At 45.6% G+C, this 72,089-nt stretch overlaps 1 protein-coding gene across 1 annotated transcript; it reads left to right on the top strand.

The window, feature by feature from the left end:
* Positions 1 to 11,100: 11,100 nt before the first annotated feature.
* LOC126280616 (trichohyalin-like) lies at positions 11,101 to 36,879 on the top strand. The gene is made up of 3 exons (XM_049979818.1): positions 11,101 to 13,039; positions 14,933 to 15,054; positions 36,820 to 36,879. The coding sequence occupies exons 1-3, from the start codon at positions 11,101 to 11,103 to the stop codon at positions 36,877 to 36,879; spliced, it is 2,121 nt and encodes a 706-aa protein (XP_049835775.1).
* Positions 36,880 to 72,089: the final 35,210 nt, after the last annotated feature.

Below are 72,089 nucleotides of genomic sequence, written 5' to 3' on the forward strand. Positions count from 1 at the left end.
ATTTATTTTTATTCATTTATATTGTAATCTAAGATTTATACATTCAGCAACTACTTTTGGTAAGAAGTAAAGAACTCCCAAATAAGATAGTGTGTATAAAGTTCACTAATAACTGTCACTCCTATTTTGCAATTAAAACTTTTCATTTCTATGTCATGTAACTATTTTATATGTTAACTGGCTGCTCCACTTTGTATCACTTCATGTTGTGTAATTTAATGTTCCAGTTTTATGGGAGTACGGACATCTTTCTGTAATTCTTGAACACGCTACTAGTTCCACCACCCAGCGATTCGCATCGACTTCGGGGTGCACCTCACGACTCCGTACCCACTGTGCCAGCACTGCTTGTTAGTGGAGCATGTGCCTGTGAACACTGGCAAGTCTACACCATTTGCTACTGGCACTTATTCCGTTCATTTGGCTCACTGATTCTGAGTGACAGGCTTGGCGTGTATTTCGTTTCATCGTCCTTGCATGGTTAGTTTTAATAGTTTTAGGATTGTTTTGATTCTTTCAGTTGACTGCATTTTCGCTTCAACAGTTCTGTTATTTCAATATAGACAGAGGATTGCCACGATGGCTTCTAATTCTGAAACAGCTCTGCTGCATTTTAAGATCTGTGTGAATTCTATCACAATTGGCATATTTGAATCATAACTTTAGAGATTACTGCAGATTAAATCTTCCATGTTACAACCACATTGTCACACTGTGCAGTTAACCTGATGATGTGCTAACAGGGCGAAACGTTGTTAAATACTCCATTGTGTTGCCTAGGACAGTCATAGGAGGTAATGTTCTATTTCAAGACAGTATAGGGGCAAGGCCAGTTGTGCACCGAAGTACACTTATTTAACATGGCGGCAATGACATCAACAGATAACGTCATCGAAGATTGGCGGCCGTGATGTCAGCGTAAGAAGCAAGGATCGTTATCCAAGAGAGCGGAACATTGCCGCAACCCCTGCCGCCTTGTTTGGAAACAGATCATTGATCATAGATGGGAGGCGATTCAGAACTATTACAGAAACAGAATTCTAAGCACTGTCATACAGAAGAGAAAAATATATCAATTTTCGGCATCCTACACCTACAGTTCTGGCGATGTTCTAATGCCACTGTGGCGGATGAGTGACGGCGTCCCAACAAGGGATGGATAGTATGCTTTAACTTGTCTTTGAACACTTGCTTTCTCATAACGTTCCGTACATACCTCGCCTACATTTTGTTGGAATCAGTTTGTGTAGAGACGTAGGATCGTCTACAAATGTTGTATTGTGAATGGATCAAGCATTATGATTGACTATCGAATTTACCCACAGAATTACTGATGCCACCAGTGTGGAAGCACCATCGGTGTTCTGCAGACAAGACTTTCAGCAGCGAAAAAACTATTTTACACTGATCGCCATATTGCACTGTCAAATATATCTTACAAATTATCCTACATATCGTCAAACACAGAAAGACTGCTACTCGATTACACTGCTTTCCCACCGAGTACATGAGCTTGGATATTAGAGCGTTAAACCGACCTCCAACCCAGCAATATATCTACGTGTACCGTGTCGATGCAGTAAACATACAATTCGTACCGTACGCCATACAAAAATCACCCCTTTTACATTATTAGCACAAATACCGTCAAGACCCACATCACCATAGATATACTCGGGGCACTAGGTATCTCCCTGCGAGGTCGGCGCTCATCCATGCCAGAAGGGTGGCCGCAGCAGCCTCACCGGATCGAAGTCACTCTCAGAACTGTTCAACAAATTCGGGCTCGCTTCCCCTCGGGACAGACGCGTTACTGTTTCTGGTTCAGACCTGCTTGCTTGCTTGCTTTTCTACACTTATCTCCAGACTCTGGAATTACAAGACCATATGTATTTTCACATGGTTTGCCATAATATTGCACCATTTTTGCGGTACTTCTCGTTATCAAACACACAGCAGTAGCCTCCCTATCGCTCGCGCAACAGAATTCCGAAGAATTAGACTGGAAATTATTTCTCTACAATCCCAAAACTTGAGCATTTCTCCTGCCTGTGAAGACATTTACGTGAGTACTATAAACAAATAGAGAAAACTGGTACTTCCCCTCACGAATACCCATGTCGGTGCTTTAACGCATTCAAAATCATCCCTGTAATTTACAAAGTGGAGTATCTTCGTCGATTCTGTAGACATGAGAAACACGTTGTCTTTCACCTGCTAGAGGAACACACCACAATCCATGTTCCCCAAACTAAATGAAGTAGCGGAATGTGTAGAAGCAATGAATCGAACAATTTACATGGGCGGGAATAACGGAAAAGCACAAATACCCGTCCATATTCACTCTTCAAGTTTCCGCGTGATCACCAAAGCTATCGACCACATCGATCGTCGAGATGATAACACAGGTAAGTCAGCCACATTCACGTTTCCTATTAACAGTACAAGTCGTGCCAGTCATTCGCGCACAGGTCAACTATGCGGCACGCATCAGCAGAATCACCCTCAGAAACCACCACCGTATGTATTTTATGCCTGTACTGAAAACAATGTTAGGATTGCGGTCACAACTGAATGATTTTCGACAATGAGAAGTATCGGAAATACACTATGCAGACGGCTGTGGAAATATAAATATCTGTACCGTTCTTATGATTTGACACACACTTCCCTCTGCTATCACAATATTCCACAGTCATTTCCTTTGCACCTGTCTGAACACAAACATGTCTTATAAGCCTGATGCTCAAGGTGAATGTATCACACATCTCATACCACTACTACTAAGTGTAATACCTGACCAATAAATGATTCCACGTGATACAAAATAACACAGAAAATCAGCGATGGGTGGACATGTTTCCTAAGTTTTTGTTGCGAGTGCCGCTGCTTTGTCTTAGAAAGAAGTGTTATCAGCCACTAGTTAGGATAGGGTTTTTTATCAACTACTATCACAAGCGATATTGGATTCTACAGATGCATAGAAGTACTGTGTTAGGAGCTGTACCGGCTTTACAAATCCACGTATAACGTTACCTACGAATCACGTTGGTCTGATACTGTACACACCGGCGATCACCGTTTCGGTATTTGTCAGGAAAAGCCACACGTCGCCGACGGTGCAACCTAGTGATACAATTACCCAATTTTGAAAGCGATTCAGCTAAGTCGTATGAAACCGCTATTTGCAACTCCCTCACGCCGCCACCCCTAGATATTTTTCCAGTATTTCTAATGCATTCTGTCTCGATGCCATGTCAGAGATTCTGAGATATATCCACTGAGGTATAGGTGATGGTTGATTGAGAAGCATCACAAACAGTAGTAGATGGTGTGATGACTGAGGTCGTAAGAAATGCCCACTAGTTTTTCCGATCTCTTGTGCTACACTTTCAGTAGAAGTGATGTTTCATTTGGATCAAGTCTATTCAACGACATACCTGCCATGGGTCTTTGAATGATTACAACCTATTTATGGAACCTCCTTATCGCGTAACTATCCACCTTTCTTGAACCTATATTCTGCATTAATATTCAAACCTCATTCTAGACACCTCCCCCATACATTATGCAACTGCCTTTAGTTACCAGCTTCAAGCATTGGATCACTCCAATTGAACTCTGAGCTGAGTAAGTGTGTGGAATGTGGCAGACACATCCAGACTCAGTCTAGAAACATGCTGAGTTATCACGTGGTATCTAGAATGTGTCAAACTAAGCACGCTCGTCCAGACTTAGAGTATCTTTAAAGGATCCTCCATGCAACACATACATGATATAGTCTACAGTTGACCAGAAGCTGAATTGATATCTATAATTAATATTCATACACGAATCACAGTATTTCTAAAACACACACACACACACACACACACACACACACACACACACACACACAATTATCGCAGGAATATTTTTATGGATTAGCTCACCCTGTCAGATCCCAGGCCGCTTCGAATCGGACAATATTGCTTTTGTAACAAAGCTCGTGCTGGTGGGAACACAAATGTCATATTTATGCAGTATGTTTACTAATCAAGTACACTGGACCCAATAAAAATCTTTTACAATTTCAGTTATATTACGCGACTAGCCATTCAGCTCGTATGTAAAATAGGCAACCGAGTCTAAGGATTCCACTCAACTCATTGCTGGCCAGTCCGGCGCACAAGTTAAATATAGCGAAACGAAAGCGTAGCTTTTAAATTAGTGTTAGGCATCATTCTTGCATGAAGAACAGTATATACATCATGATAAGTAGGTTTTGTTCCGTTACCCACCAACTGAGTCTCTCATCCAAGACACCATGATCTAAACGACTCGACAAGAAAGACCAAGTGAATGCGGTATATACGCCATGTGAAGGAACAGACATGGAAAATTGCATACAATTACGAGTAGCGGTAACTTCGACTTGCTGCATAATCCGTGTACGTAGTCTCAGCTCTACTATAGTAAAATCTGTTCAACCCAAGCTCCTTATATTCAATGATCAGGATGGTTTTAGAAAGCATTACGCTCACTCTCCATTATCTCACAGGATATATCGAAAACTTTGAACGAGAGCTAGTGGTTATATTACATATCTCCAAATTTCATGGAGGTATACGACACACACTATGATCAAAGCACGTTATTGGAATACACGCAGAGGCACGTAAGAGTGTATATACTATGTATTGACCAGTGTGACAGGACCAATTGTGTTTTTTTTCTTTTTATAAACAAACAATTTGGCAGGGAGCAGTCAGTTGACGATGCTGCGGTGTACGAAAAGGGATGAAAGGTGAGTGACTTCACGAGCACTCAGACTAAATTTCGAGTTCGCATGATGCATTTTACCGCCTTTAAAGGTATAGGCGATTCAATTTAATTCAGATGACTGGGATAAAAAACCGTGAACGTTCGGATCCAGTATCACTAACGCCCCGTCTAGTTCACGTGTGTCGGTGATTCACACCATACCAGATTGAGGCAATTCAGTGGATTTGTTAGCTGCAAGTGGCGTGGGGTTGGTTTCTGAATTCAAACATATTTCCTTGGAGGGCCGTGTTCTTTTCTAGGAATACTAGTCACTGAATTTAGACAACCTCATTTCAAGCCAACTACCTAACGTTTCTACTGCATCGAAGATGCATTCCGTTTAAGGACCACAACGACCAGATAAAAAAAGCCTAGTGTCGAAGTTTACACTTTCTACCATCACTCCATTTTTACATTAATTGTACATTGAGCCAACCGAGCTTAAAGAATTCGAAACATATGATACCATACACGTATGAAAAGGAAACACTCTTAACACGTTCTCTGTAATGCATTAAAAATGTGTGTACTTGAAATTCACCTATTTCAAACTTAGCTAATAACTACTACCGCGCCGATCAGGTGATCATTGGAAAGAGTTAAAGTGATAACTTTTTTTTGTGGTTTTAGGGCGCACAACTACAGTGGTCATTAGCGCCCTGACTAATTTAGGAATGTACCGCGAGGCACAAGGTTAAAACAGCAACTAAAAGGGACAACACTATAAAAGACGTATTAAGAGGCATAGGATTAAAAAACTACAGGATCATCAAACGTCCTTTGACAGGTGTGTCAAGTTGATAAAACGAAGAACGCGAGCAGCAGCTCCTGGGTCATCCGCTAAAATGGCATCCAGAGTACATGGCAGGCCAAGATCAAGACACAGCGTAGTAAAATCCGGACAGGATGTTAAAATGTGGCGGACCGTCAGCAATTGCCCACATGGACAGAAAGGCGCCGGCGCTGCCGTCAGCAGATGGCGATGGCTGAACTGGCAATGTCCAATTCGTAGCCGGGCCAAAACGACCTCCTCCCGCCGAGAAGGACGTGAGGACGACGTCCAAGCCGCGGGAAGAGGTTTCAAGGCCCGAAGCTGCTTGTCCCTAAGTGCAGCCCAATCGGCATGCCATAGCGATAAAATGCGCCGACAAAAGACGGTGCTACAATCTGATGAAGGGACACAACAAGAAGCCGTCCGAGGCTGGAGGACCGCAGCCTTGGCAGCGGCATCTGCAGCTTCGTTCCCAGGGATACCGACATGGCCAGGAACCCACATAAAGCTAACTGGAGACCCGTCGTCCACCAGCTGCTGAAGAGAGCGTTGGATCCGGTGCACGAAAGGGTGAACCGGATACGGATCACTGAGGCTCTGGATGGCGCTCAGAGAATCGGAGCAGATGACATAAGCAGAATGTCGGTGGCGGCAGACGTAAAGAACAGCCTGGTAGAGGGCAAAGAGCTCAGCTGTGAAGACCGAACAATGGCCATGTAGCCGGTATTTGAAACTTTGTGACCCGACAATAAAAGAACACCCGACCCCGCCGTTGGTCTTAGAGCCATCTGTATAAATGAAGGTCATATTAATGAACTTCGAAGTTCGACAAAACGGGAATGGTATACTGAACCGGGGGTAATCTCCTTTGGGAGCGAGCGGAGGTTAAGGTGAACGCGAACCTGAGCCTGGAGCCAAGGTGGCGTGTGGCTCTCGCCCACTCTACAGGTTCCAGGGAGTGAAAAATCAAGGTGTTGAAGGAGGCGACGAAAGCCAACTCCAGGGGGTAACAGGGCAGAGACATACAATCCGTATTGACGGTCGAGGGAGTCGTCAAAAAAGGAACGATACGATGGGTGGTCGGGCATTGACAGAAGCCGACAGGCGTAACGACAAAGCAGCATATCGCGCCCGTAGGTGAGTGGCAATTCACCGGCTTCAGCATGGAGACTCGACGGGACTAGTATAAAACGCTCCGATCGCAAGCCGTAAACCCCGATGTTGTATGGAGTTGAGGCGGCGTAAGATGGACGGCCGTGCAGAGGAGTATACAAAGCACCCATAATCCAGCTTGGAGCGGACGATCGACCGATATAGGCGAAGTAGGACGGTTCGATCCGCTCCCCACGACGTGCCACTGAGAACACGGAGGACATTTAGAGAACGGGTACAACGGGTACAACGGGCAGCCAAATATGACATGTGGAGACCAACTAAGTTTCCTGTCAAATGTAAGACCTAAAAATTTTGTTGTCTCCACGAATGGGAGAGCAATGGGGCCGGGTCGTAAGGACGGTGGAAGAAACTCTTTGTAGCGCCAGAAGTTAATACAGACCGTTTTCTCGGCAGAAAAACGGAAGCCATTGGCGACACTCCAGGGGTAAAGACGGCCAAGAGAACGCTGAAGAGAGCGCTCCAGGAAACATGTACGCTGCGCGCTGCAGTAGATGGTAATATCGTCCACGAAAAGGGAACCTGATTCATCATCTGGGAGGCAATCCATTATTGGATTGATCGCTATGGCGAAGAGAGCGACGCTCAAAACGGAGCCCTGTGGCACCCCATTTTCCTGGCGAAGGGTGTCTGACAGGACAGAACCCACACGTACCCTGAACTGTCGATCCATTAAAAAGGAACGAATAAAAAGAGGGAGGCGACCGCGAAAGCCCCATGTATGCATGGTGCGGAGAATGCCCGCCCTCCAACAGGTGTTGTAAGCCTTCTCCAAATCAAAGAACACAGCCGCGGTCGGGCGCTTCCGCAAGAAGTTATTCATAATGAAGGTCGACAGGGTAACCAGATGGTCAACAGCAGAGCGGCGCCTACGAAATCCACATTGTACATTGGTAAGTAGGCGTCGAGATTCGAGCAGCCAAACCAAGCGATAGTTAACCATTCGCTCCATCGCCTTACAGACACAGCTGGTGAGCGAGATGGGTCGATAACTGGAAGGCAAGTGCTTGTCCTTCCCCGGCTTAGGAATCGGTAGAACAATAGACTCGCGCCAGCAGGCGGGAACATGTCCCTCAATCCAGATGCGATTATAAGTACGAAGAAGAAAACCTTTACCCGCAGGAGAAAGGTTCTTCAGCATCTGAATATGAATAGAATCAGGTCCCGGAGCGGAGGACCGTGACCGGGCAAGTGCATTTTCGAGTTCCCGCATGGTGAATGGGGCATTGTAACTCACGATTCGAGGAGTGAAAATTAGGTGGCCGACCATCCTCTGCCTGCTTTCGGGGGAGGAAGGCAGGGGGGTTAATGAGTGGAGCTCGAAACCTGTGCGAAAAAGCGGCCGAAGGCATTGGAGACATCCTCAGGGGCCACAAAGACGTCATTCGCGACCGTCAAGCCAGAAACTGGTGAGTGGACCTTAGTTCCAGATAGCCGGCGCAGGCTACCCCATACAACAGAAAGAGTAAAACTGTTGAAGGTGCTTATGAAAGCAGCCCAGCTGGCTTTCTTGCTTTCTTTAAAAATACGTCTACACTGCGGACGTAATCGTTTGTAAGTGATACAATTCGCCACTGTAGGGTGGCGTTTAAAGGTGCGTAAAGCACGTCGACGAGCACGTAAGGCGTCCCTGCATGCTGCGGTCCACCAGGGGACCGGTACGCGGCGTGGAGAAGAAGTAGTGTGAGGGATGGGATATTCAGCAGCAGTGAGAATGACTTCAGTGAGGTGTGCGGCCTGATTATCTCAGCTTGTGTAGGTTTGATCCTGAAAGGTCGCCCTGGAAGTGAAGAGCCCCCAGTCTGCTTTGGAGATGTTCCAACTAGTTGAGCACGCAGAGGGGGTATGATGCAGGAGATGGATAACACACGGGAAGTGGTCGCTCGAATATGTATCAGAAAGCGCATACCACTCAAACCGGCGTGCAAGTTGGGTAGTACAGACAGAGAGGTCCAAATGGGAATAGGTGTGAGAGGTGTCTGAAAGGAAAGTAGGGGCGCCAGTATTAAGGCAGACTAGATTCAGCTGGTTGGAAACGTCTGCTAACAGGGAGCCCCTCGGACAGGATGCTGGAGAACCCCAAAGAGGATGGTGAGCATTAAAGTCTCCAGTTAACAAAAATGGTGTAGGGAGCTGAGCAATAATTTGCAGCATGTCTGCCCTGGTAACGGCAGTCGACGATGGAGTGTAAACGGTACAGATGGAAAATGTAAAATTGGGGAGAGTAATTCGGACGGCAACTGCCTGCAGGCCGGTGTGCAGTGTGATGGGATCATAGTAGATATCATCCCGGACCAGCAACCCAACCCCACCATGAGCCGGAATACCTGCTACAGGGGGTAAGTCAAACCGTTTAGAGGTGTAGTGTGCAAAGGCAATTTGATCGCATGGGCGTAGCTTCGTTTCCTGGAGGGCTACGACGAGAGGACGGTGCGAGCGGAGCAGCAATTTCAAGTCTCTCGGTTGGAACGAATGCTGCGAATATTCCAGTGAATAAGTGCCATCGTCAGAAGAAGGTGCAAGAAGGGGTCATCTCGAAGCCCGCTGAGGGCCCGGCTTCGAGCGAGCACTGCCGCCGCTAGCAGGAGGCGGACAGTCATTAAAGTGCTTGTGTCGGAGGGGCGACGGGAGGAAGAGGAGACGTCGACCAGGCGATCTTAGCACTGGCCGAACGGACGACCGTAGTGCTGAAGGTCAGATCGCATGTCTGCGTCGCCACCTCCCTGGTAGTCCGATGAGAGGCGAGGACTGTACTGTACTTCCCCGCTGGTAGCAACGTGGGCTTCCTGCTAGCAAATGCTTGCGAGCAGCCGAGGTGGAGACTCGCTTTGACCCGAATTTCTTGGATACAGCGTTCTTCCTTGTTGACGGGACAGTCGCGGGAGGACGCTGCATAGTCACCGCGACAGTTCACACAACGAGGAGACGGAGGTGGACAGTCACCCTCATGGGCATCCCTGCCACCAGTCACACATGTAGCCTCATTGGAACAAGAATGGCGAGTGTGATTGAAACGCTGACACTGGTAGCAGCGCGTAGGTGTCGGGACATAGGGGCGAACAGAGAACCTCGTAGCCCGTCTTTATGCGTGACTGCAGCTGAACACTGTCAAAGGTCAAGAAAAGTGTCCGGGTCAGTACAAGGTCATTGTTGACCTTTTTCATGACCCTATGGACAGCCGTCATGCCCTGCTCAGCGAGGAAAGAAATCTCCTCGTCAGTCAATCCGTCGAGTGATCTAGTATAGACCACTCCACGAGACGAATTCAAAGTGCGGTGAGCCTCCACCCGGACAGGGAACGTGTACAGGAGTGTGGCCCGAAGCAGTTTTTGTGCCTGAAAGGCTCTCTTAGTTTCTAGTAACAAGGTACCATTACACAACCTGGAACAAGATTTGACAGATCCAGCTATGGCATCTATGCCCTTCTGGATAACGAAAGGGTTGACAGGAGAAATCCTTTCCGTCCTCAGATCGAGAAACTACGAGGAACTGTGGGGCAGGCGGTAGTACTTTTGTCACTGGTGGCTGGTCAAGTTCCCGTTTGTGGGCAGAAGTCGAGAGAGGAGAAGAGAAATCCATTGCGGAGGAATCCCCCATGATTGCCATCATCTCCGATGGCGCGCTCCTTCCTTGTGGGGACCCTCTCTGAGGGCACTCCCACCTTAGGTGATTGTTCACCCCTCAGGTTACACCTCCCGAGAAACGGACGGAGGGACCAATCGGCACAGTTGGAAGGTGTAAGGTCAGGCAATCACCCCTCCCTGGGCCTGGCCTTTACCAGGTGGTACGTGCGTGAATTACTTGTCTACCCAGGGCGGGGAATTACGTGTTACCCCGTCACTGGCTACGCGTGGTTCGGCCTTCAGGCACGCACAGGGAGAAAGGAGGAAGAAGAGGGAAGAGAAAGGAGGAAGAAGAGGGAAGAGAAAGGAGGAAGAAGAGGGAAGAGAAAGGAGGAAGAAGAGGGAAGAGAAAGGAGGAAGAAGAGGGAAGAGAAAGGAGGAAGAAGAGGGAAGAGAAAGGAGGAAGAAGAGGGAAGAGAAAGGAGGAAGAAGAGGGAAGAGAAAGGAGGAAGAAGAGGGAAGAGAAAGGAGGAAGAAGAGGGAAGAGAAAGGAGGAAGAAGAGGGAAGAGAAAGGAGGAAGAAGAGGGAAGAGAAAGGAGGAAGAAGAGGGAAGAGAAAGGAGGAAGAAGAGGGAAGAGAAAGGAGGAAGAAGAGGGAAGAGAAAGGACATACTGTCTCAAACGCCGAAGCGGAGACAAGAGGAGGAGGATGAGGCCAGGAGGAGGAGGATGAGGCCAGGAGGAGGAGGATGAGGCCAGGAGGAGGAGGATGAGGCCAGGAGGAGGAGGATGAGGCCAGGAGGAGGAGGAGGAGGCCAGGAGGAGGAGGAGGAGGCCAGGAGGAGGAGGAGGAGGCCAGGAGGAGGAGGAGGAGGCCAGGAGGAGGAGGAGGAGGCCAGGAGGAGGAGGAGGAGGCCAGGAGGAGGAGGAGGAGGCCAGGAGGAGGAGGAGGAGGCCAGGAGGAGGAGGAGGAGGCCAGGAGGAGGAGGAGGAGGCCAGGAGGAGGAGGAGGAGGCCAGGAGGAGGAGGAGGAGGCCAGGAGGAGGAGGAGGAGGCCAGGAGGAGGAGGAGGAGGCCAGGAGGAGGAGGAGGCCAGGAGGAGGAGGAGGCCAGGAGGAGGAGGAGGCCAGGAGGAGGAGGAGGCCAGGAGGAGGAGGAGGCCAGGAGGAGGAGGAGGCCAGGAGAAGGAGGCAAGGAGAAGGAGGCAAGGAGAAGGAGGCAAGGAGAAGGAGGCAAGGAGAAGGAGGCAAGGAGAAGGAGGCAAGGAGAAGGAGGCAAGGAGAAGGAGGCAAGGAGAAGGAGGCAAGGAGAAGGAGGCAAGGAGAAGGAGGCAAGGAGAAGGAGGCAAGGAGAAGGAGGCAAGGAGAAGGAGGCAAGGAGAAGGAGGCAAGGAGAAGGAGGCAAGGAGAAGGAGGCAAGGAGAAGGAGGCAAGGAGAAGGAGGCAAGGAGAAGGAGGCAAGGAGAAGGAGGCAAGGAGAAGGAGGCAAGGAGAAGGAGGCAAGGAGAAGGAGGCAAGGAGAAGGAGGCAAGGAGAAGGAGGCAAGGAGAAGGAGGCAAGGAGAAGGAGGCAAGGAGAAGGAGGCAAGGAGAAGGAGGCAAGGAGAAGGAGGCAAGGAGAAGGAGGCAAGGAGAAGGAGGCAAGGAGAAGGAGGCAAGGAGAAGGAGGCAAGGAGAAGGAGGCAAGGAGAAGGAGGCAAGGAGAAGGAGGCAAGGAGAAGGAGGCAAGGAGAAGGAGGCAAGGAGAAGGAGGCAAGGAGAAGGAGGCAAGGAGAAGGAGGCAAGGAGAAGGAGGCAAGGAGAAGGAGGCAAGGAGAAGGAGGCAAGGAGAAGGAGGCAAGGAGAAGGAGGCAAGGAGAAGGAGGCAAGGAGAAGGAGGCAAGGAGAAGGAGGCAAGGAGAAGGAGGCAAGGAGAAGGAGGCAAGGAGAAGGAGGCAAGGAGAAGGAGGCAAGGAGAAGGAGGCAAGGAGAAGGAGGCAAGGAGAAGGAGGCAAGGAGAAGGAGGCAAGGAGAAGGAGGCAAGGAGAAGGAGGCAAGGAGAAGGAGGCAAGGAGAAGGAGGCAAGGAGAAGGAGGCAAGGAGAAGGAGGCAAGGAGAAGGAGGCAAGGAGAAGGAGGCAAGGAGAAGGAGGCAAGGAGAAGGAGGCAAGGAGAAGGAGGCAAGGAGAAGGAGGCAAGGAGAAGGAGGCAAGGAGAAGGAGGCAAGGAGAAGGAGGCAAGGAGAAGGAGGCAAGGAGAAGGAGGCAAGGAGAAGGAGGCAAGGAGAAGGAGGCAAGGAGAAGGAGGCAAGGAGAAGGAGGCAAGGAGAAGGAGGCAAGGAGAAGGAGGCAAGGAGAAGGAGGCAAGGAGAAGGAGGCAAGGAGAAGGAGGCAAGGAGAAGGAGGCAAGGAGAAGGAGGCAAGGAGAAGGAGGCAAGGAGAAGGAGGCAAGGAGAAGGAGGCAAGGAGAAGGAGGCAAGGAGAAGGAGGCAAGGAGAAGGAGGCAAGGAGAAGGAGGCAAGGAGAAGGAGGCAAGGAGAAGGAGGCAAGGAGAAGGAGGCAAGGAGAAGGAGGCAAGGAGAAGGAGGCAAGGAGAAGGAGGCAAGGAGAAGGAGGCAAGGAGAAGGAGGCAAGGAGAAGGAGGCAAGGAGAAGGAGGCAAGGAGAAGGAGGCAAGGAGAAGGAGGCAAGGAGAAGGAGGCAAGGAGAAGGAGGCAAGGAGAAGGAGGCAAGGAGAAGGAGGCAAGGAGAAGAGTAAGTAAGACTGTGAGACGGAGAAGAACAAAGAAAGGAACCAACCAAAGGAAGGAAGAAAGAAACCAGAAGAAATGAACGCAAATATAGGTCGTGGAACCGTTAGTCTCCGGACGCAGGCGCTAACTACCCCCTTGAAGGGGAGGGACTCCTTTTAGTCGCCTCTTACGACAGGCAGGAATACCTCGGGCCTATTCTAACCCCCGGACCCGCAGGGGAAAGTGATAACTGTAGACGAAATGGGCACCTAGGTTCGATGGTGAGGTCCCTTTAGTAGTGAGTATTACATAGAGGGGGAGATCTCTATTGTTGACGTTCTAATCTATATTAAATTCAGGAGGGATTGAAGTAAGCTATGTGTCAGAGTAACAAATATCAATCTTTTTAACAACATTAGATTCTATATAAGCGTTTCAGTCCTTGATGGCAGGAGTGGGGCTTACCTCATGCTAGCTCGTCCAACAGGAATGCACTCGACAACCTCCCTCCACATCCCTCACCATCCATCACCACGGCTTTCGTCAACAACCGACGTAAGTCAGTCTGCGATCTGCTGCTTGCTGGCAGATGTGAAAATTACCGAATAATCAGTTTAATAAGTCACGGATGCGAAATACTAACGCGAATTCTTTATAGACGAATGGAAAAAGTAGTATAAGCCGACCTTGGGGAAGATCAGTTTGGATTCCGTAGAAATGTTGGAACACGTGAGGCAATACTGACCCTACGACTTATCTTAGAAGCTAGATTAAGGTAAGGCAAACCTACGTTTCTTAGCATTTGTAGACTTAGAGAAAGCTTTTGACAATGTTGACTGGTATACTCTTTCAAATACTGAAGGTGGCAGGGGTAAAATACAGGGAGCGAAAGGCTATTTATAATTTGTACAGAAACCAGATGGCAGTTATACGAGTCGAGGGACATGAAAGGGAAGCAGTGGTTGGGAAGGGAGTGAGACAGGGTTGTAGCCTCTCCCCGATGTTATTCAATCTCTATATTGAGCAGGCAGTGAAGGAAACAAAAGATAAGTTCAGAGTCGGTATTAAAACACATGGAGAAGAAATAAAAACGTTGAGGTTCTCCGATGACATTGTCGGTTCCGTTCAACTGCTATTCGAAGTCCTTTGATGTGTCTGACAGAATTACACTATCTTGAGAGGAGGATATAAGATGAACAACAACAGCAAAACGAGGATAATGGAACGTAGTCGAATTAAGTCGGGTGATACTGAGGGAATTAGGTTAGGAAAAGACACTGAAAGTAGTAAAGGAGTTTTTATTTTGAGGAGAAATATAACTGATGGTCGAAGCGGAGGAGGTATAAAATGTAGACTGGCAATGTCAAGGAAAGCGTTTCTGAAGAGAAATTTGTTAATAACGAGTATTGATTTAACTGTCAGGAATTGGTTTCTGAAAGTATTTGTATGAAGTGTAGCCATGTATGGAAGTGAAACATGGACGTCAACTATTTTCGACAAGGTGAGAATAGAAGCTTTCGAAATGTGGTGCTATAGGGGAATGCTGAAGATTAGATGGGTAGATCACATAACTAATGAGGAAGTATTGAATAGGATTGGGGAGAAGAGAAGTTTGTGGCACAACTTGACCAGAAGAAGGGATAGGTTGGTAGGACATGTTCTGAGGCATCAAGGGATCACCAATTTAGTATTGGAGGGCAGCGTGGAGGGTAAAAATCGTAGAGGGAGACCGAGAGATGAATACACTAAACAGATTCGGAAGGATGTAGGCTGCAATAGGTACTAGGAGATGAAGCTTGCACAGGATAGAGTAGCATGGGAGCTGCATCAAACCAGTCTCAGGACTGAAGACGACGACGACGACTACATGTCAAGCCTGGAAGGCCTTTATTATGATTCTCTGATTTCATTCCAGTCAACCTTGAAAGAATCATTGATTACATTGAGTTAATCATCTCAATACGATTACATGATGAGGAGGAAGACGACCAGGAGGACATACGATCTCAACTGCGGACATGGTCCACTTCACTGGAGGTAAGTAACCTACTTCAGGCAACTTCATTAGACTGATATTTAGTAACAAGTAAAGAACTTTCATTGATCTAACTTTCTTGCTATCCGTAGGAGATCTCTCCCATTCAGATAGCGATATAGATGAATTTGATGTGGATCCACTGCAGGGTGTGCGCATTTTGTTTTTAAATCTCTTTTCCGAGTTAGTTTGCTCTTTATGTCTTCCGGACAGCATGCGTTATCGGTTATTTCTAGGTCGAGGTATTTGAATTCGTTAAGTTAATCTACCCTCTGAGCATCATTGTAGATATTCACTTTCTTGTTCTCATTCCGTCTGTATTTCTCATTACTTCCATCTTTCCTCGGTTTAGTCTCAATCATTATTCTACGCCTCTTGAGCTCTTCATTCCATTCAGCAAGCGATGTACTTCCCTCACACATTCGCTCAGAATAGAATCACCGTTCGCTAATCTCGTTATTGATGATCCGACCTCCCAACCGTTCATTTTTATCTCCATTACCGGTCCCTCAGCATACAGATTGATCAGCAGGGGTTGATGAAGACATCAATTGCTTACACGCTTTTATTTCGTCTTCGCACTTATTCAGGATATATATAACCAATCTCAGCCCATAGCTTACCCCCTCCTTCCTTACAATTTTGGACATTACACCACATTTTATGCTACGCTCGCCTTTCCTGAAGCTAAGCTAATCGCTGTATGACACATACCTTTAAATTATCCACTCCATTCCACTGTATATATATTATATCTAATACCTTTAGCAGAAGAGTCATTAAGCTGATCATATAACAATGGCGAAAATGATCAGTCATGTAGTATTCGGTTGTATCTAGTCAGAGTAATACACTCCACAAATCAACACTAATAATTGAATGGTTATCAAGTGCTTTATTTTCAGAAGTTGTCGCGTTATTGCTAGTCCCCCGACAGACGAAGCAATTTCAGCATTTATGAGAGATTTAAGCTACTTCTATCAGGACATGTCATAAGTCATCGCCCTCGTAATACCCAATGCAATACGAACTGAAGTCCCATTTGCTTTTTTATTGTCATCTGTAGTGTTTAATGCACAAAAATACTTAAGTACTGTCCTGTACTCAGGTCTAAAGTTGTCTACATTCTCCCTTTCCCGTTTCATAGAGCAGTAGGGCAGTAGAGCAGTTTTACAGCCTTAACTCTTCAGGAAACCGACCATTCATAGAGAAAAAATTAGAAACATGACTATCTGTAGGCCACCCGTTTTTGCTGAAATTTTTGTAAAGGCTGTGTATGGAAGAGTAACTTTTTATTTTACACAATTTGCTGTCAAATGCAACTCTATGGTATACACTCCTGGAAATTGAAATAAGAACACCGTGAATTCATTGTCCCAGGAAGGGACAACTTTGACACATTCCTGGGGTCAGATACATCACATGATCACACTGACAGAACTACAGGCACATAGAGACAGGCAACAGAGCATGCACGATGTCGTCACTAGTACAGTGTATATCCACCTTTCTTAGCAATGCAGGCTGCTTATTCTCCCATGGAGACGATCGTAGAGATGCTGGATGTAGTCCTGTGGAACGGCTAGCCATGCCATTTCCACCTGGCGCCTCAGTTGGAACAGCGTTCGTGCTGGACGTGCAGACCGCGTGAGACGACGCTTCATCCAGTCCCAAACATGCTCAATGGGGGACAGATCCGGAGATCTTGCTGGCCAGGGTAGTTGACTTACACCTTCTAGAGCACGTTGGGTGGCACGGGATACATGCGGACGTGCATTGTCCTGTTGGAACAGCAAGTTCCCTTGCCTGTCTAGGAATGGTAGAACGATGGGTTCGATGACGGTTTGGATGTACCGTGCACTATTCAGTGTCCCCTCGACGATCACCAGAGGTGTACGGCCAGTGTAGGAGATCGCTCCCCACACCATGATGCCGGGTGTTGGCCCTGTGTGCCTCGGTCGTATGCAGTCCTGATTGTGGCGCTCACCTGCACGGCGCCAAACACGCATACGACCATCATTGGCACCAACGCGGAAGCGACTCTCATCGCTGAAGACGACACGTCTCCATTCGTCCCTCCATTCACGCCTGTCGCGACACCACTGGAGGCGGGCAGCACGATGTTGGGGCGTGAGCGGAAGACGGCCTAACAGTGTGCGGGACCGTAGCCCAGCTTCATGGAGACGGTTGCGAATGGTCCTCGCCGATACCCCAGGAGCAACAGTGTCCCTAATTTGCTGGGAAGTGGCGGTGCGGTCCTATACGGCACTGCGTAGGATCCTACGGTCTTGGCGTGCATCAGTGCGTCGCTGCGGTCCGGTCCCAGGTCGACAGGCACGTGCACCTTCCGCCGACCACTGGCGACAACATCGATGTACTGTGGAGACCTCACGCCCCACGTGTTGAGCAATTCGGCGGTACGTCCACCCGGCCTCCCGCATGCCCACTATACGCCCTCGCTCAAAGTCCGTCAACTGCACATACGGTTCACGTCCACGCTGTCGCGGCATGCTACCAGTGTTAAAGTCTGCGATGGAGCTCCGTATGCCACGGCAAACTGGCTGACACTGACGGCGGCGGTGCACAAATGCTGCGCAGCTAGCGCCATTCGACGGCCAACACCGCGGTTCCTGGTGTGTCCGCTGTGCCGTGCGTGTGATCATTGCTTGTACAGCCCTCTCGCAGTGTCCGGAGCAAGTATGGTGGGTCTGACACACCGGTGTCAATGTGTTCTTTTTTCCATTTCCAGGAGTGCATGTTGAGTACCTCCCAACTTGTTCACCTCTTACATTAAGAGCTGACAAAAAATGTCATACATAGTACTGAGAAAGGTCATGTCGGGTCCAAATGTGGGCATACCTAATAAAAGATCCTCAAGGGTCGGTGGTGGTGCCTATCCTGATTCTACTTTACATAAACGACATGCCTTCTAGTATTACAAATCACTACAAAATATTTGTTTGCCGATGATACTGGCTTGGTAGCAAAGGATGTTGTGTACAACACTTGCGCTGTTTCAGAAAGACCTAATTATGCGCAATGGGAATATTATGTGAGACTGAACTGTAACTTTATACATGATCCGGTAGTCAGTAAACTGATGTGGGCCGACCACATTCACAATCTCGTTCGAATGCTTAATGCTGCAATTTTTACCACGAGAATAGTCTGTAAAGCAAGTATTAGTTCGACAGGGAAAGTACTTTACGTTTCGAAATTTGAAGATACACCTCCAAAATATAACATATGTCGGAGGTGAATGAAAATCAGTATCTTCGGCTCAAACAGGCGGTTTGAGGAGTAAGTGGGTTGAATTTCATGACCCCTGGTCATGGTTCTAGATATTCTGACATCGCCCATATTTTTATCTGTGTGTGTGTGTGTGTGTGTGTGTGTGTGTGTGTGTGTGTGTGTGTGTGTTTTCATCTACACTCGTGTCCGAAATTGAGGGACGAATCCGTGTTTTACCATTTGTGTCTGTTCACAGTTTCTATGATTATGTCGTCAATTAATCTTCCATACGATCGTGTTCTGCACGAAACATGACATTCAGATACAAGGACAACCACGACGGTGCTAACATCAGGGTAGGGTGTGCCGGATGGCCTCACATCCACAGTCGTCGTGTAGTCACAGATGGTCCAGTATGGCACAGAGAAGACGCCTACCAGACACACTGTGGTTGAGGGCCGTAGGAAGAGAGAAGCAGGACAGTCGCTGACTGATGCGACCTGAAGGCTTAATGTAATCTATGTTTCTCTGTGTGGCGACATTGTAGAGCAACTGAGTCCCAATAACCATAGCAGGTCCGTCCACGTGTGGCATCAGAATGACGACGACTTTGTCGTAAGCTTTCTACAGCAGTGCCTTAGTACTGCACCGTAACTGGCATCTGACCTTGAAGCATCCACTGGACATGCATGGAGCCAGAGGGAGTACAGAACATTTCGGCAGACTGGCCTTTGTTGTCTGAACGTTTAGAGTGGAGTCATCAACATGCCTTCAGGACAGTCGGTGGGCAAATTTTCTTTTCAGATGTGTATCCTGATTTGGTCTGGACAGTGATTCTCAACACTAGTATCTGAAGGGAACGTGGAACACGATTTCGGACCCAATATTCGTGGAAAAATACGTAACCAAAAGGATTCCTAGTGTTGTGACTAGCGGTTATGTTTACCACATGAACACCTCTTCATAAAATCTGCTGTCAGGAATCACGACGAGATCTTAGGACCTTGTGTACTGTTTCTGAATGGTGGTGCAGGCCCAAACTTTCTATGGTTGGACGATACTGATGGGCCTCGTAGAGAAAGAACAGTTGATTTCTTGTAAATAGTAGACATTGGACGTATGGCGTGACTTGCTTGCTCTCGCATTTTGAATCCTACAGAGCATGTCTGGGGTGCCCTAGGGAGACATGTTGGTTCATGTCAGCATCCACCATCCAGCTCTAAGACTTGCAAGCAGATGTTCAGAAAAAAATGGAATTATTGCTTGAACTTTATAGTGATGTCATGTATAGCAGGTCCCATTGTGTCATGCCACTGCTGGTGTCAGAGGTGGACACATCTAATACAGAGCAGATTTACCAATAATCAGAATTTAATGTAAGCAAATCCATTATTTTGGAATGATGGAAGAACACTAGTCTACAATTAGCTGTGATGCAGATTATACTGCGAATTTTTTATATTTTACCTTCACCTGTTTATTACCTACACACGCCGCCGCTAAACCTACACACGCCACTGCATCTATGAACTCATATGTTCTTTTATGTCACTCCATTTTAACAGAATCAGCATATTCCTAAGATGTAGTATCTTTCATTCAGCTAACATCAGGTAGAAATCTGATCATTTATATTTCCTTGTGTCATCTGCAGATGTGTGAATCTTGTTGCACCCATATGCAATAAGTTACCACAGGAATTCAAAGGTGTTAGTAATTCAGGTGCTTTCAAATGTGAACTGGAAGTTTTCCGCATATGTCACTCCAGTGAACGAGTCCCTTGATGAATAAAGTTAATTCCTCTTTTACATTGTTCATTGCATTTGTGTAAACTTATACCTTGCGGTTTTAAGAATGATGTATAGAATTTTATCTGTTCTTAATTTTCTGTAATTTCATGTGCTGGCACGTTCCATGGTCAATGAAGTTTGGTTTTAATGGATAGTGATACTCTTACACTCTCTGACACGAATTTTTAAATGACATCGTATATTTTTTATTTTCCACGTTTAGTTTCATAGGGCGCCATTGAGGAGCAAATATAAATTTAAGGAATATGTTGAAAGAACTTTAAATTAGTTGATCACTTCCACACTAGTTAGTTACACATGATGTGATTCTGTAACTGCCACCGCTATTTTGCCGTAACTACTTGTGTTTGCAGGTCAGAGATCTCTTGCGAGAAACAATGCCAATAGCCATGAAGATGTCAGCCTTTGTTAGTAAATTATATTTTCACAACATGCTTCACGAAACGTACGTAACTTTCCTCCTAGATTAACCAACTGAACTAATATTATCCCTCCCGCCGTTACAATTCATAAGCAAATGCTATAAATACAATTAAAATCCAGACATGCATAGGGCTAATATTGAACCTTTGATTGCCGATATGAAGGTTGCTGTAAAACGGCACAGCTTAAAATCTATCACAAACTAATATCGAATTAATCTTAATCGAAGCACATGAAGATAAAAAACCGTCTTATTATGAATGATGATGTCTGTCTACCATTGCAGTTTTTTACTACCAATGGCCTTACTGAAGTTAAGGGGAGATGGAATGCTCTATCCCGACAATGTTCAATTTATTATTTCAGCAATTTCCTGTATTTCAGGAACCACTGTAGCTAATGACATGAAACTTTTGCAGGACAGTGAACTGGATGACTCCCACGCTGTTATTTTTTACGTTATCTTAGCCCAGATGAACCAAATTTACCGTCTCATGGAGAACATCTTCGACTGTACCACCTACTGTGCTATTCCTTACTGCCCTATCTATAGCCTTAGAGAACTATAAGTGTATTTCTTAGCACTCCCATATCCCACTTTTCTGCGTAGTGATTCTTCCTGACTAATCTCTAACTCCGGTCTACCCTTAATCACTACTACATTGTAAGGCGTACCTAATAGCAGATATAGACTCGGGTCACGATCTATCGTCAGATGACAATGGCCAGACACTGAAATAATCTGCTATTACAGCAATCACAGTTTAGTCAATAATCAGCCGCCTTTAGTGAATTAGCAGTCTAGTTAAAAGTTGATTAAGTCTCTTTAGTAAATTGATTCCTTAGGATGGATAGGATGTGTGACTGCTGTGTACGGACGCAGGAGGAGCTGGCCACACTTCGCGAACAGCTGACCGTGTTGATGGCCGCTGTCAGCCGTCTTCAGGCTGCTGCCTCGGAGTGTAGCGGCAGTGGGGAGACTGGTGCGTCGCAAGGTACACCTCACGTGTTACATTCTTTAACACTGTCCCTGCTGTCTAGACATCTTCGCGGGTACCGGGCGCGGTTGGGCCACCCTCTCCCCAAGGGGAGTGGCGGGTTCAGCGGCGTTCGCGGCGCACGAGGCGGAGGGTCAATGTGGAGGCTGGCCGTGTGGCATCGCCCGCTCTGCCTGTGAGTGGACATGTGGCCGCTCCTTCAGCAAGGTCCGAGCAGGCACACGGGGGGAGGGGTTTATTAGTTATTGGGAGCTCCAACGTTATGTGGGTGATGGAGCCCCTTAGGGAAATAGCGGAAAGGTCGGGGAAGAAGGTCAGTGTTCACTCTGTCTGCTTGCCGGGGGGTCTCATCCGAGATGTGGAGGAGGCCCTACCGGCGGCGATAGAGAGCACTGGGTGCACCCGACTGCAAATTGTTGCTCATGTCGGCACCAATGACTCCTGCCGTCTGGGTTCAGAGGTCATCCTCAGTTCGTACAGGCGGTTGGCGGAGTTGGTGAAGGCGGAAAGCCTCTCTCGCGGGGTGGAATCAGAGCTAACTATATGTAGTATCGTTCCCAAAAGCGATCGCGGTCCTCTGGTTTGGAGCCGAGTGGAAGGCTTCAACCAGAGGCTCAGACGATTCTGCGGAGAGCTGGGGTGCAAATTTCTCGACCTTCGCTATCGGGTGGAGAAATGTATGGTCCCACTGAATAGGTCAGGCGTGCACTACACGAAGGAAGCGGCTACGAGGGTAGCGGAGTACGTGTGGAGTGCACATGTGGTTTTTTAGGTTAGAGAATTCCCTCCCTAGGCCCGACAAGACGCCTCCTGAGACGCGGCAAGGCAGGAGTAGGCAAAATGCAACAGGGAATAACAATATTAATGTGCTAATAGTAAACTGCAGGAGCGTCTATAGAAAGGTCCCAGAACTGCTCTCATTAATAAACGGTCACAACGCCCATGTAGTACTAGGGACAGAAAGTTGGCTGAAACCGCATGTAAATAGTAATGAAATCCTAAACTCAGATTGGAATGTATACCGCAGAGACAGGCTGGACAGTGAACGGGGAGGCGTGTTTATAGCGATAGGAAGTGCAATAGTATCGAAAGAAATTGACGGAGATTCGAATTGTGAAATGATTTGAGTGAAGGTCACGGTTAAAGCAGGCTCAGGCATGGTAATTTGATGTCTCTATAGGTCCCCGGGCTCAGCAGCTGTTGTGGCTCAGCACCTGAAGAATAATTTGGAAAATATTTCAAGTAGATTTCCCCACCATGTTATAGTTCTGGGTGGAGATTTTAATTTGCCGGATATAGACTGAGAGACTCAAACGTTCATAGCGGGTGGCATAAAGCGTTTACTGCATCGATGATTTCAGCCGTAAATAGAAATATTAAAAAAGGTAGAAAGATTTTTCTGTTTAGCAAAAGTGACAAAAAGCAGATTACAGAGTACCTGACGGCTCAACACAAAAGTTTTGTCTCAAGTACAGATAGTGTTGAGGATCAGTGGACAAAGTTCAAAACCATCGTACAATATGCGTTAGATGAGTATGTGCCAAGCAAGATCGTAAGAGATGGGAAAGAGCCACCGTGGTACAACAACCGAGTTAGAAAACTGCTGCGGAAGCAAAGGGAACTTCACAGCAAACAAACATAGCCAAAGCCTCGCAGACAAACAAAAATTACGCGAAGCGAAATTTAGTGTGAGGAGGGCTATGCGAGAGGTTTTCAATGAATTTGAAAGTGAAGTTCTATGTACTGACTTGGCAGAAAATCCTAAGAAATTTTGGTCCTATGTAAAAGCGGTAGGTGGATCAAAACAAAATGTCCTGACACTCTGTGACCAAAATGGTACTGAAACAGAGGATGACAGACTAAAGGCCGAAATACTAAATGTCTTCTTCCAAAGCTGTTTCACAGAGGAAGACTGCACTGTGCTTCCTTCTCTAGATTGTCGCACAGTTGACAAAATGGTAGATATCGAAATAGACGACAGAGGGATAGGGAAACAATTAAAATCGCTGAAGAGAGGAAAGGCCGCTGGTCCTGATGGGATACCAGTTCGATTTTACACAGAGTACGCGAATGAACTTGCCCCCCTTCTTGCAGCGGTGTACCGTAGGTCTCTAGAAGAGCGAAGAGTTCCAAAGGATTGGAAAAGGGCACAGGTCATCCCCGTTTTCAAGAAGGGACGTAGAACAGATGTGCAGAACTATAGACCTATGTCTCTAACGTCGATCAGTTGTAGAATTTTGGAACACGTATTATGTTCGAGTATAATGTCTTTTCTGGGGACTAGAAATGTACTCTGTAGGAATCAGCATGGGTTTCGAAAAAGACAGTCATGTGAAACCCAGCTCGCGCTATTCGTCCACGAGACTCAGAGGGCCATAGACACGGGTTCACAGGTAGATGCCGTGTTTCTTGACTTCCGCAAGGCGTTTGACACAGTTCCCCACAGTCGTTTAATGAACAAAGTAAGAGCATACGAACTATCAGACCAATTGTGTGATTGGATTGAAGAGTTCCTAGATAACAGAACGCAGCCTGTCATTCTCAATGTAGAGAATTTTTCCGAAGTAAGAGTGATATCAGGTGTGCCGCAGGGGAGTGTCATAGGACCGTTGCTATTCACAATATACATAAATGACCTGGTGGATGACATCGGAAGTTCACTGAGGCTTTTTGCAGATGATGCTGTGGTGTATCGAGAGGTTGCAATAATGGAAAATTGTACTGAAATGCAGGAGGATCTGCAATGAATTGACGCATGGTGCAGGGAATGGCAATTGAATCTCAATGTAGACAAGTATAATGTGCTGCGGATACATAGATAGAAAGATGGAATGATCATATAAAATTGATCGTCGGTAAAGCAGATGCCCGACAGATTCATTGGAAGAATCCTAAGGAAATAAAATCCGACAACAAAGGAAGTAGGTTACGGTACGCTTGTTCGCCCACTGCTTGAATACTGCTCAACAGTGTGGGATCCGCACCAGATAGGGTCGATAGAAGAGAGAGAGAAGATCGAACGGAGAGCGTCGCGCTTCGTTACAGGATCATTTAGTAATCGCGAAAGCGTTACGGAGATGATGGATAAACACCAATGGAAGACTGCAGGAGAGACGCTCAGTAGCTCGGTACGGGCTTTTGTTAAAGTTTCGAGAACATACCTTCACCGAAGAGTCAAGCAGTATATTGCTCCCTCCTACGTATATCTCGCGAAGAGACCATGAGGATAAAATCAGAGAGATTAAAGCCCACACAGAAGCATACCGACTATCCTCCTTTCCACGGTACCCTCCGCCACACACCGTCAGGTGGCTTGCGGAGTATGGATGTAGATGCTATTACCCGACCGTTTCCCAGTGTTCCTCCTCGTCTTGTTATTTTTAACGGAGTATTCGCTATTACTAGCTGAAATTTATTGAAGAATTCTCTTAGGCTCTCGTCTCATTCCCTGTTCCAAACCCATGATCTCCCGAAACCTTTGTCTTTTATCCTTCCCCTGTAACTGCATTCTATACCTTCGTGGCTAACAGATTAACAGATTTTGATCTCCCTCTACATAATACATTGCCTTTGCAATATCCTCATACACTTCCTGTAACTCCATTTTCAGGTACACATGCCGACGTTGCAAGCTGAACTTCCGTTGCCGGTGTGGTTTGCTGCAGGTTCTGATAAGGTCATCTGTGTTAATGAGCTGTTCACAGTAATTTTCTCTGCTCTGTCTTCCAATTCACTTTCAGTTACAAGCCACTTGTACTGTGGAGACACGTTATGCTTCTTTCATGCAATGGGTTCCATTGCCTTCTGCACCCTCATGCTGTTTGTCACTGCGGATTGTTCCGCTTTCAGGGACAGATAGTGCCGTGAACCTCTGCCCACTGCCCCGCCCTCTTCGACAATGCTGCTGGGAGAGTGAGGATGGCCTTTTCGGTCGGAAGTCTTCAGCGACCAATGCTATTTTTAATCAAAATTTCAGTGGTAGCGGGTTTCGAACGTGGGATCGAAAGCTTTTCGATTACTAACCAAAGAAACTACCCTCAGAGACAACGGGTGTGCCCGAAACCGGTGCTGAAATGATGAGTTGGGTTGAGGGAGGCGCTCGACATCACGGTCATCAGCGCCCTGACGAAGAATCAACATCAATCCTCATGAGTGAGGACTAAGGCTGTCCCGACATGCAGAGCACGCTTCGGCAGGATCAAGACGATGGACAAATACAGTACTGCAGCTGGGGAACGAGTCCTGGGAGTGTGTGTAAAATTTAACACCTGATAGCGGTTATCAGAGGGAACTTCTCATGTTAAGCAGATATCAACGCCAGGATCCAGGCAGAAACAGTGCTCCTACAGCCTAACCTAACTGCTTCATCCCAGGTGTGTCTGGAGATTTAGATTTAGTTTCGTACAACGACATTGTTCCAACCCATGGTAATATACAGCTTTGAGTCAAAGTAAACCAAGAGATTTATGAAGTTCTCTTATTTTAGAGAAAAGAGCTGTGAAACATCTTTGGTACAGTGTTGGACAGGAACACTGCTGAACGCAGTATCAGGCAGGGAGGGAGGGGACCGACGTCTCATTTTTCCCACATTCCCTACAGCCACATGTTTTGGTTTTCGAATGTAGGTAAGTATGAAGACGTAGGCAGGAGTGGCTGGGTAAAACGACTTCGAAAGTTGCTTGTTACAAAAGCAGGAACACGTTCGCATGCCGATATTATTGGTGGAGAAAGATTGAGGATTGACGATGCTGGTTCTCTTTTTTTTCTCTCCTTTTCTTCCTCTTCAAGTCTTAAACGCAACATTTTTCCCGCTGATGATGTAACAGTTAAGAAAAAAAGTTCACTGAAGAGGGATACCTGAATACATACGTACATCTGCAGCCAGTAACTAGTGTAATAAAAACATGCAAGGAACACGAATATGCAGTGGCATTAACTCACGACTCAGTGTGTCGAAGTCTTGATACAGTCTGACAAATATAATTTTACATTTCTGTTATGGAAGCAAGCATTGTGGCTATAACAATCGTTCACTCAATTAACTGCTCCAGTAACTGCTCCAGTAACTGACGTTCAGTTGAATGTTCCGTCTCCAACTTACAGATCTATACGACTAATAGATTGTCCCAGAGCCCGATACAAGCTCCATGTTGCTGATTAATGGCTTCCAGGGACGACAAAAGTTATGTTGAATATTTTTCATGATTATTGTACTAATTTAGAAATTGAAGTGCCTTAACCTATTCATTAAGTCATGTAGTAAAAGTTCAACAGAATAAGTCAAGTATTACAGTAAAAACTTGTCGAGGCAGTGTAACAAAGAGCGCGAATACCTGAAGTTTACTCATCCAGTACCCGAGAGTGAGAGCACTTAGTAACTTCAAAAATCATGGAGGGAGTAAGAAATTATAGGTAAGGTTTAAAATTATGTTTTAAGTCAAATATTTAACACAGTAACGTATTTGTTAAGTAGTAAGAGCTTTGCAGCACCTTTTTGCATGGCAGATCGATTTCTCAAACAATCGGGGGTTTATCGGTGCATTTTTAAGAGCATGATGAGCTACGTATTTTTCAAAGAGGATTTACAGAAACATGTTAATATCACTGTATTGACACGTTTGTGTTGAAAATAGCATGGAGGTGACATATGCACATTTAATAGTAGCTCTTAAGAAATGTCTGATGTTTACAGGGAAATAAAGGTATCTTACAAACCAATATCTGCAAATACACTTTGTTCATAAACGTTATTTGAATGCTTTTACTATTATGAATAAAGCAAATTTTTCATTCACATTCTTAATAACGTCAAACCCTGAATTATTAAGGGAAACCAGGACAGTGATGTTACAGACAGCAGTAATATTTCCAGAATAAAATCTGAACAGATAATGTAGGTCGTCACAGAATAATATATTTCGAGTATTGCCTGTTAATACCCATTAAGAAATACTGAAGGAAAGCTTATGACGTGCAAAACCTCTTTCACACTACCAGATACATTCCTCCTAAACGAGACTTCAGGGGTCTACAAAGCTAAGTATTTGTTCAGAAGCATGTTTTCATGGTAAAGTAATTAACAGCCATCAAAGAACCCTATTTACAATTACAAACTATGGAATTATACGTTTAATTTAGCATTGTTTCATGTAAATATTACAAATGATTATGAACGCTGCAGAATAATGGTAATTTCCAAACAACGTGTAAAAGGCATCAAATTACTGAGGCTCAATAATTTAAGCAGAACATTTGCTTATCATCCAGCCATTAACGCATACAGGGTGTTTCACGATTCCCATCACAGGCACCTAGTGGTTGTAGAGCAAGCTAAGAACATCTAATTTTTGGTAAGAAACTATGTACTTTTCCAGATGTGTGTCTCCACCCCAAGCCTGTAATAGGAATTGTCAAACAACCAGTGTACAGGTTGCTAAGGAGTTTATGTTCGTGTTACCTCTCGTAGCGCCAAACAGTGAATTACAATACGACGCCCTTAACGACGAAATACAACAGAGAAATGGGCTTTTCTTAAAAATGCAGAGGGATTCTCAGTACACTTTAATGTACATACATAATTAGTAACGTAATTAGAGCTTTTTTCTTACATTCTTGTCAATCACAGTGAGTCGTTTCACTGCTGCGTTACTATGAACAGCAAAATATACGATGACATTCAGATTCTGTCACAGCTTTAATAAATTAAGAAGATGGAGTGAAAATGGGACTTCACGATTTTTCTGCGAGTCGCACCATAGTTCTACATATTATATGCAGCCTTATAGCAGCTCTACACTCAGAAGATCATCTTAAATTAATATAGTATGGAACTGTCAATTCCACTAGCTTTGTCCTATAGTAAGTCAATGACAGTAACCACAAATTAATATGGAAAACATCTTAACTATTAGAATGAATTTACGTATACTGAAATAACCTTAAAATTATGCAGCACAGCTTGCGTGAAAAGGTTTTGTTGTAAAACAGTCACAGATAGCTAGTTGCAGAGTAGTAAAACCAATTTCAACATGTCACTGCTGTTATTCTCCAACAAATTTAGTTTGTATTAATTACATTTATCAGCAGTGAACTTGAGTTTAGACCAATTAATTGCTGTTTTATTTTTAATTAAGTAACTGACCGAAACAGTGACAGCAGGTTCTTTTGGTACAGTGAATACTAAAGTAATTGAGTTATTTGTTGTATGATAGGTCCTAATGAGCATATTACTTTAGTGCATTTATTTCAATAAGCACATTACATACAAAAATGTTGTTACTTGAGATGCCAACTGTACTGTCTGCGTATTAATATAAAATACATCTCATCAACCATGTCTGTCAGTCTCCAATAGCTTCTCTGCAGCAGTATTTTTGATAATCAAAGGCAGAAAATAATTCTCAAATCACAAATACTAATTTACTTAATATTTTTTAATTACATACACCAGAACTAGTGAACAAAGGAACAGTACTAGTCCTGCAAGGAAGGAGCACAATTAAATAGCATTTGAAGCATATCAGAATGAACTCAACAGTGTCACGTTTCTCAATAATGCTTCCTGGCCTGACGATGTGTTTACCGCCCTCCTGGTCACAGTGTCATACCACACATATCACACCAGTGGTAGTTGTGGCTGGTATCGCACTGAAGACAGATTAATGGGGATTATCAAAACATCACTTTCTGTTTATGACAGTCTTCACTGTATGGTATCTCACACCAGAGTGCAAGAAGTCTTATGTAAATGTCGTCCAGTGTAAAAAAAACCACGTCTTTGGTGTGACAGGGGACTACGAAGCACCTTCATATACTGTACTCTTCTAGTGCTCCTGTCTCCTTCCAGAATGATTTTTATATAAATCACGTCGTGCCAACTTAGATACTACATTCTGTTCTTCGAACCTATTATGCAATTTGCACACAAGAACCACTCAACAAATCTCGCACTCTTGCCCATGATACATCGGTCAGCGATTTCCACGTTTGAGGCTCTGGGCTATTTCTGTCATCTTGCACAGTGTTGTGAACTGCCTTCTGCAACACTGAAGGGGAAGTCATAATCCCCTGGTACGTAATACCGCATTCAGCCTGGTATTCTCTGGGGTACTACGCTTTGCTGCGATGTACTACGTTGGAGTGTTCCACAGTATCCACAACGTATGGTCACAGCATGTAGTCAAACGCACTGGCGAACTGCTCTTCATACCTTCGTGCCCTGGATCTTTAACTGCTGATAGACATTTTAGCGAAGGCGAGGAAGGTAAATGAGTGGAAGAAGCGTGCTGCTTGGCAGGTACAGATTCTGGTGTGCACAGTGTTCACACATTTCTGGGAGGATTTTTGTCTATATGCAGCGTGGAGCTTATGTGTCTGCCAAGTGGGTGACTGCAGATGAAGATACTTTAAGCACATGTTAAATTTGGGTGAACCTCTCATCTTCCTGTTCCTGTAGATGCAGAATGGCCCCCTTCAATGAGAAAGACTACTTCTAGTAGTAGTAGTAGTAGTAGTAGTAGTAGTAGTAGTATCAGCAGGATGAATGCAGATCTCTGTGAGCTCTGGAATACGACGCCGTGTGCTGAACAGTGTTTGGAAGTACAATGGTACCTCAGCTAGGTTCAATGAGGCTTTATTACTATGCTGTGCATTTTTACTTCACTCTTCCTTCTCATCTGGCACCAACAAAATTGCTTGGGTTCCGTCCCTAATTGATCCACAATCCGGTGCACAATGAAACAGCAGCCTCCTCCGTCCGACTTGCTTCAATTGGCATAAACGCCATGTCATAGTTTCGCTGAAGTACTGTGCTTCTCTATAGAAATGTCCTTGTAGTAATGGCACCAAAATAGGATCCCCGTTTCCAGTATTCTCATTTAAAGTGGAACCTCACATAGTGAGCTCAAAACTCGTTCCAGAGTCTCCCTCATAGTGCGAAACACTAGTTAAGTGAAACATTTTTTTTCAGGTAAAGTTCATGTAAAATACGATAATGCGTTGCATGCAGAAGTACTGGAACTACCATCTTGTTCACGTCATTTAGTCAAAGAAAATTAAGTTACGTATCGTGAATAATACTCTTTTTTACTCTAATGCTTTCTACCATCATATGTTTCTGACGACGCTTCAACACGTGGCCGATGCGCGACAAACCATTATCGTCTAATTTGTAGCGCGCGTTACCACTGCGTTATTGAGGTAGTGATTTTCGTTGTACGATGCAACCAATTTTCATTTGTTTCAGCGTCTGTTATTCCGCCAGAAGATTGGTGCTCTGCTGTTGTCACATCTATCTCTGAAGAATTCTTCACCAACATCCTGCTGTGAAATGCACTGCAACTCCATCAGCCCTTCAGCTATCACTTCTTGGCAGTTATCTTCCACAAGCCGATCGACATCATTGTTATTCACTTGCAGTCCCATTCTCTTGGCCAAAAACATTATCTTGTTCACTACAGGCTCCACAGGTACTCACTCAAATGCCTCTGTCACGTTCAACAACGGACTCTCGCCTAAGCTTGTTCCAAGCAGCAGTGAAGCGTTCTCTTGGTGAACCCTTCCCATGGCTTTTCGATCATCTTGATGAAGGCAACGATGTTGAAGTGGCATTTACAAATCTCTCAGAGATTCGTCAGCTGAAAGCAATGCTCGTCGCGTCCGTTAGTGTAGAATTTCTTGAAGGTAGCAGTCATCTGTTACTCTAGCATATGGACAAGCACAGTGGTGCTGGGAGGCAGAATTTGAATTTTTGAAGGTGGTCTTCTGGGGCTTGACAGTGAGAAGACGCGTTACCCATAACAACGAAGACATGGAGCGGCAGATTTATTTCAAGCAAATAATATACCGAAGAACTGAACACTTTGTTAATCCAGTCGCAAAAAGGATCACACGTCGTCCAAGCGTTGCTGGTACTCCACCTCACACTCTTCTAGCCTTTAGGATTCACCAAATGCATAAGCCTTCAGGAAGTGTAAATAATTAGCAGTTTCATCTTCACATCGCCTCATGTATTGGCACGGAATAGCACTGAGGGACCGTCTTTCGTTGGCTTGTGACAAGTAATGTATTCTTTGTTGTTACAGAAAAAGATGCCGAAGCATGCCTTCATACCAGACCCGTCTAGTCACAGAAACCTGTTATAGAAAGTAGACTTCAAAATCGACTACCATCTTGAATTTACTGATTAATTTCTGTTGCCTTCGAGTCTCAGCCGTTTGCTTCGCAGTGCCTCGCAGCAATGGATGGCATTCTTGTTACACTTCTCTAACCACCCACAGCCGCTGGTGATCCTGGGGTACTATTAGCGAGGTCGGCGGGTTTAATTCTCGTCTCGTCACAAATTTGTGTGGTGTCGCCATGGAATTGCTTTTCATTTAGTCGTTTAAGGAGCAACCTTTTCACTTTATCCATGATACGTAGCAGTTGTTTAGACAGACTCTTCAAACGGAGTGAAGAGAGTATCTACTTTTCCATGTTCTTCAGGATAGTGCTTATAGTTGATAAAGACCGAATCTATGTGCGCCCTGAATCATCAACGCTCTGCGACTATCTTCAGGGGCATTTCTTGAAAGGTTATAGAAACTTGTACACCAACACTGTGTGGACGCAAGTTTAGAAAGACGTGTGATCACAAGCTGCACTATGATGATAGAGAGAGAGAGAGAGAGAGAGAGAGAGAGAGAGAGAGAGAGAGAGAGAGAGAGAGAGAGAGAGAGAGAGCGCTAAAACCAGGCTGTAGTACGTACTGAAGATATTGTTCAAATGCCGCTGCCAAAAATGAAAGTGACGTCACACTAAATCGACGTCACTCGTTATGCGGAACATCGCTCGCTCTTTTTACAATTTGTTTCGCTCGTTATGCCAGTTGCGCGTTGTGGGAGGTGCTCGATAAATGAGGATCCACTCTGCTTCCTTTGATGGTATCTGAGCACCGAGTGTTCCCGTTTAACGTGGTTTCCATCTTATCGGTAAAGTTAAATCGTTATGTGAAGAGCTTATTTCCTCCTCTCTCTCCCTACTTTCACTTCTAATGTCAAGGAGTGTCGCACACTGGTTGTAACCTGTACCGAACTCGCCAACTTTTCTTCAGCCATTAGATTAGAGTCTAGTTTTCAGGCTTCAGTACAAGTACGAAAATTCTTACACGGGCACATCACTCATCAATCTGCAGTTTGGAGGGCCAGGCTTTGTGTCACGGGTTTGCATCCCTCAGAAAGCAGGCTTCACACTCCTGAGGAAGCCCTCTTACTCCGTCGATGGTAGTAGCAGAGAATGAAAATGAAGGACACCCTCAGGCCTCGCAACCTAATACCGTCGGGGTCGAAAAGAACAAGAGTTGGCCAAGGGAGGCCGACAGGAAAGGAAACAGAAGTAAGTGAAAGGAAAGCTGGACTTCCTACCAGTCCAACATGTGACACTCTTTTGAAAGCTCGTCAGAGACTTGCTGACTAAGGCAAGAGGTACCATTCTCTTAGTCATTAGGCTATAATTATTACTTAGATATTACTCACAAGCTTTGTCAAATTTAATTACAGTGCCTCTCCTTTTCATGCGCTAATATAAAAATGTGATTATTAAATAAATGTTTCTGAAAACGGAATATATCATAGAAGAATTCTCTATAATGTTAGAGTATTTACCAACTCCAAATTTCTATGTTCAGGTAACTATAGCTACGTGCAGGTTAAATCTTAGCTGTAAGTAAAAGCTACTTGAATACAATTCTTTTCATCTCAGATATAATTCAAGTAAAGACGCATTATAATTGATCTGGTCTTTGTACAAAAATGTTTGTCATAACGTAATTTACATTGTTCTGTTTAAGAGTAGCAATTTTTGTTTGGAATACTGAATTAGATACATCTATCGTTTTGAACATGCGATGTTTCTGTACAATGATTTCTTATAACTATAGAACGAGAGATTTTATAACTGACATCAGTTAAAAGTATATTGCTCTACAAAATGTGCTTCATGGTGATACATATTGTTCGGATAGCAATTGAATATAACAAAGACAAAAATTTTAACGGACAGTAGAGGCTATACATGCCACAGAAATTACATTTTCCTGAACTTTGTGTGTTTCTTTATCACTAACACAGAAAATTAAGTTTATCAAAATAGACGATTTGTAAGATGAATCATATTTACAAGCTCAGTAACACTTTCTCAACTACAGCTACACCATCTTGGTCAACAGATTATCTACCATTTACAACGTTTGATGAAGTTTACTCACATGTGGGTCGATATTCTTCAAATGTTTTGTAAATTAGGACAGTATATATTATGGGCTGTATTTGTACTATTGGCTGATTTAGGCTACCATGTCATTATCCGATATCTACGAAAGGAAGATACCAACATGGGACAGAAATACCTTACTTTCAGAGTGTATAGGAACTCTGAAACATAGTGGAGACAGACTCGTCGTTTCCGCCTTAAGTTATGGATCATTACTTACAAATACGTTGACAGAATGCACTATGTTGCGGAGGGCTTTGCACACATGGCAAAACAATCGAAATGTGATCCCACATATGCATAACAGAATGCTCTGTATTGAATATTAACTTAAGAGCAGTAAATTATGTGAAAGCCATGTAGAGTTTAAAACTAGGATGAAGATTCCGTCATTTCACTACATTACCATATTGTATTACACGTTACTCAGAAGTAATTCACTTTTAACAAATCTGCAGAATGAAGTCATACTCAACTCTTCAAATCTGCCAATGACACACAAATGCTATGTACTAGTATAACAAATTTTGCCCATGGATACAACGTCGCTTGCTGGCATTCGAATTCATTATAGTTTAAATTTTCATTCCAAAATTTACTACATGTAATATTTGCTAGAACTACAGCTGTAAATCCAATTATATGAATATGTTCAGTATCTGTATATAGGGAGAAAACTGGTTGATGCGCATTCCAATTGAGTGACTAATTCTTCACAGTTCCATAAACTAGACAGTGCATCAGTATCACTAAATATGCATCATATTGTGCTGCCAAGCATGAAATGGGTGTGGGTGGAAGGTGGTGGTAGGGAGATTGATATCATCTAACTGTTTGTATGAAGTTGTCGTACATATATTAAGCTAGGTCTGAATAATCTAAATGTTACACATGCAACTAACAACCGCACCTCAGTCACTAATCTACTTGGTTCTGTTAAGAGATCATCCAATAATGTAACATAATAATCATATTAATGGTACATCCTAAAAGGTAACAAGGAACAGCTGGTAACTACCACAGCTGGTTAATAATCTCAGGCAAAAGGGAAAGTAACTTGATCAGGTAAATATTCTACAATTACAGTGCAAGCAATGTACATGGTAACTAAATTAGTTGAGTGGTAAGCAACAATTTTATTGGTAACATGAAATTGGTGACATTTGTGAAAAGTATTTTATATATAAGAGACATTGCATTATCTGAATGAAGTTCAAAAGGTTGTGACTAGCCGACAGTTTTATAAAACTAACATTGCTTGCTGCAACTAACACTAAAGAAAGAATTTCAGTAATGGTAAATGTTTGTGTCACCTTTCACAGAGGCAAAACATGGTTCAAATGGTTCTGAGCAATATGGGACTTTACTTCTGATGTCTTCAGTCCCCTAAAACTTAGCAATACTTAAACCTAACTAACCTAAGGACATCACACACATCCATGCCCGAGGCAGGCTTCGAATCTGCGACCGCAGTGGTCGAGAGGTTCCAAACTTGAGCGCCTAGAACCGTTCGGCCACACTGGCCGCCTCAGATGCAGTTCGAATGACAAAACTGATAACATGAAGGTCTATAAATTTACGTAATTCGGAATATTTTCTGAATAAAGTAACAACGTTCTATCTTTTTGCATATAAACAGGCATACTCAAAGCACATTATTTGCGACTCCATTACCTACATTGAAAGATGTAAATGAACATCGATGCAGATTATTAAAAAGTAAATGAATATGAAGAATTATGAAATCTTATGCTCTTTTAGTCTGGTTGTCTGTTCATATTTTAATACACTCTGCATCTACATGACTACTCTGCAATTCACATTTAAGTGCTTGGCAGAGGGTTCATCGAACCACAATCATACTATCTCTCTACTATTCCACTCCCGAACAGCGAGCGGGAAAAACCAACACCTAAACCTTTCTGTTCGAGCTCTGATTTCTCTTATTTTATTTTGATGATCATTCCTACCTATGTAGGTTGGGCTCAACAAAATATTTTCGCATTCGGAAGAGAAAGTTGGTGACTGAAATTTCGTAAAAAGCTCTCGCCGCGACGAAAAACGTCTATGCTGTAATGACTTCCATCCCAACTCGTGTATCATATCTGCCACACTCTCTCCCCTATAACGCGATAATACAAAACGAGCTGCCCTTCTTTGCACCCTCTCGATGTCCTCCGTCAATCCCACCTGGTAAGGATCCCACACCGCGCAGCAATATTCTAACAGAGGACGAATGAGTGTAGTGTAAGCTGTCTCAGGCAAATTCATACAGACATTAGTGGCCAATGTGTGTGTGTGTGTGTGTGTGTGTGTGTGTGTGTGTGTGTGTGTGTGTGTGTGTGGGGGGGGGGGGGGGGGGAAGGAGGGTGCTCCTAAATTGAAACTTCTACACACACACACACACACACACACACACACACACACACACACACACACACACACACACACAGAGAGAGAGAGAGAGAGAGAGAGAGAGAGAGAGAGAGAGAGAGAGAGAGAGAGAGAGAAAGTAATGAAGTGAATAGGTATGCTTGGTGTGGTCCTTCATGAAAAGGGAATATGCGGGAAGGGATAAAATTTTGTCATTTCATTTTTTCTACTCTGGGCTACGTAGGTAAATTTCATAAACGTTGGAAATTGTGTAAAGTTGGTTGGTAGTCGCGAAGTGCTCTCATTCTTGGTTAGTAAATTATACTTTTATCTTGAGGAAGCATCGGAACAAAGAAATAAACATAATGTGAGGTAACTAGTAGTTGCCCCTTTAAGATTAAATCTCTTATTTTAAAGGAAGTATTTCCTGTCTCGAAGTATACATTAAGTTAATACTTATATGGAATATTTGAAACCAATTGTTCGGTGCTCCTGGAAGCCCTTCACTAAGCAACATGAAACTGGCACTGGCCGTTATGGACCAGATTATTGTTTTAGTAGTATCGACGAAGGAAGGAGGGAGGGAGGCAAGTACCTTTTGTGCAGGGTCCATTGTCTCAGATTCATTCTAGTTTTCTGCCTGCAGTTGTAACTGGCGTAGAGTGAAAATTTGTAATGTTTACAGGTGACACCAGGATGGGAAAAAGTTATCTGTGGACCACCATCACGTAAAACACTTGACTGACTGGACGAGTAACTGGTTTGCTATTAACTCCCTTTCTGCCAAACTAATCAAAGCCAACTTCTTGCTGTTTAGGCCACGTCACAAAATATAGAGCAATTTCACTGAACCAGCAGTTCAGAGAGTTGTTAATACAATGTTCCAGGGCATTCACGAATACTGCAAACTATACTGGTAACAAAATTCACCAAATTGAGGAACATGAGCTAAGCAGCTTTTACAGAAATTTCTTTCAAATACCTGAGATTAAAAGGTCACAAAAAAGCTTATTTTGCTTCCATACAATACCGTGTTGTTCCTTCAGAAGGTATTTTTGTACCTCTCTGAAATGACCTTTCTTGCTTAAGTGATTTGTGGCTTGGGTTGCTTATTAAGATGATTAAGAAGATCTGTCAAAAGAGAACCTCTTGGAGAGGCGACAGACGATGATGGGCATTGGTGTCACCGAGGAGCAGAAAGGATGGAGGAAGCTGAGCAAGAAGCTGCATAAGGTCTGCCCTAGTGACAGCAGAAGACGAAGGCATGTAAATGGTGCAGACGGAAAACGTAAATTGGAGAAGGAAAACACAGGCAGCAACTGCTTGCAGGTGGGTGTGCGAGGCGAGAGGACAATGACAAACGTCATCTCGTAGAAGCAGCAGGACGCCACCATGAGGGGAACGTCCATCCATAGTGAAGTAAAATGGGAGACAGCAAAATGGTCTTGAGGACGGAGCTTGGTTTCTTGGTGACAGACAAGTGGACACTGCGACTGCAGGAGCAGCTGGAGGTCTGCCCTGTTAGATCTAAGGCCATGGATATTCCATTGTAAAAGGCCCATAAAATTTAGGAATACCAGAGAATGAAGAAACTCACTTCGACGGCCACTTAGGGCGAGCTGTCGAGGGAGGACGGCCACTAGTGGAATCAATGGAGCTTCCCCAGTGTGTCAATTAAAATGGACCGACGAGTCAGAGCTGGCTCATAAGTCCGACAGGGGCAGACAGTTTGGCTCTTCCGCCAGTCGCCAAAAGCCGAAACAATCATCTAAAGGCAGACGGCTGCGAACTAGAGATATGCAAGTAGTCTTCCCAGGAATGTGCCTTTTTGAATTGTCGGTTCGCTGGCGGCGTTGCAACCGACTTTGCTGGTGAGGGCGAAGAACGGGTAGCAAAATTTACAGCTCAGTAAGCTGGAGACCAAGCGTCAGCTTGGAGAGGCGACTTTGCCACAATCTAACTGAACTCTAAGTCACAAGTTTGTGTAGCCTTGTTTTTTGTGGGACAGGGAGAGGGTAACACTGTGCTATAGCTTCCCAACGAAGGGACAGTCTGTTTATGGTTCGCCAACAGTTTCTGGACAACAGGAAAGGTACCTTCTCCTTCACCATTATCTCCTAACAGCCACCTTGTCTTGATAGACGGGACAAGAAAGCGAAGCAGCAGCATGGTCTCCATGACAATGAACGCAGCAGGGGAAGGAGGTGGACAGGCGCCTTCGTGTGCATTCCTGCTACAAGTGACATTTGGCTGCGTTTTTATATGGCGTTAACCAACCGAAAGTCAGGAATAACGTTGGAGTGGGCACCAATTTGGCAGCTTCCTTTTTCATAACTCTATGGGCAGCAGTAACGCCCTGATCAGATAGTTATTTCGTCCTCCACGAAACCATCCAACAGCTGGGTTTAGGTAACACTGTGGGGCGAGTAAAGTGTCTTGTGAGCCTCTACCTTTATAGGGTATTCGTGGAGGGTTCGGGCCTTGAGTAGTTTCTCGGCCTGGAGAACACTATCAATTTACAGAAGCCGAGTACCATTGCGGAGACGACAGCATGACTTCACAGGGCCAGACTGCGCTACTGTGGACTTGGTGGGCGTGGAATTCGAGAAAATTCCAAATATACAGTAGCGCAGTCGGGTTGTGTATGTCTTAGGCCTCATGGTGAGCACTTTGTATGCAGCCATTTTGAATAACTGTATTTCCATTGTCACCTGGAGTCACGGATGACAGCGCCCTCTGGTGCCGGTACAGTGTACTAAGTGAGTCCAGACCTCATGGCAAATACACTGTTTGCCGCCATCTTGGATTACATAACAGATGTGAGCGCCCTCTGGTGGTGGAGGTGTGTACTAATTCAGTTGGAGTGTGTGTGTGTGTGTGTGTGTGTGTGTGTGTGTGTGTGTGTGTGTGACGTTTACAGGCGCTAAACAGCGTTATCAGCACCCACTAATTCAGTTGGGGTCTGCATCTCCTGGTGGACACACCGGATGGTTACACTGCTTGAAATTGTTGAGATAATGACTTTTGTGCAAGTCCTTTGCTTCCTCACCCTGAGGATTCATGAGAATTCTGGTGGCAGGTTCTTTAGATTAGATGAGATTAGTACTTGTTTCATAGATTATGAATACGACACTTTGTAACAATGTGGAATGTGCCAGGTTAATTAAAGGTGTCTATAAATGGCATTAGATTAGACAAAATATTACATGACAATATTTTTAATTTTTTTGTGGGGGTTGGGAAATTACCCACTTACTATATCCAAAAATTCATCTAATGAGTAGAAGGAGTTTCCATTAAGAAATTCTGTTAATTTCCTTTTAAATGCTTTATGGCTATCTGTCAGACTTTTGATGCTATTAGGTAGGTGACCAAAGACTTGTGGCAGCGATAATTTACCCCTTCTGAGCCAAAGTTAGATTTAACCTTTAGTAGTGAAGATCATCCTTTCTCTTAGTGTTGTAGCCATGTACACTGCTATTACTTTTGAATTCGTTCGGATTGTTAATAAATTTCATAAGTGAGACTACAGTGAAGATTTTTAGCTCTAAGTGTCTGCAGGATGATCTTGGATGAGCTCCAGCTATTATTCTGATTACACGTTTTTGTGCTATGGACACTTTTACTCAATGATGAGTTACCCCAGAATATGCCGCCATACGAAATCCGAGAATGAAAATGGGTGTGGTAAGCTTATTTACTCAGATGTATATCGCCAACATTTGCAATGACCCTAATAGCTTAAGTAGCTGAAATAAAACGTTTCAGCAGATCTTCAGCGTGTTTTTTCCAGTTCAACCCCTCATCAATGCATACACCTAGAAATTTTGAATATTTACCTTAGCTACCAATTTCTGATCGAAGTCTATTTATTAATGGGGTCATTCTATCTACTGTGTGGAACTGTATATACTATGTTTTGTTGAAGTATAATGAGAGCTTATTTGCAGAGAACCACTTAATGATTTTCTGAATATCATCATTTTCAATTTCACCAGTTAATTCTTATCTGTCGGGTGTGATAGCTATACCTATATCATTGGCAAAAGTACCAGCTTTGCATCTTTGTGAATATAGAATGGCAAGTCATTAATATATATTAAGGACAGCAGAGGACAAGACCGAACCATGCAGCTCCCCATGCTTGATTGTTCCCCAGTTTGAGAAATCACGTTTTTTGCGAATTATGTGAACTGTTTATTTCAACTTTCTGCACTCTTCCAGTTAGGTATGATTTAAACCATTTGAGCACTGTCCCATTCATACCACAGTACTTGAGCTTCTCTAGAAGTATTCCATGATTTACACAAAAGCCTTTGATAGATCACGGAAAATCCCAATGGGTGACTTTTGGTTACTCAGACCATTTAATAGTTCATTAGTGATAGTACATATACAGCAATTTCTGTTGAAAAACCCTTCTGGAAACCAAACTGACATTTTGTTAGAACTTCCTTTTTACAAAGGTGTGGAGCTGCACTACAAGACATTGCCTTATCCAAAATTCTTGAAGAAGTAGTCAGAACACAGACTAGGCAGTAGTAGTTGGCCTCAGACGTTTTTATCCAAGTATCCTTTCTTTCGCGCCATTCTCTTAGCTTAGTAGAGATACGCGGATTGACCTTTGTTTACCGCCATTTTCTTAGGTGTGCTCTATTGTCTGTTGGAATTTGAACTTCGCGCTATTTTTCTGGGGGAGAGGAGGAGAGGTTAGGTTAGGTTAGTGGAGGAAGCCCAATTGACCTACCTTCCCGCCGAATTCCACCATCTTGAGTGACATCAGTAGCTGTTGCCTAGTCTACACGCCACTATCTTGGAATATGTCATTGCTGTCATCTTGGACAAACCCGCCGCTAAACCCAAACCCGCCGCTAAACCCAAACCCGCCGCTAAACCCAAACCCGCCGCTAAACCCAAACCCGCCGCTAAACCCAAACCCGCCGCTAAACCCAAACCCGCCGCTAAACCCAAACCCGCCGCTATATCTATGTACTCATTCTTTTATGTCATTACTTGTTAACAGTATCAGCATATGCCTATGATTTAGCAGCTTTCACTCAGTGGACATTAGGTAGAAATCTAATCTGCATTTACATCATATTTCCTTGACTCTTCTGCAGAAAAAGTGTGGATCCTGTTGCACCCATATTCAACAAGTTACCAGAGGAATTCAAAGGTCTTAATAATTCAAGTGCTTTCAAATGTGAACTGAAAAGTTTACTCATGGGTCACTCCTATTCTGTTAACTAATTCACTGGTAAATGAAGCTTATCTCTCTGTTCCGTTGTTGATTGCATTTGGATAAACTTATAACTTGTCGTTTTAAGAATCATGTACGGTATTTTATCTATTCTTACTGTTCTGTTGTAATTTCATGTGCTGACACGTTTCATGGCCATGTAGACTTGCTCAATTTCGTCCTACGGTACTAAACGTGGAAAATAACATACGACATCATTTAAAACTCCGTGTCCAAGGCTTTACCAGTAGCACTATTCATTAAAACAAAATGTAAATTTAGGGAATATGTTAAAAACGTAAAATTAGCTGATCACCTCCATGCAACTTTGTTGCACATGGTGTGATTTTGTAACTGTCACTCCTAATTTTTCCATAACTACATATGTCTGCAGGTCAGAAATGACTTGAGAGAAACAACGCCGAATAGAGAGGAAAACTTCAATCTTTTGTTAGTCAAGCGTATTTTCACAGTATGCTTCACGAAACATATGTAACATTCCTTCTGTATTAACTAACTGAACTAATATATTCCCTCCTGCCGTTACAACTCTTAAGCAAAAGCTATGTGCTGTAAGTAAGAACATGAACATAAATCCATCTCATTGTTAATCAATAGATTAGGTCTGTGGAACATTGCAGTTTATTACCACCAAAGGCATTACTGAATTTAAGGGGAGATGGAATGCCCCATCCCGAAAATGTTATATTTAGTGACTTGGCATTCCTGTATTTCAGGAACCACTGTAGCCATTGACATGAAACTTTTACAGGACATTGAGCTGTATGTTCCGAATCTAGTGAACTAGATTAATTGAATTTCAGTCACTGCTTTCGGAAATACAGATAAATTTTGTGTATTGTTTTGTATGTCATCCTGAATAATGTTAATTATACGTAAGATTGTGTTCTTCGTTTACTTCAGTAGACTCAGTATGTATTATTACTCTCTGAAAATTTGAATATTCTGCTCGAGGTTGTTTCAGAGATTTAGGGAAAATGCGACGGAAAATTTAAATTTTCAGGTACAGCTTCTGAGGTTGCAGAAGACTTTAAAAATAGAAAATGAATCATACACTGAGAAGCACCGTGCACCGAACTGTATATCATCCTCTGTCTTTTTTCACGTGTGTTCTTCTTCTTCTTCTTCTTGAACTCCTTAGTGGCCAACTGTGGTGCATACCTTGCTTTATCTATGGTAACCTTTACCATCCATTTATGTTCTCTTATGCAGTTTGCTCCAGGATTAATTCCCATATGCTGTAGCACTTCAATCCCTGTGTATGCTGACCCCTACTTTAGTGTCTACATTCCAACAAAACAATTTTTGTGAGGGAGTCGATGTGAGATTATTGAACGGCTCATTGAGATTTTGCGTCTGACCATGCGGACACTTTTTCAGTAATTCAAGATTTTCCAGGTCTCTGTAAATACATTTTATGGTATGCATGACTTTTGCTGGTATGGATTTTTTATGGCTGTATAAACTGAGTGCTGGGCATTGTGGGAATTCCACCATGAATCAGGTCCAAGAGGGCAAAGGTGGTGTACTGGTTTTTCATCAGTCTGTGGAAAAAGGTAGCCCATACCACATGCTTCTTTTTCAGCAAAACCTCAGTATTATTTCTAATGGCGATCCCATAATACTCCTGTAGTTCACGCACTTTGTCAGCGTGCCTCTTATGGTTTTATCATCAGGAACTTTGTCTCTCAGTCTTTGTTTCTACTTCCTCAACCTGGTGCCCATCCTCTTCTGCACCTGACCAATAGAACACAGCAATCTACAGGGTTCTATATAAAAACTACCAATTTTATTGTATCTTTAAATAATGCACGTCAATTTTTTTACATTTTCATTTGGAGTAGATTATATTTTAAAAATTAAATACTTCCCATTTGAATTTATAGAGATATGTAATAGTTTTCTTAGGAATACTGCCAGTTTTATAGTGTGATAAAAATCTGAAGATTTCAAGATTTTTTCCATTCTAACTCCCCTTCACAACAGACTACAGAATTTCGAACTAAAAACTGTTTTTGTTTTTGCCTGAAGAGAGGGACGCAAATTTATGAATCCCGCGTTATCTAGGTTAAGATCACGTAAGAAATTACGTAAACCAAATTTACCGATTGATCTCTTTTTAAGGAGTATTTACTGTCCTCTAAATAAGGAACAATGAAATCTCAAACTTTTTACGTTAATGACTCCAAATCCGTATATAGCACATGGACAGTGACCTGCTTTTGAATGTTACTGATGTATTTATATCTAAACTTTACAAAACAATTTTACGCCCTTCGTTACTCTTTATTGTGACATACAATATTGGCGTTGGTGGTTTTATTCAAATAATGGCATTTGACATTTTCCTTTAGTTTGATGCAATGTTCCTAGATATTTGTGTAGTGTTGTTTCCTTTACAAATAACTGGGCCATTACGTCTATGATAGCACTGCGGCTTAGTTTGTATTCTGTACATGGTATCATTTACGTTTATTACTTTCTGACATTACTGAAAATTGGTGGTTTATTTTAAAAACACAGGCATGTGTATTTTGTAATATTTCTAGACACACAGGTCACTTGTTACCACTTGCTAGCATATTACCATCTGCAGCTGTTACTATAGATCGATGTATTCATTATCCGTTACTGGTTATTTACGCTGATGAGCCGGGACATTTTGACCACCGCCCTAATACGTAGCTTGTTTGTCCGTCTGTGGAACGAAATACGTATTTGCTTCTGCGTGTCGGGGATCTTACACTTTTATGCAGCACCGGATGTCTACGGTCAGTGCATGTCATTCGCGTAAGTAACTGTCAGCTGATTTGTGTACACGGTTATGGCGCCTGATAGCGACAGAGATGGGTTGTACTTACGTCAGACGAATTTGACCACCACACATCTTTATGAGATCACTATTAGTGCTGCTCAAACCACTGTTGCACGCGTCTGGCCCCGTGACAAGTGTAGTTGTACCTTTGAAAGATGACGTAGCCATCAAGCAAGATCCCAAGCATGAAAGGATGCACGTGATTCAAAGCTGACAACGTGCCTTCGATTACTGTCACGGGTCCCATGCAGGCGCAGGAGAATGTCTCCCATTTGCCTGCGTCCGTGTTCACATTTGTTTTGTTTTAGGAAGCAAAAGCCGCGGCCATAAGCCTCCAGATGAGCACATTAGAACAATAAGAAAATGAAGTTTAGACTACAACTTCAGCCCGATCGACGGAAGGAAAGAGTTGAAACCAAGTACTACTTCGTGAAAGGTCACATAATGCCGTACAGACAGCGGAGGTCCTAAACCAGATATTGATTGTCTGTCGAGAACCGCCCACAATGTTCGCTAAAACGGCTAATAACCCGAACTATAACGTAAGTGGTTAAAATAGGAGCTGTCAGATACAGTCAAAGGCTGACGATAAGCCCTATAGTGTGGTCAATCGCCACTTAGATTGTGGTGGCTAAGAAGATATGGCACAATACGCAACGAAGCTAATATAATGATCCTGCGGGAAAAGGAAGGGAGGAGGTCGGCCAAGCTGCTGGGAGTGGTTTAAATCCGTGGAGCTTGTTCCCATGAAGCAAGATCAGTGGTGATACCAACGAGACACCACCTGCTGACGGACGGCAACATGGAGATCAAAGAAAATAATGGAAGAACCAGCCGCCTGGGGGAAGAGGACTGCAGCCTCGTTATCCGCCAGACTGATGCAGCCAGGAGCCTAATTGATCACAGTGGCTCCCTCAGCAGCTTGCAAGTGGACGCATTCTAGGACCCGATGCACTACGGGATGGACTGTGCGGCGCACAGAGGCTATAAATGACACACAAGCTCAGAGCGTATGACATATTTAAAAAGCCTATGCTTATCAGTTCGCTCCTGACTAATAGTTGCCTCTTTAAGATTGAATCTCTTAATACAAATACCAATATTTTTGTCTCGAACTATACATTAAGTTAATACTTATACGGAATACTCAACCAATCGTTCGTTGCTCCTTGAAGTCCTTCACTAAGCAACATGAAACTGGTACTGGCCGTCGTGAACCAGATTGTTTCAGTAGTATCGACGAAGTAAGGAGAGAGGAAAGTACCTTTTGTCCTGGGTCCATTGTCTCAGATTTATGCTTGCAGGTGACACCAGGATTGTAACAAGTTATCTGTGGACCACCATCACGAAAAACACTTAACTGACTGGACGAGTAACTGGTTTGCTATTAACTCCCTTTCTGCCAACCTAATCAAAGCGAACTTCTTGCAGTTTAGGCCACGTCACAAAATCAGAGAGTAATTTAACTCAACCGGCAGTTCAGAAAGTTGGTAATACCATGTTCCACGGCATATACGAATACTGAAAACTACACTGGTAACACAAAATTAAGCAAATTGAGGAGCATGAGCTGGGCAGCCTTTACAGAAAGAGTTCACTCCAATATCTGAGATTAAACGGTCACAAAAAAGATTATTTTGCTTCTATACACTACCGTGTTGTTTCCTCAGAACATAATTTTGTACCTCTCTTGCTAAAGTGACCTTTCTTACTTAAGTGATTTGTATCTTTGATTGCATAACGGCAACTAAGTCCTGTTAGAAGTACTCTCAGTGAACTAAATGTTTTAGTATTGCAATGAATTTTACTCTTCTAATTTGTTTTGTCATCAAGGATTCTATTCTGCTTTAACACAACTGAGCAGTTCATCTGTGACACTGAACGAAATTACCACAATTACATACTATGTCCCTGCGGCAGAGGGACGCCCAGTATGCTATAAGTATTTTTATTATTCAGCTTGAAACGTCGAGCAGTATCATTCTTTCCAAAGGTACTCCGCAAGTCCCATGAGTTACCTGTTTTAATCTGTTGACCAGTTTGTGTAGATACAGCTCACACCCAACAGCCACAGTTTCACAATTGACGGATGTTAATGCAAGTGTTTCAGGAGTCTACGTGCCACCATGTGATTGGGTTACTCCGAAACTACCCCACACGTGACGTTTGGGTCGTGCTCAGGGAGTAACGTAACTGGCAGGCAGATAGCCCTGACTATACCAAACAGAAGGTATGACACCAAACAACATCGTAATCTCTCTTCCAGAGGAAATATCGGTATCAGTGGTATTACATATTGGAATGTATCGTGACATTCAGGACACTGGCAGAAGTGGCAAATTCTGCAAATGATGCCGTGTATGTGAGTCATCAACGTGGTGTAACTACAAGAAAGTTTTACAGGTATTGAACGTCAGCTCGGCTCTAGAGGAAAAATAGTGGTATATGGTATCGTCAGTGGAACGGACCACCACGCATATTCAGTAGCCACTGACGTCTGCCGTAAAATGAATACTGGTCTGTTATCCGATTCCAAAAACGACTCTTCTGAACAGAAATCAAAAACTAACCGGAAATAATGCCGAATTACATGTGGAGAGGCCTCTTGGTGGTATAACCGGTGGCGTATCTGAGATACTCGGGGTACCTCTTTTTCCTGTGGCTTCACTGCTGTGGGGTAATGTTCACTACCTGTTCAGATCCTACAGTGCAGCTGAGAAGCGAGATTCAAGCAAATTCAATCGTCAGATAGCAACGTAGACACTGTATTCAATTCAGCTTGAAGCTGAAAGAAGCAGGAGGCATGCATCCATGGCGAGGGTAGCTCGTTTTCCTATGGCTTCACGAGTATTTGGGAGTGTGTACCGGCTACCCAAATTCCCAAGCCCAACTGAGTTTGTCAAGATGTGCAGTATCCTCCCTCAGTCAGCAAGGGTCCCTAAATGGTAGTAAAATCTGAGGGCAAAATTATAGATCCACGAATCAATATTTAATGGCAAATTCTTTCTTAGGTGACTTTCTTAGTATCTCTAGCATTGTCATGTAGTGATTACCTCCCAGGATTTTAGAATCATGGGAGTAGTTATTACCTGACTTAAATTTGGCGCTGTTTACTATACAAAAATTCAACCCCATTAATTTATTTACTAATAAGCGAAACTTCATCACTGTTCATATAAAAATACATATTAACACTATTCCTAAGTGATGAGTTCTACAACCTTTTGTCACCCCTGCTAAATGCGTTATACTCCGATATTACACTACCGAAGGAGAAGTGGGAGATGGTCGTTCTATGGAGACAGTAATCCACCGTCAGTCATCGAAGATTTTAGGAAAGACCTCATGGTGTTGAAGGATGATCGTTTTAACACAGTTGATTGCGGCCTGTTTGTTGCCGTTTTAGGCATTACCCTTTGAGTGAAACTGAAGATAATACGGACAGTGTGGCTTGAGGTTTTACTTCACGATCTGAATGAATTATCATTTGGTTGCTTTCGCCGACACCACGCTCCCAGCCCCCAAGCTGCTAACTGCACCGAAACTTGTGTTCAGGTGCGTATGGATGACTGAAGGACAAATTCGTAGGAGTATAGCAATAGGAGAAACGCTGAAAATTTTCCAAATGTTGCTTCACAAGCGAAAATCCCAGGGAGTTGACCCAGATTTTTGCGTTCCACTACGATGTCTGGTGAGGTTACTGTCAACGGCGTCAGTCCGAACTGAACGTAGGTCAGATTCTATATCGAATTTGTGACTGAGTTTACACCTCTTATCCTTAGCAGTGCAGATTCTTGGACCAAAAACACAGTGCAGTAGACGTAGGAGAGATCGAAAACTACGAAGGGAGCAGCAGAAGTGATTCACAAAAATATATTTTGTTCTATTGTGGAACATATTCTGAGAGAAAACTCATTGACTTCTCCAGCAGAGAATAGCCAACTTGCCACGGCAACGGGTTCTGGGAACAACGATCGTGTTAAACCAAAGTCTTGTTATCACACAACATCCTGAGCCCAAGGGGCCGCAGGTGGAAGCAGCGTTTCTTGGCTTGTGAAAGCATTCCACGCATTACACACCAGGAGACACGGAAGAACGATGATATTCGGAGGCAAAGTGAATTCTGACTACATTGTTCACGCATGACACCATCCAGTGTCTGCCCTACGAAGAAACAATCGGTCATCGGCTGGTGTGTCAGGCACGCTTCCTCTGAAGTGTCGAGCGTCTTGCTATTAGTGCTGCATATTAATAACCTTGCTCACAATATTAAGAATAACCACAAGGTGTTCACACATGACGCATTAAGCACTTAATGCACAAACTGAAAAATGACCCTGATATTCGAGACGGTTTTTTTGAAGTGGAGCAGAGATTGGCAACTTCAATGTTCAGGAAAGTAAAGCTGCGTACTACACGAAACGGATGAACGTATCGCATGACTACAACATCAATGAGACACGGTTGGAATGTCGAGACTAGCACCTGGACTTAACAGTTAATATCGATACGAAATCTGAAGACCAGTGTCTAGGTGACTAATGTGGCGTCCTTTCGCTTTATTGGTATTTCAGGCTATTCCCAGGAAGCCACTTTCAGGTTTGACGCACCAGCTTCTATTTACAGAAATAACGCCATACATGAGGCTCCGACATATGCCCTAAGGGCATGTTTACGGTTATTACAGAATTTCTGTCCGTACTACATACATAATGGGAAACAATTGATGAATCATCACCTACACCCACTCTAGCAAACACTTTCCTCTCCAGAAGATGGATGTGGCGCTCCATGTTACCATCTAGACCCTGAACAACGTTCGAACATCTCCTGTTACCGGGACAGCGTCCCGTCGTTATGCAGGGTGAGCTTTAATTCATGCCTATCTGCACATACGGCAGCGGAGTATCACCATATGAATGATAAGCGAAGATCTTCATTAAATTCTCTTAACTACAGGAATAAGCTTTTTCTGCGATCTGTCACTGGAAACGTACTACAAGCCACAAATATGCTGAAGCTATGCATCTGTGTAGGAGATTAAATAAATATCAACAAACTTTCAGTTTGACTTACAGCAGCGGTATCTGTATTTAGCTGAACAGCCTTTTAAGAAAACGTGTGTTCACAGAGTGTCTACTGCCTTTGGAACCGAAATTTTACAAACACATGTTTGACTAGTTGAATGTCGCGGAACGGAAGAAATTCACCCAACATTTTACTAATAGATGGCGTGAGGACACGCTCACCAGCATACATGCAAAACTCGATCGTTCGTCAGTTCGCGCCCGAAACGCCTAACGTCACCCTCTCCCTGAAGGATCGCGCGATGGTTGTGAAGTTCTGTTTTAAGAACGGTGGTTGTGCGCCAATTGCCCTCCAAACGTTCCCGGGGCTCAAGCGTAGAATGGGAAGCAGTGGACTGGTGTTTGATAAGGGTCTGCATTCAGTGATTACGAATTCGACGCATGTTCTTTTGAAGTGCCGTCTGGTACAGAGAAAGCATTTGATCAGACGTGTAGGTCATGGCCACAGAACTGCAGAAAGGATCGAGTGTTGGTGTGCAAACATGAAGCGCATTAAATCCGACCTACCACCTGCTCTGCAATCTATATTAAGTCATTCACGTACAGGATTTGCTTCCTGCTGTTGTGTCAGCGAGACAAACAATCTCTCTGGAATTTCTCGCTCTCATGGCAGTTGACAATGAACGGCCATGGACCTTGCTGTGGACACAGGAAGTCTACTTGTATTTCCAATGACATGTCGACACGCTCAACTGCAGATTACGGGCAATGGAAAAATCCTCGTACACATCAGTACCACTTCATTCTGCAAAGGCGATTACGATGCGGTTTGATGGCATTGGTTGTCATTGACCCCGTATTGGTTCGAGGAACTCTGTGCGAAAAAGACTCCACAGCTTTTTCGAGTGACTGTACACTTAACAGGACCAACAGGACTAACGTCCTACCGATCCTTCGTGAGAGTGAACATGTGGGCAGGATTCATTTAGGACCTCTGGAATCACGTTCCTACAAGCTGCAGATCGAACGCTGTATTGATCTATTAGAATTCCGGAATCCAACGAAGACGCCTTCCCAGGAGAAGATTTTTTACTTTGTCTGCTTCTCGATGCCGTTTGGTGAATACTTTCACCTGCTGGCAGCAACTGGTGATTGCGACTGGAGATCCCAGAATGGTGAAAATTAATGCCCATTTCTGTGATTGGCCCAAAGGACTGTACAGGCGTTGTGTACGTGGTCTGAAACTGCCAAGAGTAGTTTTGGGATGACAGTCGTGGTGTGATTTTTGGAGGAATTGCACCGCAATCTTCACTGTGCTTTTAGTGCGTGTCTGATTTGGATCTTTAAGCATCACATACTCGCTTACAGTGAGTATTCCCTGGTGCTGGTGTGCAACTGTCACGGTGGAGACCAGCTCTACGCTGTTCAGACGCAGCTCCACTTCACGCACAGCCACGATCAGCAGCCAGCGACATCAGAGCCAAGCTACGACTGCAAAAAGCATTGAGCAGCTGCGTATTCTGTGGATGCGGCACCGAAATAAGAATCTGGCCACATGTTTTAATTTCAGATACACTTGGCGCCTTCACACACTCTTTCGATTACTTGCGATAGTTTTTTTTTGTACTACCCTGCAAATCTTTGTGTCTAGGACTGCCTCATGCCTAATACTCTCCCTTTAAATTAGATCACGAGAAATTTCTCTGGTAATAACTTATGTTTAGCTTTTCACTTTGGTAACTCTGCTGTGTGCTCTAGCTTTTCTACGCTCTTCCGTTTATCATTTTATTGAGATTTTGTTGAAAGTCTTATGATTGCTATCACGTCTCCTTTGTATGCCAGGCTACAATGTCAACACCAGATTTTTTGCCTTCACGCTGGTGACAATGTTTAAGACTTACGAACGAAACCTTTTAATCCCAGTTTCATTAATGTTCGCTTGTACCTCATGTAACCTTTTTATAGGAGTAAACGAGGTCTGTATCTAATGTCGTAGTAAATAGTTTCCATTTCAATACGCACTGCATGTCCACGTACTTCGAATATTGGCGAGAGGAGCCTGAAAACGTAATGGATTTCATTTTGTTTCTTTCATACACAAGTGTTTGATTAGAATTGGAGAGTATCCCCAAATCAGGCAAAAATAATTTACTCCCCTGAAACCATTATGTTACTTCACAAAATCGGACTTACTTCACGAAGGTTTACTGGTAAGCTGGTGTGTACTTCGCTAACGCCCATCTGACGGGTTAAGCATACCTGTTTCGTAGTATCAATCCGGAAACTGTTTCGAATTATTATGGAATGGAGAAACTCCCTGCTGGCGGACGTGGCGAATAAAGTAGATGTCTATTGAGTAGGGCACCAGTTTTGAGTTAACTTTTTTTTACGAAATGAGAGTTTGAACATTGATCACTGCTAAGTTAAATGTGTATCGAAAATAGAGATATATGTCCAGTCCCAAGTGAACATCTGTTAAGTTCGTTCACGTTTGATAGGCTTAGATCAGTATCTGCTACTCTGTTCTTTTGTAATAGTACTGGGACTGCTTGTTGATATGTTCGAGTTACTGCCAATTGAGATCAGAGAAAATTTGACTCTCTCGTCCTCGAGACATTTTTCTTTTGGTGCTGGCTTGGGTTTTCCGTTTACTGGGGTCACTACTTACCTGACCGCTCTCCGTGGCGATGATCCCCACTCTGAACAGCCTCATGGGAAATCCATACAATCCGTCCTGTCTGCCAGATTCAAATTCGACACACGTCTCATCGAATTCTGGGACAGAATTCATAAGACGTGTAACGTCTTTCACCTGTAAAGGTAAGTGCTGCTAAACATGGTAGTTTGATAGAGAAGCGCTTGGTTAAGGACGTCCCTGAAGTCGAAGGGGTGTAATCCGTATTAGTTTAGCAATAGCTGCCTATCATTTCTGTATAGATTAACCACAACCACAGCAGCATAACATACAAGTCAGAGGACTGAACAATGTTAGTAGATCAATACTTTCAGAATTTCGCGGCCCTGTCAGCAACTGTATAAATATTAAACTCAAAATTAACAGCCTCAGTTGCGGAGTTGCCTAGATTTACCTAGGTTTTAAATGGGATAACCCAACCTTCTTCAGAATTACACTTACTAATGTTTGTCCATAATGGACATTGTCAAACTAAAAATACAAATACACCAAGTGTGGTCATATTTTAAAGAACTTTGTATTTTTAGTTTGACAATGTCCATTATGGACAAACATTAGTAAGTGTAATTCTGAAGAAGGTTTGGTTATCCCAATTGAAACCTAGGTAAATCTAGGTAACTCCGCAACTGAGGCTGTTAATTTTGAATTTAATATTTATACAGTTGCTGAGAGGGCCGCCAAATGCTGTAAGTATTTAAGTTCTTACCTGCCGAAGTTTCCGATGCGGCCGACAAGTATTTAGATATAAGGTTAAAAATTGCTAACACTAGTATGGCTATTTTATTTATTAACAACTGTAAACAAAACAGGGTCACCCCAGAATTTGTAAACGGATATTTAGGAAAATTGTGCTATAATCGACGGTTTTTAATAAGAAGTTCATTGCGCAGAATGTCGGTGGCGGCAGATGTAAAGAACAGCCTCGTAGAGGGCAAATAGCTCAGCTGTGAAGACCGAACAATGGCCATGGAGCCGGTATTTGAAAGAACACCGTCACTGGTCTTAGAGCCATCTGTATAAATGAAGATCATATTAATGAACTTCGAACGAAGTTTGACAAACTGGGAGTGGTATACCGAAGCTGGGGTAACCTCCTTTGGGAGCGAGTTGTGCTCAAGGTGAACGCAAACTTGAGCCTGGAGCCAAGGTGGGGTTTGGCTCTCGCCCACTTGAAAGGTGGCAGCGAATGAAAAATCAAGGAGGCGACGAAAGCTAACTCCAGGGGTAGCAGGGCAGATATAACCTATATTGATGGTCGAGAGAGTCGTCAAAGGAACTAAGACGGGTGGTCAGGCATTGACAATAGCCGATAGACATACCGACAAAGCAGTATTTCGCACCGGTAGGTTAGTGCCAATTCACCAGCTTCAGCACGAGGACTCGACGGGACTAGTACAGAACGCTCCGATCGCAAGACGTAAACCCCGATGTGTACAGTTGAGGCGGCGTTAGATGGACGGCTGTGCAGAGAAGTATACGAAGCTCCCATAATGCAGCTTTGAGCGGACGATCGACCGATATAGGCGAAGTAGGACGGTTCGATCCGCTCCCCACGACATACCGATTAGAACAGGGAGGACATTTAGAGAACGGGTACAACGGGCAGCCAAATATGACATGTGGAGACCAACTAAGTTTCCTGTCAAATGTAAGACCTAAAAATTTTGTTGTCTCCACGAATGGGAGAGCAACGGGGCCGGGTCGTAAGGACGGTGGGAGAAACTTTGTAGCGCCAGAAGTTAATACAGACCGTTTTCTCGGCAGAGAAACGGAAGCCATTGGCGACACTCCAGGAGTAAAGACGGTCAAGAGAACGCTGAAGAGAGCGCTCCAGGAAACATGTACGCTGCGCGCTGCAATAGATGGTAATATCGTCCACGAAAAGGGAGCCTGATACATCATCTGGGAGGCAATCCATTATTGGACTGATCGCTATGACGAAGAGAGCGACGCTCAGAACTGAGCCCTGTGGCACCCCTATTCTCCTGGCGAAAGGCGTCGGACAGGACAGAACCCACACGTACCCTGAACTGTCGATCCATTAAAAAGGAACGAATAAAAAGAGGGAGGCGACCGCGAAGGCCCCATGTATGCATGGTGCGGAGAATGCTCGCCCTCCAACAGGTGTCGTAAGCCCTCTCGAAATCAAAGAACCCAGCCGCGGTCGGGCGCTTGCGCAAGAAGTTATTCATAAAGAAGGTCGACAAGGTAACCAGACGGTCAACAGCAGAGCGGCGCCTACGAAATCCGCATTGTACATTGTTAAGGAGGCGTCGAGATTCGAGCAGCCAAACCAAACGAGAGTTAACCATTCGTTCCATCACCTTAAACAGACAGCTGTTAACGGAGATCGGTCGATAACTGGAAGGCAATTGCTTGTCCTTTCTCGAATTAGGAATCAGGACAACAGATTCGTGTCAGCATGTGGGATCATCATCCTCAATCCATATGCGATTATAAAGAAGAAAACCTTTACCCACAGGAGAAAGGTTCTTCAGCATCAGAATATGAATAGAATCAGGCCCTGGATTGGAGGACCGTGACCGGGCAAGTGCATTTTCGAGTTCCCGCGTGGGGAACGGGGCATTATAACTTTCACGATTCGAGGAGTGGCCGAGCCTCCTCTGCCTGTTTTCGGGGGAGGAAAGCGGGGGGGGGGGGGGGGTAATGAGTGGAGCTCGAAACCTTTGGGAAAAAGCGGCCGAAGGCATTGGAGACATCCTCAGGGGGCCACAAGGACCATTCGTGACCGTAAAGCCAGAAACTGCTAAGTGGACCTTAGTGCCAGATAGCCGGCGCAGGCTACCCCAGAAAACAATGTGCTTGTGAAAGCAGCCCAGCTGGCTTTCTTGCTTTCTTTAATAACATGACGACACCGCGCACGTAATCGTTTATAATTGATACAATTCGCCATCGTAGGGTGGCGTTTAAAGGTGTGTAAAGCACGTCAACGAGCACGTAAGGCGTCTCTACATGCTGCGGTCCACCAGGGGACCGGTACGCGACGTGGAGAAGTAGTGTGAGGGATGGAATATTCAGCAGCAGTTGGTTGGTTGGGTGTGGGATTGAAGGGACCAGACTGCTAAGGTCATCGGTCCCTTGTTCCACGATAAAATCACACGAAATAAAAACTGTCAGTCGTTAAAAACGGAGAACTGAGAGAAGGGACGACACAATACAAGAAAGGCAGAGAAAGACCAGACAAACGGAACTAAAATCGCACCGAGTGTGAAGGTGGTTGGCCGACCATGAAAATAAGGAAAAGCCAACCACCAAATGATATTAAAACCCACAGTTTAAAACCACAGGCCAAAGGCCCAAGTCAATACAGGAAATAAAAGGACAAACACGCAAATCATACGATAAAAACCCCCTGCCCGAATAAAACACGAGGTCCGCCATAGCATCGTCATCACATAAAAGGGCAGGGAGGGTATCAGGCAGCGCAAACGTCTGCCTGAGTCCTGTTAAAAGCGGGCAGTCCACCAAAATGTGAACCACCGTCAGAGCTGCCCCGCAGCGACATAGCGGTGGGTCCTCCCGGCGCAACAAATGGCCGTGCGTCAGCCACGTGTGGCCAACGCGCAGCCGGCAGAGGACGACAGAGTCCTTCCGAGAGGCCCGCATGGAGGAGCGCCACACACGGGTCGTCTCCTTCACCGCCCGAAGTTTGTTGGGCGTGGGCAGGGTGCGCCACTCGTCACCCCAGGCACCAAGCACTTTCTGGCGCAAAAGCGACAGGAGATCGCACTCCATAAGGCCGAGTTCCAGAGCCGGTGAACTCACTGCCTGTTTAGCCAGCGTGTCAACCCGCTCATTGCCCGGGATGCCGACATGACCTGGGGTCCAAACAAAGACCACGGAGCGGCCGCAACGGGCAAGAGCATGGAGCGACTCGCGGATGGCCATCACCAGACGGGAACGAGGAAAGCACTGGTCAAGAGCTCGTAAACCACTCAGGGAGTCACTACAGATGACAAAGGACTCACCTGAGCGGGAGCGGATATACTCTAGGGCGCGATAGATGGCAACCAACTCGGCAGTGTATACACTGTTCCCGGGTGCCAGCGACCGTTGCTCACAATGATCCTCTAGAGTAAGAGCGTAACCAGTGCGACCAGAGACCATCGAACCGTCGATATAGGTCACGGCAGATCCGGGAAACTCGGCAAGGAGAGCAACAAAGCGGCGGCGGAGGGCCGGAGGAGAGACCGAGTCTTTCGGACCCTGTGCCAAATCCAGCCGAATGCATGGTCGGCGCACACACCAAGGGGGCAGACGGAGATTGGCCTGGAAAACAGGCGGGAGAGGAAAAAACTCAATCCCACACAGTAGAGCCTGGATGCGAACCGCGATCGCACACCCTGACCGGGGCCGCCTGTCTGGAAGATGGACGATCGAGTGCGGGAACAGGAGACGGTAGTTGGGATGCCCTGGCAAGCTACAAACGTGGGCAGCAAAAGCGGCCAGAAGTCGGTCGCGCCGGATCCGCAATGGAGGAACACCAGCCTCCACAAGTAAGCTGTCAACAGGGCTTGTCCGAAATGCTCCTGTGGCGAGTCGGATCCCGCAGTGATGGATGGGATCCAGCAATTGCAACGCTGATGGCGACGCCGAACCATAAGCCACACACCCATAATCAAGGCGGGACTGGATCAGCGCTTGATACAGCCGGAGAAGGGTGGACCGATCGGCACCCCATCCGGTGTGGCTAAGGCTACGGAGAGCGTTTAAATGCCGCCAGCATGTTTGTTTAAGCTGCCTAATATGAGGCAGCCAAGTCAGCCGGGCATCAAATACCAGTCCCAAGAACCGATGCGTCTCTACCACAGCAAGAGGTTCACCGTCAAGGTAAAGGCGTGGCTCAGGGTGAACCGTGCGACGCCGGCAGAAATGCACAACGCAGGTCTTAGCGGCCGAAAACTGGAAGCCGTGCGCTACAGCCCACAACTGCGCCTTGCGGATAGCGCCCTGCAGCTGGCGCTCAGCAACTGCAATGCCAGCGGAGCTGTAGTAGAGGCAGAAGTCGTCTGCATACAACGAAGCTGCGACGGACGATCCCACCGCCTCAGCGAGCCCATTGATCGCAATTAAAAACAGGGAGACACTGAGGACAGACCCCTGTGGGACCTCGTTCTCCTGGACCCGGGAGGAACTATGGGACGCAGCAACTTGCACGCGGAAGGAACGAGACGACAGAAAATTCTGAATAAAAATCGGGAGCGGGCCCCTAAGACCCCACCCATGAAGTGTGGCCAGGATGTGATATCGCCAAGTCGTATCGTACGCCTTCCGCATGTCGAAGAAGACGGCAACCAGATGTTGGCGGCGTGCAAAGGCTGTACGGACGGCAGACTCTAGTGAGACCAGATTATCGACGGCAGAGCGGCCTTTGCGGAACCCACCCTGAGACGGAGCCAGAAGACCTCGAGACTCGAGGAGCCAACTCAACCTCCAGCTCACCATAGGTTCTAGCAACTTGCAAAGAACGTTGGTGAGGCTTATGGGGCGGTAGCTGTCCACCTCCAGCGGGTTCTTGCCAGGTTTCAACACGGGGAGGACGATGCTTTCTCGCCATTGAGACGGGAACACACCCTCAACCCAGATGCGGTTGAAAACATCTAGGAGGCGTCGCTTGCAATTCTCAGAGAGGTGTTTCAGCATCTGGCTGTGGATGCGGTCTGGCCCAGGAGCCGTATCAGGGCAAGCAGATAGGGCACTCTGGAATTCCCAGTCGCTGAAAGGAGCATTGTACGACTCCGCGTGGCGCGTGTGAAAGGAAAGCCTCCAACTTTCCAACCGCTCTTTCCGGGAGCGGAAGGCCAGTGGGTAATTCGTAGATGCGGAACACTGAGCAAAATGCGCTGCTAACCGGTCCGCAATCGTGTCGGAGTCAGTACACACCACTCCATTCAGCGAAAGCCCAGGGACAGAGACAGGCGGCCGATAGCCATGGAGTCGCCTAATCTTAGCCCAAACCTGCGATGCAGAGGTACGGACGCCAATGGTGGAAACATACCGTTCCCAGCACTCCTGCTTCCGTTGGCGAATAAGGCGTCGGGCACGGGCACGGAGCTGTTTAAAAACGATGAGGTTCTCCAAGGACGGGTGCCGCTTATGGCGTTGAAGAGCCCGCCGGCGATCTCTAATCGCCTCTGCGATCTCGGGCGCCCACCAAGGCACAGTCCCCCTCCGAGGGGACCCGGATGAACAGGGAATCGCAGATGCCGCCGTAGAAACGATGCCGGTGGTGACCGACTGAACCACCGCATCAATGGTGTCATGGGAAGGAGGGGCGATAGTGGCGAGAGAGGAGAACAAGCCCCAATCAGCCTTATTCAGAGCCCATCTGGAGGGGCGTTCAGAAGAGTGACGCTGTGGTAGTGACAGAAAGATGGGGAAATGGTCACTACCACATAAGTCGTCATGGACACGCCAGTGGATGGATGGTGAAAGTCCAGGGCTGCAGATAGAAAGGTCGATGGCCGAAAATGTGCCATGGACTACGCTGAAATGTGTCGGCTCCCCCGTGTTTAAGAGGCAGAGGTCAAGCTGCGAGAGAAGAGTCTCGACATCTCTACCCCGGCCAGTAATCGCGGCGCTACCCCACAGGGGGTTATGGGCGTTAAAGTCGCCCAGTAACACAAAAGGAGGAGGCAGTTGTGCTATCAATGCAGCCAACACATGACGCGAGACATCACCATCTGGCGGAAGATACGAACTGCAGACAGTAATAGGCTGAGACGTCCACATCCTTACAGCGACAGCCAGCCTCTAAAGGTGTGTGAAGAGGTACACATTCGCTGTAGACAGAGTTAAGGATGTAGACGCAGACTCCACCAGATACCCTCTCATAAGCTGCCCGGTTCTTGTAATAACCCCGATACCCACGTAGGGCAGGGGTCCGCATTGCCGGAAACCAAGTTTCCTGTAGGGCAATGCAGAGGAAAGGGTGACTGCTGATGAGTTGGCGAAGCTCAGCAAGGTGGTGGAAAAAAGCGCTGCAGTTCCACTGGAGTATTGCTTTGTCCATGTCCGAAAAATGCGTGAAGGGGCCGAGGAGGCATATCACGCCGCTGGGTCACCTGCTGCCACCGATGGAGGACCAGTACAATCTGCTTCTATGGTGTTTGAGGGTCCGGCGAGATCCAGGTCCTCAGCGGACGCCCGGATCTCCACCTTATCCCCGGACGCAGAGCCTGTAGGGAGCAGTGGGGTGGATGCCACCGCGTGGTCCTTGGCCTTAGAGGTCTTCTTCTTCGTCTTGTCTCTCTGGTCCTTGGGTTTCATTGGCTGGGAGGGCTCCAGCGAGTCAGTCTCCGGGACGGAGGAGGAGCGGGAAGCCCTGCGATCAGCCGCTGGTCTGCTTTTCTTCCATTGGCTGACGTCACCCTTCCCAGAGGCGGAAACCTGGGAAGGAAGGGACCCAAGGCACCCTTTCCGTGCTATTCGAGCCGCGGAAGTTTGAGGCTTCCCCAGCTTAGAAGTGGGGACTGATGTCCCCGATGGTTGGGGGGTTGCTGCTCCTGAGGCAGGTAGTGCAGGAGCAGCAGGGAGTGAAGTGCCCCCCACCATCAAGGGGGCAGGTGTAGCATTCCGGCTCTGAGAGGTGGCAGTCTGAGGGAGAGCTAATGGGGCCATAACAGTAGTAGCCGCGGCGTAAGAGGCAGGCATTCGAACAGGATGGAGGCGTTCGAACTTCTGCCTGGCCTCAGTGTATGTCAGGCGGTCCAGGGTCTTATACTCCATGATTTTGCGCTCTTTCTGGTAGATCCTGCAGTCCGGCGAGCAAGGTGAGTGGTGCTCTCCGCAGTTTACACAGATGGGAGGCGGAGCACATGGAGTATCGGGATGTGATGGGCGTCCACAATCTCGACATTTGAGGCCAGAAGTACAGCGGGAAGACATATGCCCGAACTTCGAGCACTTAAAGCACCGCATCGGGGGAGGGATATATGGCTTGACGTCAACGATAGACCATCACCTTGACCTTCTCAGGTAAAGTATCACCCTCGAAGGCCAAGATGAAGGCACCGGTGGCAACCTGCTTATCCCTTGGACCACGATGTACGCGCCAGACGAAGTGGACACCTCGCCGCTCTAAATTGGCGCGAAGCTCGTCATCGGACTGCAATAGAAGGTCCCGATGGAATATTATGCCCTGGACCATATTAAGACTCTTATGGGGCGTGATTGTAACCGGAACATCCCCCAGCTTGTTACAATCGAGTAACCGGCGGGACTGGGCGGAGGACGCCGATTTGATCAAAACCGAGCTCGAGCGCATTTTGGACAAGCCCTCCACCTCCCCGAACTTGTCCTCTAAGTGCTCGACGAAGAACTGAGGCTTCATGGATGTAAAGGATTCACCATCAGCTCTCGTACACACCAGGTAGCGGGGCGAGTATGGTTCGCTGGCATCCTTAGTCTTTCGTTCCTCCCATGGTGTAGCCAGGGAGGGGAACGATTTGGGGTCATATGTAGTTGCGTTGTATTGAGCCCTGGAACGCTTAGAGACTGCTGGCGGCTGGCCACCAGCAAGAGATGATGTACCACGCTTCATTGCGGGTCATCCGCCCTGATGCCACCTACTCCGACCAAGGGCCCTCCCCACGGGCGCCACCCAGCCTCAGCAACGACCACCTGGCAGGATGGCCATTGCCGGGAGTCCCAATGCCCCAAGGAGATAGGCATCTACTCCTTGGCATACGTGGGGAGTTAACGGCGCTGGCATCAGCAGAGCGATCCCAGTGTTGTCAGGGGGCTACAACCAACAGGGTACATGGCGGCCCCACCACAACGGACTGGCTACCGTGCTGGATTTCAGGTGATGTAGTCCAATATCGTCATTGGCACATAAAGCGACACAGCATAGCGGACTGCAATAAACTGCACCCAAGAACAAATCCACGCCCAAGAGATGGTAGGTGAGCGGGACTGCTAAGCGATGACGACAAACCTGGCTAGAGATGGTAATGCTTGATGGACACATCGCTCCTTGTAAGGCGCCCTTCCCCAATCGGCTCGCTCTTCGGAAAATTTAGAAGGATGGAGGTCAAACCCGTTAGGGGACCATCTCACAAGGCCAAAACGTTTGAGACTCCTTTTAGTCGCCTCTTACGACAGGCAGGAATACCGTGGGCCTATTCTTACCCCCGAACCCACAGGGGGGTCAGCAGCAGTGAGAATGACTTCCGTGATATGTGCGACCTGACTATCGCAGCTTGCGAATGTTTGATCCTGAAAGGTCGCCCTGGAAGTGAAGAGCCCCCCGTCTGCTTTGGAGATTTACCAACTAGTTGAGCATGGAGATGGGGTATGATGCAGGAGATGGATAACACAAGGGAAGTGGTCGCTCGAATACGTATCAGGAAGTGCGTACCACTCAAACCATCGTGCAAGTTGGGTAGTACATATAGAGAGGTCTAAATGGCAATAGGTGTGAGATGTGTCCGAAAGAAAAGAAGGGGGCGCGAGTATTGAGGCAGACAAGATTGAGGTGGTTGAAAAGGTCTGAACAGGGAGCCTCTCAGGCAGGATGCTGGAGAGCCCCAAAGAGGATGGTGAGCATTGAAGTCACCAGTTAACAAAAATGGTGCAGGTAGCTAAGCAATAATTTGCATCGTATCTCCCCTGGAAACGGCAGACGACGATGGAGCGTAAACAGTAAAAATGGAAAATGTAAAAGTGGGAGAGTAATTCGTACGGCAACTGCCTGCAGGTCGGCGTGCAATTTGATGGGATCATAGTAAATATCATCCCGGACCAGCAACATAACCCCTCCATGAGCCGAAATACCTGCCACAGGGGATAGGTCAAAATGCACAGTGGCAACGTGTGCCAAGTCAATTTGATCGCATGGGCGTAGCTTCGTTTCCTGGAGAGCTACGACGGAGCGGACAGTGCAAGCGTAGCAGCAACTTTAAATCCTCTCGGTTGGAAGCGAATGCCGCGAATATTCCAATGAAGAAATGCCATCGTGAGAAGAAAAAGAAAAAGGAGAAGCAAGGAGGGGTCACCTCGAAGGCTGCTGAGGGCCTGCCTTCGAGCGAGCACTGCTGCCGCTATCAATAGGCTGAGAGTCACCGTCAATTTTTTCAATAGGTCCTTCGGCGACCATGTGAAAGTGAGTGGGAGGGGGAGCTTCCTCCGCCGGTGAACGGTCAGATGTTCGGCTACCAGCGGTGCGGCCAGGCGAAACGGATGACGGCATGGGGCGGCAACCGCTGGGTGGCGCAGGAGAAAAACGCGCCGTGGCGGAGGAGGAGACCTTTTCTTTCTATGAGCCTTCTTGGAAGGTCGTTTAGTGGAAGTACTGGTGGATGGCTGGGAGTTCGGGGTACGTAAGAAGTCTTCATGGGACGGTTCCTTCTTTAAGGCCGGTGCATCTGACTTCTGGGTCTTCGTCTTGGCAGTAGCTGATGAAGGTGCTTTTGTCTTAGGGGTGACGGGAGGAAGGAGAGACGTTGACCGGGCGATCTTAGCACTGGCCGAACGGACCACCGTAATGCTAAAGGTCAGATCGCATGTCTGCGTCGACACCTCCCTGATAGTCCGAGGAGAGGCGAGGAAAGTACTGTATTTCCCCACTGGAAGCAGCGTGGGCTTACTACTAGCAAATAGCCTGCGAGCAGCCGAGGTGGACACTTTCTCTTTGACCCGAAGTTCTTGGATGCAGCGTTCTTCCTTGTAGATGGGACAGTTGCGGGAGGACGCTGCATGGTCACCGTGACAGTTCACACAACGAGGAGACGGAGGTGGACAGTCACCCTCATGGGCATCCCTGCCACAAGTCACATGTAACCGCATTGGAACAAGACTGGCGAGTGTGATTAAAACGCTAACACTGGTAGCGGCGCGTAGGTGTCGGGACATAGGGGCGAACAGAAAACCTCGTAGCCCGCTTTGATGCGCGACGGCAGCTGAACACTATCAAAGGTGAAAAGTGTCCAGATCGGTACAAGGTCATTGTTGACCTTTTTCATGACGCTATGGACAGCCGTCACGCCCTGCTCAGCAAGGAAAGAAATCTCCTCGTCAGTCAATCCGTCGAGTGATCTAGTATAGACCACTCCACGAGACGAATTCAAAGTGCGGTGAGCCTCCACCCGGACAGGGAACGTGTACAGGAGTGTGGCCCGAAGCAGTTTTTGTGCCTGAAAGGCTCTCTTAGTTTCTAGTAACAAGGTACCATTACACAACCTGGAACAAGATTTGACAGATCCAGCTATGGCATCTACGCCCTTCTGGATAACGAAAGGGTTGACAGGAAAAATCCTTTCCGTCCTCAGATCGAGAAACTACGAGGAACTTTGGGGCAGGCGGTAGTACTTTTGTCACTGGTGGCTGGTCAAGTTTTAATTTTTGGGCAGAAGTAGAGAGAGAGGAAGAGGAATCCATTGCAGAGGAATCCCCCATGATTGCCAGCGTCTCCGATGGCGCGCTCCTTCCTTGTGGGGATCTTCTCAGAGGGCACTCCCGCTTTAGGTGAATGTTTACACCTCAGGTCACACCCCCAAGAAACCGACAGAGGCAGCAATCGGCATGGTCGGATGGTGGCAGCTCAGGCAATCACCCCTCCCTGGGCCTGGCCTTTACCAGGGGGTACATGCGTGCCTTACTTGTCTACCCAGGGCGGGGAATTATGTATTACCCTGTCACCAACCACGCAAGCAAAAGTGTGGGTCGGCCTTCAGGCATGCACAGGGAGGAAATGACAGACTGCATCAAACGCCAAGGCAAGGTAAAATGTAAGGAAGACAGTGAGAGGGACAATGACGAAGGAACGAAGGAACGAAGGAACGAAGGAACGAAGGAACGAAGGAACGAAGGAACGAAGGAACGAAGGAACGAAGGAACGAAGGAACGAAGGAACGAAGGAACGAAGGAACGAAGGAACGAAGGAACGAAGGAACGAAGGAACGAAGGAACGAAGGAACGAAGGAACGAAGGAACGAAGGAACGAAGGAACGAAGGAACGAAGGAACGAAGGAACGAAGGAACGAAGGAACGAAGGAACGAAGGAACGAAGGAACGAAGGAACGAAGGAACGAAGGAACGAAGGAACGAAGGAACGAAGGAACGAAGGAACGAAGGAACGAAGGAACGAAGGAACGAAGGAACGAAGGAACGAAGGAACGAAGGAACGAAGGAACGAAGGAACGAAGGAACGAAGGAACGAACCAGAATAACCGAAAAACCAAAATGACCACAAATATAAGGCGTGGAACCATCTGTCTCCAGACGCAAGCGCAAACTACCCCCTTGAGGGGGAGGGACTCCTTTTATTCGCCTCTTACGACAGGCAGGAATACCTCAGGCCTATTCTAACCCCCAGACCAGCAGGGGGAGGAGTAAAGCTGCCAGAGGGCCTTAAGAAGCTGCGATTTGGGCATGCATGTGGATGGTGTAGGAGTCAGCTAACAGAGAACACGGGAAATTGTCACTGAAGTAGGTATGAGAAAGAACAGAGGACTCAAGATTATGGGCAACCTGGGCAGTGCAAAAGGATAGGTCACAATAGAAGTCAAAGGGAAGTGGTGCTCAACTGTTAAGGCAGAAGAGGTACAGTCTGTTGAGAAGGTCAGTGAAGATGGCACCTGTCTGGCAGGTACTGGGAGAACCCCGAAGGGGATGATGCTCATTAAAATGGCTGAATAGCAAGAACTGCAGACGTAGCTGTCCAATAACCTGATGGAAGTCTACCCTGGTGACATCGAAGGATGGAGGTACATAGGTGGTACAGAGTTAGTAATGTGGGGAAGGAAAAGGCGAATGGAAACCTCTTTAAAACAGGTGGTCACGAAGATGTGCTGCCTAAGAATGTTATCCCGTATGAGCAGCATACGTCCCTATGAGATGGATGCCAACCTCAGGGGGAAGGTCAAAACGAATTGGTAAAGAATCAGAGAGCTTTAAGCTGTCTTGAGGGTGCAATTTCGTTTCTTCAAGCAGAGTACAAGAGGATGCTGCGATGCTAGAAGCAGTCATAAATCCTCTTTGTGAGACTGGATGCCACCGACATTCCATTGGAGGACAGCCATGAGGTAGATGTAGGGGTGTCAAGTCAGTGGCGGCCAAGGGACAGCCGAAGGAGAGTCACTACTACAGGGAACAGAAGCAGGAGGATCCTGGTTAATGGGGTCCACAGAAGGATTAGCATGCTTGTGCCGTCTATCTGTAGAGTCATACTCTGCAAAAGTTTACGGTGCGCACTGGCGAAACAGAGGCCTGCCAGGGTAAGTGACGACGTGGTGACACCATCGAGCAGGATCTTCGAGTTGGTGAAGGGAAGACCGACTGTCTTTAGTGGACTTTTTCGAGCCCTTCTCGTTAGAGGAAGACTCGGGTGTTTGGCTGGAAGGGCAGAGGAAGTAGTTTTGCGAGTACCCCTTCTGCACTTCCCTGGCTGCCAGTTACGTAGTGGGTAGCTTCGACCCTTTAAGCGAGAGAGACTGTTAGTTGCACAGTGGGATGGGGGGGACGGCGATGTTATCTTGGCACTGAGCGACTTCACAACCTCAGAAAGATCTATGCGCCTCGACACGAAAAGGGTAGCCGTTGAGAAGCGAGGCAGCAATCAGTTCTTGTGCTTGAGTATCAGACGCCGTCTCAAGTGAAAGTTCCATTCCGTTAACGACAGCAGGATTTCACAGGGTCATCAATGGCATCAACACCTTAGTGAATAATAAACGGATTGACCATGGTGAAGGACTGACCGTCTTTAGAATGTGATACCACAAGGGACTGCAGTGCAGCAGGAGCCTCATTACGTTTACGTTTCATAGACGCCGATGAAGAGTATGATTGACTCATCACGAGGAAATCCCCATGACAGCTAGTTTCTCAGATGGCGTGCTCCTTCCAACTGGGGATCCCTTCACAAAGGGGCACACCCACCTTAGGTGACAGGTCACATCTTAGGTCACACCCCCTGAACACCTGACAGAGGGACTAATGGGCAATTTGGGAAGGCAATCACCCCTCCCTGTTCTCGGCCTGTGCCAGGGGTATGTGTGAACGCGATCTGTCGACCCAGGGCTGGGAATTATTTATCACCCATTCAAGTTTTACATGTCAGCTGCTTGGGCCGGCCTTAAGGACGAAGAAGAAAAAATAGGCTTCTCAAAGGGCGAAGCGGAGGAACGAGAGAAGGAAACAAAGAAAGGAAAAGGCAGTCAAAAAGAAAGTTGTGTGTTCACATATCGGCGACAGAGTGCTGAACATTCCCAATAACAGCCCTGACAAGTTCCCGAAGGGAGAGGAAAAAGGAGACATACAGCACAGAAGGGAAAAGTGCCGCCGAGACTGAGGCCTTGTAGCGAAGCACTAACCCGCCACCAGTGGCGAGCCCCCTGGAGTGCCAGTCCGAAGTGAACGTCGGTGAAGTTCGTTAACGTCCGATACGTTTAGGTAAGTATCTGCTGCTCTGTTCTGTAGTTTTATCCCTTGTAGTACTGAGATCGCTTGTTTGATTTAAATACTGCCAATTGAGATCAGAGAAAATTTGCCTCTCGCGTCCTCAAGACATTGTTCTTTTGGTGCTAGCTTTGTTTTATCCGTGAACTGGGGTCGCAACTTGTCCGACTGCTCTCCGTGGCGATGACCCCCATGCTGAACAGCCTCATGGGAAATCCATACGACCCATCGTATCTGCCATATTCAAATTCGACATACACGTCTAATGAGCTCAGAATTCTTAAGACATGTAACGTGCTTCACCTGCTAATCTGAGTGGTGCCTACACATTGTGTAATTGGTATTAAGTAATAGAAGCCTATCATTTCAGTATAGATTACCCACAACCAGATCAGCAAAACGTACAATTCAGAGTACTGAACACTGTTAGAAAAATCCAGCGTCACAGATACGAAGAGAAGATGGAACAGTCCTCAGCAGTTTACAGGGGGCACCAGCAGGCGACGCTGGAGAGCACTGTATATTTATTGTGCTTAGACTTGTCCATTGTTTAAAGCGTAATTTGAACATTAAAGGCCGGTTGCACAGTCTCCAGTTAGCAACCACTTAAGCCCTATTCCTGGAACCGCACGAGGAACGTGTTGTACGAACTGGGAATAATGCCTTACCGGAGAATGAAGGAGGAGTAACTTAGCCAGTTCTTTCTCATTTGTCTGGTTCTTCTGTTGCTTTCGCAGCGTCACTATATGCAACTCTGCTACTTATTTTACATTCGAGAACAGGTATTTTTATTCTGAAAACTAAACTGTTATAAGCTTAGTTGAAAGTAGAAAAGAAAAGATACAGTAAAGGTGTCATGCCCGCAGTTACTTCCCTCGCAGGTAACATAGATGGTGAAGAGGATTGCGAAAGCCAAAATCATGTATAAAATAGCTACTGCTACTCAAAAATTTATGATGAGACAGTAATATCCCCAGTGTGGATGTGTCCCATAGGTACATTACTACCCAAGGATTATAAAAAAAAGACATTGTAAATGTTGGCATCTTTTAATATAATTGGTAAGGATCGTGGAACGAGATTCGTGTGTCCAGTAACTGCAAAAATGGAGGTTCAGCTGAAGTACTTTCTGTAGAAACCCCTTGCTGCTGTAAGGAGCTTATTTTAAGACATGAATACAACAGCAAGCTAGCCAGTAACACCTCTCTGAATTGTCAGTCAAATTAATGTGAATGACGTCTGTGTTGTCACATTTAGAGACTCGTGGAAACGACTATTTCACAAAGCAGACCGCTTGTCACAGGTGCTTTTGTATTATTTCCCTGGTTTGAATTTAGCGTCGCTCCCTTGACAGCTTAATAAAATCGCAAATTTCGTTGTACTCAACTTTGAACTTTTATTCCACGCATGGGGCGCCGCCTATCTGAAGCATCTTCTACCATCACTACTTCTTTGGGGGAAAAATCTTATGTTGTAACTGCTCTGTCGATCTTTTTTAAGCTTTTTTTATTAATAAAAACTGTTGCATACCTTTTCCACACTTCATTTCAGTTCCTAGGAGGATCTTACTGGTCAAGAAACATTCCTGATAATTCAACTCATTTTAAGGTAGATCCTTATATTGTTATACAGGCAAGTACCCTACGAATTTACTTACATGTTTCGCAGTATTGTTTTCATTGAATGATACCGAAGAAGCTTTCGTTTTTACTACCGCAGTAAGTCGTTTACGATGTCTTCCAGCCTCAAAATATCCTAAAACGAATAATATTGTGATCAGGAACGCTCATCCCTCATGTTAGACACGCTACTTTTTCAGACGACTGAAGTAAAAATGAAATGACGTACAGTAAAACAAGCTGTGTGCACTTACGTTGGCGCCAGCTTAACTGGTCAGATACGCTATTCAAGGAATAACTAACCCGGGAGTAAATTGGTGTACAACTCGAAGTTAACCCTTCGTTAGCCTAATCCTTGTTAGCTATCACTGGGTTTAACCCGACACTGTACAACTGGCACTAAGAAACAAGTTTGATGCAGTACACTACGCAAGTGATTGTATCTTCGCTTACTATGTTTCGTTATCGAGCAACCAGTGTCTCTTCCAGACGATAGTCAGTCGTTCACCGAAGATGGCTTAATAAACCGGAATCCAGTTCGAAATAAATATCAGTGGAACAAAAACTATTTCTTACTCAAAATTTAAATTCGTATTTGTTCTCTCATGAAGTACGTGCAAGAATCCGTAAACAACAAAAGAAACATACTGAACAAAATATCAGTATCGATGATAACCTAACAGAATCATCGTGATTCAAGACGAGGTTGATGCCCCTATGGGCACCCCGAAAACATAATCACGTCATTTTATTACTTTCATTCATCGTCTACACAATCAGTAGAACTGTTTAGGAATAGGAAATTAGCTGTATGAGTGACATTTCTATCCAACAACGTTCTACAGAGCGAAGATTTTAAAAACGGCTCTCCACTCACTAAGAAAATTCCTTGTTATTGTGGTGTTTACATTCATTTTTTTTATGTTGCTGTTGACAGCTTAACTTCATTTGGTGAAGAATTTATAGTTTACATTTAACATTAAACTTCAACCACAATGTTATGGCATCTGATTTTTCGCTAATTATCTGCATCTCTATCTCCAGTTGAGGGGGATCTATGATTTTGATACCATCTTTCGCAGACCGTCTGCAAGTGACGCAATCATACATACGTTATCTTGCTACCCCGCCTCGCTGAAGCTCAGATTCGTTTCCTCCATGGTCGACCGTGCATGCCATACACCTCTAAACCCTGATGTGTTAAAGCGTCAAGAAGCACATTTGATACACGTTACTCTATCTAATGGCCATTGTCCAAATTTAGTCGGTAAACATTTAGTTTGAAACCGACAAACGAAACTCATGCACTGTGACATGTAACACCCAGTCCTACTTCATTTACGTTTCTTTACCATTTTTCGGTACCATGTGTCACAGAATAAGAAAGTAAAACGAAGTTGTGGCAAAATCTCTTTCTCGACCCGTGACTGCCTCTAATACAACTCGTCCGTAACGAGAAGCTAGTTGAAGAAAATCTCTCATTGAAGTGAGTACCAATTTATTTGGGGCCATTGCCTCCTCAATTGTGCTAGGCAAACAGGTTGTGCTGTTTGCATTATTTTTCAACAGTACCTTCTTCAAAAAGGGGTGTTGTAAAATACAGCTACTCATTTGATAAGCATCTTAAAGCTACGGATATTGCGTGTGAATGATTGATTCACTTCCAACTCTACATAGAACTAACAGAGACGTTAACTGTGAGTAATACTAAATAATTACGTATTAGGTCAGAGCCAGTTACTAACGAATTAACTAGTAAAATATCTAAGACATTATGACTTCATCTATATTTAAGTTTGCTGTATTTCTTCCGCGTTTGTTCTATGCTTGCTTTAGGTTGCACACTAACACGGCACCGACCACAGTTGTCGCTTATCTTTATCTGATTAACTATTTTTTAATCTAAGTGGCATATTTCTCCTGTTCTCGTCCCCCCTACGAATCTCTTACATCCACTTTTTCTTTCACTTCTCCCGCTCCGCTGATCGCATTTATTTGCCTTCCCCACCGGTGTCTTTATTTCCTCTATGTTTTCCACTTCATTTCATTAATTTCTTAATGTATTCTAAGATTTATACATTGTTCCTACTTTGTTAAGAAGTGAACTCACAACTAACGTATTTAGCAATCTTTATCCTCACTGTCACTCCAATTTTCCAGTTTGTAATTTTCATTTCTTAGTTACGTAATTGTTTTATTATCTCACTGGCTGCTTCACTTTGTATCACTTCCTGTTGTGTATTTTACTGTTCGAATTTAATGAGCGGACGGAAGTGATTCAGTTATTCTTAAACCTTACTATTAGTGCCACCGCCCCGCCCTACGCATCAACTTTCCCGTGTACCTTACGACTCCGCGCCCTCCGAGCGTCAGTTAACACTTCATCGCCGGCACTGTCCCTTCGTTAGTTGAACACATGCCTGTGAACGCCGGCGTACCTACAACGTTTGCTACATATGCTTGGTCAGTTCATTTGGTTCCCTGATTCTGAATGCCAGGGCTTCGGGTGTATTTCTTTCTTCGTCCCTGCACGGTTAGTTTTGGTTGGTTGGTTGGTTGGTGGTTTGGGGTTTAAGAGACCAAACAGCAAGGTCATCAGTCCCTTTTTTCAAATGTGGTCCATTCCGCTAGTGCACATCTCAGAAAAGTCAGAATAATAAAATGGAAAAGGCTAAAATGTAAGAGGTCAGCCATGTTAATGGTAAAACAAAATGAGGGAAGTCAGCAAGAGAACGAACCCAATGCTATACTGAAGAGGCAGAGGCAAGACCACCTACGATGTAAAAGGTGCAACCGCTAGAATGTTGATGTACATATGGGAAAATGAGACTTACGAATTCTAAAAAAAACAAAAGTAAAAGAGGAAGAGGATATCGGTCAGGGAGGGGAGTCTAACCTCCCAACACGGCTTACAGTGGGAGATACCCCAACACTCACCACCCTGCCCCAACACCAGAGAGATTAAAAACCTTAAAACTCAGAATAAAAACCACTTTCCTGGAGGAAACCGAGAACCAAGTTTACCATCTGGGAATCGGCAGCCAACATCAAAGGTAAAGTGTGGGGGAGCCTGTACTTGGCACCCAGAGCCAAGAGGGGAGCATTCAACCAAAATGTGAGCTACTGACTGGAAGGCTCCACAACCACAAAGTGGGGGTGGCTCATCACACAATAGAAAATCATGGGTCAGCCTGGTAGGGCCAATGCGAAGACGACACAGTGTGGTCGAGTCCATTCGGTAGAGGCGGAAGGAAGAACGCCACAGGCCTGGTGTCAATCGCAAGAAGTTTATTAGACAGGGGAGTAACCTCCCAAGAGTTGGCCCGTGACTGTGCGAAGTGCGATTTGATCCGAAGCCGTAAATCCGCTGCAGGAGGGGTTACAGAAATCGGCGGTAAGTGACTGCGAGATGGTCATGGATGGCAGAGACCAAGGGATGGCGCGAAAAACACCGGTTAATAGCCAGAAGGCCACTCTGAGTCCATACATAACAAAACGCGGTTGTGTTGGGAGTGTTTAATAAAGTTAAGGGCCTGTGAAATTGCCATCAATTCCGCAGTAAACACCCCAAATGTGGGTGGCAGCAGATTTTCCGTTCCACCAGAGGTGGTGAAGGCATACCCAATATGATCAGCGGATTTAGAGCCATCAGTGTAAAAAAACAGCGTCCCGAAATTCCCATAGAGTCAGAACACCATCGGGGGGATGGAATCTTTCGAACCTCGGTGGAGATCCATCTGAATACGAGGCCAAGGAACTAACAAGGCGGGGGGGGGGGGGGGAGGTGGAGGGGAGGGAGCGAGGAAGACAGGACAAAGAAGGAAGCTGAAAATCACGGCAAAGAGACGCAAGGTGGAGCCCAACTGGTAAACCCGCCCGAGGGTGGGAATCGGGTGGGCGACGTCCATGGTCTGGGAACAGGATAGAATAGGAAGGATGAGTGGGAGAGGAACGGACAGCGAGTACATAAGACACTAGAAGCTGGGACCGCCGAACAGAAAGGGGGAGGATCCCAGCTTCAACTAAGAGACTATCAACAGTGCTAGGAGGGAAGGCACCAGTGGCCAAACGGATACCATGATGGTGGACTGGATCCAGCATGGGCAGTGTGGAAGGAACAG

The sequence above is a fragment of the Schistocerca gregaria genome, chromosome 1 (assembly GCF_023897955.1).
Source record: "Schistocerca gregaria isolate iqSchGreg1 chromosome 1, iqSchGreg1.2, whole genome shotgun sequence".
Taxonomy (NCBI): domain Eukaryota; kingdom Metazoa; phylum Arthropoda; class Insecta; order Orthoptera; family Acrididae; genus Schistocerca; species Schistocerca gregaria.

Coding starts and splice junctions, on each gene's coding strand:
- LOC126280616 (XM_049979818.1), top strand. CDS start 11,101: ATGAGGCCAGGAGGAGGAGGAGGAGGCCAGGAGGAGGAGGAGGAGGCC. Junction 13,040..14,932: donor AGAAGGAGGCAAGGAGAAGA/GTAAGTAAGACT, acceptor ATTTCATTCCAG/TCAACCTTGAAAGAATCATT. Junction 15,055..36,819: donor CATGGTCCACTTCACTGGAG/GTAAGTAACCTA, acceptor TAATGTTTACAG/GTGACACCAGGATGGGAAAA.